Genomic DNA, 72,089 nt, shown 5'->3' with positions numbered 1-72,089 from the left:
GGTTCAGGTCTGAGGATAATTAGTTTCCTATAACCCCATTTTGGCTGTAAATGCACAACAAATACACATGGACGGTAGCACTGAGACTGGGTGGTGTTTATTTATTAGCATGCGGAGAGCTGCTTTCTTTGGAGCCTAGGTACCCTTCTTCCACTTCCATACTGGTCTATCTCAGAAAACTTTCTTAAGTGCCTTCTAAGATGCAAAACATCAAGACTAAGATCCCATAGTTGAAGCCTCCGAAGTAGGTGATTTGGTGATTTACATTTCTTTCTTCAAAAATGGCCTGACCAAATAGAAGTAAGACTTGTTATGGCCAGGTGCGGTGGCCCACGCCTGTAATCCCAGTACTTTGGGAGGCCAAGGTGGGTGGATCACCTGAGGTCAGGAGTTCGAGACCAGCCTGGCCAGCATGGTGAAACCCTGTCTCTACTAAAAATACAAACATTAGCTGGGCGTAGTGGTGGGCTCCTGTAATCCCAGCTACTTGGGAGGCTGAGGCGGGAGAATCGCTTGAACGCAGGAGGCAGAGGTTGCAGTGAGCTGAGATCACGCCACTGCACTCCAGCCTGGGTGACAAGAGTGAAACTCCATCTCAAAAACAACAAAACAACAACAACAACAACAACAACAACAAAAAAAAATTCTTGTTGAGAGGGCCAGTCATGATGGGTCATGCCTGTAATCCCAGCGCTTTGGGAAGCTGAGGCTAGAGGATCACTTGAGGCCGGGAGTTTGTGACCAGTGTGGGCAACATAGTGAGACCCCACCTCTACAAAAAAAATAAAAATAAATAAAAATAAAAATAAAAATGAGCCATTCATGGCGCGCATGTCTGTAGTCCCAGCTACTTGGTAGGCTAAGATGAAAGGATCGCTTGAGCAGAGGAGTTTGAGTCTGCAGTGAGCTATGATCATGCCACTCCATCCTGGATGACAGAGCAAGACCCTGTCCCTTAAAAAACAAAGAAAGAGAAAAGACTTGCTAGGAGAACATAGCTCCCCTATTTTATCACTGTTTTTCTTCTCTGTAGAACCCAATTCTCTCTTTCCCCCCAAACTCTTAACCATTTGTCACCTGACAATTCCTTTCACTCTTTTCAAAACTTTCCTTTCTTTCTAAATTCTCTCCAGCTGCTCAGCTTCCTCCACATCTACACCAAAACTCTGAATTATTTCATGTAGCCTAATATCCTCCAGATTCGTTCATGTAGTTACAAATGGTAGAACTGACTTGTTTACTAAGGCTGAATAATATTTAATTTGTATGTATGTACCACATTTTCTTTATCTGCTCATCTGTAGATGGACATTTGGGTTGTTTTTATATTTTGCCTACTGTTAATGATGCTGTAATAAATATGAGAATGCAAACATCTCTTCAAGATTCTGATTTTAATGACTTTGGCTCTATACCTAGGAGCTGGATTGTTGGTTGGTTGGTATAGTAGCCCTGTTTTTAATTTTTTGAAGAACTTCCATAGTGTTCTTTAAAATGACTATGCTAATTTACATTACCACCAACAGTGCACAAGTGATATGGTTAGGCCTTGTGTCCCCACCCAAATATAATCTTGAATTATAATCCCCATAATCCCAATGTGTCAAGGGAGAGACCAGGAAGTGGTAATTTAATCATGGGGGGGGTTTCCCCCATGCTGTTCTCATGATAGCTCTCATGAGATCTGCTGGTGTTGTAAGTGTTTGGTAGTTCCTCGTGCATTCATTCTCCTTCTTGCTGTCTTGTGAAGAACATGCCTTGCTTCCCCTTCGCCTTCCACCATAATTGTGGAAGGCAAAGTGGAAACAGCCTCCCCAGCCATGCGGACCTGTTAGTCAATTAAACTTCTTTCTTTTATACATTACCTAGTTCGGGCAGTTCTCTACAGCAGTATGAAAATGGACTAACACAACAAGGATTACTTTTTCTCCACACCCACCAACATTTTTCTGTTTTGAATTACAGCCATTTTAACAGGGGCAGTATGATTTGTCATTATGGTTTTGATTTGCATTCCCTAATGATTACTAATACTGAGTATGTTTTCATACACCTGTTGGATATTTGTGTGTCTTTACTGGAGAAATTTCTATTCACGTACCTTGTCCACTTTTGAATCAACTTATTAAGCCAGTCACAGATGGACAAGTACTGTATGATTCCACTTATATGGGGCATCTAAAATAGTCAAGCACATAGAAATAGAGAATAGAATGGTGGTTGCCAGACACTGGGAGAAGAGGGAAATGAGTAATTGTTGTTCAATGGATATAGAGTTTTGCTTATGCAAGATAAAAAAAAGTTATAGACATCTGCTGTGTAACACAGGACCTATAATTAATTATATTGTACTGTGTTCTTAAAATTATGTTAAGGTGTAGATCTCATGTTATATTCTTACTATGGAAAAACAAAATCAAAATCAAAGGGACAGAAGGAAACTTTGGGAGATGATGAATATATCTATTACCTTGATTGTAGTGATGGTTTCATCGGTGTGTCCAAACTTATCAACTGTATATATTAAATATATGCAGTTTTCAATCTATCAGTGATACTGCAATAAAGTTGTTGTTTGAAAAATTCTATTGAATCTCTGGGTTGAAGCCACTTCTTTCTTCATAGACCTACGAGTGTTCAGTTCCTTTGTATATACTTTGGATCTTATATGATATTAGCAAATAATTCAATTTTCCCAAAACGGTTATTCTTTTCTGACACTTGTACTTTTGTTACTTTTCCCCTCAGGTTTATATGTGAAAAGAATAATGTCAAGGTGGGATCAGTCCTTAGAGAGTCTTATAATGATGAAGTGCTAAGTGAGTTTTTGTATCACATTTTCTGTTTGATGTCTCCACTTAACCTCGTGGATGGGACAGAAAGGAGAAGAGTGAGAGACAGAGAGAGCGAGACAGAGAGAGAGAGAGAGAGAGAGAGTACAAAGAGCACAAAAGAGAGCTGTAAGCCTTAAGTCTCAGAGGCCTGGTGACCATAAGCAAGATAGGAACCTTGTCTGGGAATCGGGTTATGTATTTTACCTTCCTGTGTTAGGAAATGGGGCTTTCTGATGCATCTCTTCTTTTAATCCACACCAGGGGGTTTACTTGATAACTTCTTTTAAAGGAAATGTGTTGCCCGCCTTAAATGAGAATTTAGGTTAATATCAAGAAGAGGAAATATCTTCTGTTTTATCTACAAGTGTTGCTAACAGTGTACAACATGTATCTACTTAGAGTGGTTTTATTTTGCTTTGTGGTTGTATTTTTTTGCTTTATTACTGATTGTTTTAGTTTTGGTATCTGTTTTGGGGGTGGGTTCTTATATTTTCAGAGGTATTTGGAATTATTTGGAGGTTAATTTTTTTTTAATTGTAAAATGTATATAACATAAAATTTACCATTTTAATCATTTTAAGTGTAAAATTCAGTGGAATTAAGTAAATCCACAGTGGTGTGCAATGATCACCACAATCCATCTCCAGAAATGATTCATTACCCCAAACTAAAACTCTGTAACCATTAAACACTGACTCCCCAATCCCAGCTTTTGGTAACCTCTATTCTACTTTCTGTCTCTCCTAGTTTGCCTATTCCAGGGACTGAATAGAATAAAATCATGCAGTATTTGTCCTTTTGTGCCTGGTTTATTTTACTCAGCATATTGTCTTCAAGGTTAATCCATGTTATAGCATGTGTCAGAATTTTATTTCTAAGCCGGACATGGATGCACATGCCTGTAGTCCCAGCTACTCAGGGGGCTGAGGCAGGAGGATTGCTTGAGTCCAAGAGTTAGATTCTAGCCTGAACAACATAAGGAAACCCAGTTTAAAAGAAAATTATTTCCTTTTGTAGGACAAAGAACATTTCCTTGTATGCATATATCACAGTTTGCATATCACTTTATCTGTTGATGAACACTTGTATTGCTTCCACCTTTTGTCTATTACAAATAATGCTGCTTTGAACATGGGGGCACTATGCTCCTTCGAAATACTGATTTCAGTTCTTTTGGGTATATACCCAGTACTGGAATTGCTGAAATATGGTAATTCTATCTTTAATTTTTTTGAAGAACCACCATACTGTTTTCTGTAGTGACTGTGCCATTTTACTTTCCTACCAGCAATGCACGGGGTTATAATTTCTTCACTTGTCAACACTTGTTATTTTCTGTTTGTTTGCTTGTTGATAATATTGATTCTAATGAGTGTGAAGTGGTATCATATTGTGGTTTGGTTGCATTTCCCTAATTAGTGATATTGAGCATTGTTTCACTTATTTATGAAGTAGAATTGATTTTAGAAATATTTTTAAGTTTTGATTTATTGGTGTATAGATGTAGACTTGGGTCATTTTGGACTATTGACACTAGTGGAGGTTCCTGAATGCTGGGAGACTTGGACACGTCCAGATTAAATGTCCCACACCGTAGTCTCCCTTTCTCTTGCTCCATGGCAAGTAATTTAGCTAATCCTTTAATTTATTCAGTACACCTCCCTCTCTCTTTACAGTCTTTTGCTTGACTTGGCTCCCTAGCTCTTAAAAGATAACTAGTTTGGAGTCTGTGGATCTCTTACTCCTACTTGCTTCCACCTTTCTTCAGCCTCAGTATTGAAAGGAAAAAATAGATTCCTGGGAGGCCTGTGTCTCCAAATGAAAATTTTGAAAGAGACCCTCTTGACAAGAACTCTAGCAAATGTTGAGGAAGTCCAGGGCTGAGAAGGAGGAATAAGATATATCTAGGTTCCAAGCCAATTGCTCTCTTGGAAATGATTCCAGGCAAGGTAAATGATCTGTATAATCCCCAGGAATGGTGGAGAAAATGGGATTTTTGTCCTATGAATCCTGGCACCACCTAAATGATCTATCTCTTTCGCTTGAGTTCTCTGCATGTTTACCTTGTTCTCTCTGTTGCTTTGGTGTTAAGTTAAATAACTCTGAACCAAGGGACTGGGAAGTTTGGGGCACAGAGGGTGGGGAGACCTTTAACACTGGTGGAACACAGATCATTTTTAATATGCCATTCCTAATGACTTGAAAATAAATAGGAAAATGTTGGCGAGATTATTTGTTACCAACCCAGGAGAAAAAGGCCTCAAAGTCAGCACATGAAATATGCACCAAGTAAGAGTATCCTCACTAAAGGATGGTTAGAGAATGGGAGTGGAGTGACAAACATACTAGAAATTCTTCATTGTATCTAAACTTCACGTACATATTTGGGTAGAGCCACCACCTTCAGCTGAGTGTAGTGCCCTACTCCAGAGGGCGTCACTCACGTAAACTAACACATGATTGTAGCCCTTTTGAGTAGAGTAATACACATCACATAAGGCATATTTGGTGGCCATGGGTGTGAGTGTATACAGCCGCATGCACAGAGCTGCCCTCCCTTGTGTCCAAGCACCACCCTCCCCTTGCTGGGCTAACTCAATGGACTCCCATAGGCAGGTCTTGAAAGGCAAATCCTAGGGACTGAGGGCTCCCAGGAAAAATCACACAGGTAGGCTTTCCAGGGATTTATATACCCTTTGTCCAAAGGAGGCATGCCCACACAGGTAAGAAAATTTGTAGTGAGGATGTGGCTTTTCCTCTTTGTATATTCAGAGCTTCTACTGCTACAGAGCCCAACTATTCATTTTGCCTCGAAAAACCTCCAACCTCTTTTTCCTCCCAACATTTCTTTTAGCTTCCAAGCCTTTGCATTTCCCAATGGGCTCTTCAAATTCCCTCCTGCCTCAGAAGCAACCCTCTGCACCAAAAAGCTCTTGCTCTTTCAGGATTGAAGACAAGTCTTTCCTTAAGAGTTTGTATGTTCTTCCTTACTTGGAAAAATACATTATTTCCAAAGTTATCTGCTGGATAAATATATATATATATATATATATATTTTAAAAATATTTATTGAAAATATGTGTGTATCAGTACTTTCTAAATTCAACATACCTATAAAAGGTTAAGAAGTTGCCTAGAATATTTGTTTTGTTAGTTTTCTTTGAATTCTATTTAACATTTTATTTTTAAAATTATGTGAAGGAATACAAAGAAGTGAAGGTATTCATCTCAGATTATTAAGAATGATAACATATATATTTGTCTTTTCCCTTCCACTTTCCTTCGGTTGCTCCTTCTTAACCTAAGGTCTTCAGAAAGAAAACTTGAGAATCACAGACAAAAGATGGCCAGCGCTGGATCCCTGGAGAGCATCTTCAGGACTGGAGCAGTGACTAGGAAGCAGGTTGTATACACTACAGTGCTGGGAAAATGGAGCTGGAGTGGAGTTGGAGGGTAATCATCCTGGTGACCCCTTCCGGATTAATTCTCACAAAGCACCTTGAGTGGGCAAGTTGAAGTTTATGGAATTTTGTTGTCATCTCGAGTCAGTGACATGTCTCACTCCATTCCAGATCTTGGCAAAAATTTAGATCGTAATCAAGAGGAAGGGTATTCTTCTCTTATATTACTACTACTACTACCTTACTGCTCATGGTATCTTCTCCCCTATTTCATGAGCTCTAAGAGTTTTCCTGGGCAGAAAGTCTCACCACCCTAGATGTGTGTCTGGGGCAGTGACAGTGGCACCACCGCAAATTGTTCTCAAATTTGTGCTTATTTTTGGGAAGGTGTGAGTTTGTGTGTGTTGTTTTTTACAAATGAGTTAATTTAGTTAGTTAGTTGATTCGTTCATGTGCATATTGTGGTTGGGTTTGGTGGGACTTTTCGAACTGTTTTTGCTTAGTAATATTGTTTATCCAGACATTGGTACCTGAGTTCGGTTTTGTTTTTATTTTTTGTGATATTTTGTTTATAATTGTCCTTTCACTTCCAAAGTCTCTGTGCATTTATTTTTTAAGGTTGGTTTTTGCTTTTTTAGGTTTATTTATTTTGTTTGCTTGTATTATTATTTTTAACTGACACATAATCCTACCTATTTTGGGGGTACAGTGTGATTTTTTATTGTTTGCAATTCAGTGTTCATGGCACCTCTGCTTGTTGTTGTTTCGTTGCATACTTGAAGTTTTTTTTTTTTTTTTTTTTTAAGTTAGAATTGTGGTTTGTGTTTCAGCAAATGTTTTATTCCTGTTTGGGGGGTCGGGGCTGTCATGATTTAATTATTAGTTTTTGGTTCAAATCTGAGTTTTCTTCTGTGGTTTTGATTTGGTTTTAATTTATGTGTTTGGTTTGATTTGTACTGAGAGGTGTTTGGGAGTTTTAGTTGTAGTTTCCTTTGTGTATTTAGACATGTTTGTTTCTTTCCTGCTGTTTTGCTGTATCTTTGTTTTATTCTCTAGTGTATTTCTGTTTGCTTTTTAGCTCGACTTCCTGTGTGTGTATATGTGAGTGGGTGGGTGGGTGGATGGATGTGGGTGTGCATGCATGCATTTCTGTGATTGTTTTATTTTTGAATGATGTTGACTTTTTAAAAGTATTTTGTTATTTTCCATGTATTTTTACTTTCAGTTTGTGTTTATTGTTTTGTGTGTGTGTGTGTGGGTGGGTTTCTTCATTTTCCTCGTGTTTTGGGATATTTAAATTTGTATCAATTTTGTTTTGTTGCTGTAGTTATTTTTTCCCCCTTAATATTTGTGTGGGGCTCAGAAAGTTTTGTCTTTCATATATATGTGCGCTTTATTGGGGATGTGTTTTTTTTGTAAGTTGTGGGAGTTTGCTTGGATTTTCAATGTTTTGCCTCAGTATCTGTGTGTATGCTTACATGGTTTGGTATTTGCAACATGCTTTCTAATTGATAAGTTCATGTATTGATTCTGTTTGGAATTTGTTGTAGTTGATTTATTTATTTTAATCCTGTTTGTTTGTTGAGCTTTTCTAATTTGGGATGATTGTTGATAGGGGTTTAAAAATATATTATTGGTTTACTTAGTTTTTATTATTTATTTGTGCCCTGTTTTTCTGATTCATTACTTTTTAAAAAATCATTTATAGAAGTTTTGGTACATAAGGCTAAAATTTCTTTTGTTAGGGATAATTTGCATTATTTGTTGATTGATTTTTTTTTTAGCTTATATGGTTTTTTTGAATTGTGTGTATGAGCATGTGTTAGTTATTTTGAGATTTTTGTATTGTGATAGCTTTAGTTCTTAAAAAGCGTTGTTGATATATGAGTGACATAAAGTTTGCGCTTTGACATATTCTGTTTATACAGCCATGAAATCATCCCCTAAATCAAAATAGGGAATATTATACATCCTCCCTGAAAGATTCCTCCTGCCCCTTTGTGATCCTCATTTTCGGTCTTCTGCACATAACCACAGAGCCATGCAGCCACTAATCTGCTTTTATTCACTATGGATTAGATTTTATTTTCCAGATTCTTATTTTTTATTTTTTGAGATGGAGTCTGTCTCTGTCACTCAGGCTGGAGTGTAGTGGCACGATTTCGGCTCACTGTAAATTCTGCATCCCAGGTTCAAGCAATTCTCCTACCTCAGCCTCCCGAGTACCTGGCACTACAGGCGCGCACCACCATGCTGAGCTAATTTTTGTATTCTTAGCAGAGACGAGAGTTCACCGTGTTGGCCAGGCTGGTCTCAAACTCCTGACCTCAACTGATCCTCCCACCTCAGCCTCCCAAAGTGCTGGAATTACAGGCATGAGCCATGGTGCCTGGCCCAAATGTTTTATTAAAATGGAATCATACTGTATATACTGTTTATTTTGGCCTAGCTTATTTCTCCTGGCATAATTATTTTGAAATTCATCCACACTGTTATTTGCATCAATAATTTATTTGTTTTTATGGATGAGTAGTATTCCACTGTATGGATATTCCAGTTTTTTTTTTAAATGCATTCACCTGTTAGTGGCAATTTGTCTCCAGTTTATATCGATTTTGGCTTTGACTACTAGAAAAGAAGTAGCTATGAACCTTGATATAAAAATATCTGTATGGAGAGGCAGAAGGAGAGAAGGAGAAAGAGGGGGAGGGGAAGAAGAGAAAGGGGAGAAGGGAGAGGGTGGAAGAGGGAGAGAGAAGGAGAAGGGGAGGGAGGGGGAGGAGAGAGTAGAGGGGGAGGGAGAAATCAATTCCCGGAGCCCACAGGAAACAGTACCTGGGAAGCAAGGTGTAAATGTTACATGTCCATATCAGAGGATGGGATAGGATTTGACAGTCTGCTGCTGCATTATCTCCCAGGAAAGCTCTTTCAAATCACGTCTTGGTGTCTAGTTGGCAACTGATGTGTGTGGATTCTGTTTTTTTAAGTGGCCAAATACCTCACTTCACCCAAAGCCATGAGGAGAAATACAGGCTGTAGTGAAGAGGTGGGAAACTGTTCTGCTTTGTTTTCTATCATCATTGTTTATTATGATACCTCATCTGTTGACTCCTCAGTGTCCACTGCTCTCCTTCCTGCTCTCACAGCATTTCTCAGTGCAGTGTCGTCTATCCCTGATACGTGCTAGATTTCCTTTGAACTTTGTTCTCTGTTTGAACTTTGAACTTCGTTCTCTGTTTTGTTTGGGATTATTGGAGAGTAAAGTTATATTTTAGTGTATTTGTTTTTATGTTTTGGGGGGGGTTTGTATTGTGTATGTTCTTCTTTTTGTTTTTTGTTATTGTTTGTTTTGCTTATTTGCTTTATTTGGGTTTTTGTTTCCTGTAGAATTTTGTATATTTGGATTTGTTTTGTATATTTTGTGTGTTCTTTTTAATTCCTATTTTGAATGGTGTTTTTAAATGTGTGTTAATTAGAATTTTCAGTAGTATTTTTACATTCTTAAAAATTGTTACTTCTGTCTGGGCACGGTGGCTCATGCCCGTAATCCCAGCACTTTGGGAGGCCGAGGCCAGTGGATCACCTGAGGCCAGGAGTTCAAGACCAGCCTGGTCAACATGGTGAAACCCCACCTCTACTAAAAATACAGAAAATTAGCTGGGCCTGGGGGCACACGCCTGTAATCCCAGCTACTTGGGAGGCTGAGGCAGGAGAATCACTTGAACCCGGGAGGCAGAGGTTGCAGTGAGTTGAGATTTTGCCATTGCCCTCCAGCCTGGGCAACAAGAGCAAAACTGTCTCAAAAAAAAAATTGATACTCCTTTATTGTTTTTTTAGTTGACACGTAATAGTTTGTAAATACTGATGAGATATAGTGAGATATTTTGATACATACATGCATTGTGTAATCATCAAATCAGGGATTTAGCATTTTCATTACCTCAAATGTCCATCATTTCTTTGTGGGGAGAACATTCAACACCCTCTCTTCTAGTGATTTTGGAATATACCATAAAATATTAACTAACTATAATCAGTCTTCTGCACAATAACTGTGACTCTGTACCCATAAACCAATTTTTCCCCAACCCCCCTTTCCCTTCCCTTCCCTTCCCCAGACTCTGGTAACCATCATTCTACTCTCTGCTCCTATGAGATCAACTTTCTTAGACTCTGCATATAAGTCAGATCATGCAGTGTTTGTCTGTCTTTGTGTTTGCATTGCCCTATTTTGTGTGCATTCGTTTTGGGGTTGTTTCATTGTTCACATGTTTATTTGCATGTGTGGCATGCATGTGTTCACATGTGTTGCAGATATTTCTTGGTCTAAACACTGGTTTGCAAGTGCATGACTGTGGTGACTACTGCTTCTGCTGCTGTAGGCCTTCATCTCTGAACAGAGGATGCCAAGCCAAGGCCCAAATGATATAAAGAAGATCCAAATCGGAAAGAAGAGAACTCTCCAGCACTGTTTCAACTGAGCTCTGTCTGGCCTGCAATCGCTAGATATGGTGAGTAACTTGAGTGGTCCTTTCTATGTAATGACTGGCTTTTGAGGCATACAAAGTAGTTGTTCATGTGCCAACTATATTAAATTGAAAATTAACAGAACAATTTAGTCATGTATGCTAAAAGTCTGAGAGGAAGAGGGAAAATTTTCTCTGTCCTAAAATCTGTATCATTAAATGTGCAGCAGGTAAAGTAATAATCATTCAGCGAAAGACATAGGAGACAAAACGGAGAGGAAAAAGGATTTTTTTTTTAATCTACTGAGTATATTCTGCTTATTCCTAATGGACTGAGAGTGTTGGGATTCTGACTGAAGTGGCAGAGTGAGGGGAGTGATGGACATTTTCCGCTGTGCTGTGTGTAGTGCTTCACTTCAATAAGTGCCATTCATGTGTCTAGAAATATGTTTTGCACCTTTTGGAGTGAAATAATGCACAACAGGTACAACCTCAGTGCTGCCCCAGAGGAAGGGAATATGGCTACACGCACACAAGTGCCATTTCCTAAAAGTGTCAGAAGTACCCACTCAGTGATGGGTCAACGCATAAAACCCTTTAAAAAGAATTCTGTGGGGTAAAACCTAGAGAATGAGGTTCTCTGGGAATAGCCTCATCTGTAGTTTCCCTGTATTGCTATTAAGATGGTCAGCGGCACCGCCATCAGCCATGCTATGTGTAGTGCCTTATTCAGGAAGGTGTTACTTAATAGATTAATATTTGTAAGGCACCCTTCTGAGTAGAGTAATGTGCAACATGGACAACATTTGTGGTGGAATTGGTAATGATGAGTGGAATTTCAGTGACAATACTGCCCTCCCTGGAGCCTTGGTACCCAACCTTTAGTGATGCGCCATTTCCAGGTGCTCTCTGAAGTACCTCTTGAGAGATCTGATCCAGAATCTGAGGGTGCCTGGGAAAAGTCTCTCATGTAGGTTTTTCAATTATTTATTGCTTTTTCTCCACAGAATGACTGACTACACTGGAAACAAGATTTGAAGTAGGAACATGATACTTTTTCTCTTGTACCTCTTAGTCTTTTCTCTCTATACAACCCAAATACACTTCTTGCCTGATAAACCCCTGAAAAGTTTACACTGATCTTCTTTCCTCACAATATTTAAGCCTTCTTTTTAGGGAGCACAAATACCCTCCTGCCCTTCCCTGCTGAACTCCAAACTCCATGAACCGTTCTACGAAGTGACCTCCTCAAGGCTTAGATACTCTCAAATTCCCTTGAATATTCCTGTGTATCTGTGATGATATTCTCATATCAGTAGAGTTTGATATGATACCCCAAATTTTCTTTCATTTGAACTATTTATATGTTTTTAGCTGGTCTTAACTATTATGTGAATGGATGAAGTGATGAGAACATATATGTATGAACATGTGTGTACATATACTTGTAGAAACTTTATATATACAAAGGGATTTATATATCCCTTTATATGTATACTATATATACACACACACACACACACACACACACATATACATATGACATTCACAGAAAAAGGAAAAGGATGCAGAAAAAGGATCATGTTCCTACCTCAAATCTTGTTCCCAGTGTTGTAGTCCTTTTGTGGAGAAAAAGGAATAAATGCTTAAAAAACCTACAGGACCTACTTTTCACAGGTACCCCAGGCACCCTCAGATTCTGGATCAGGTCTTCTAAGACCTTCAGAGAAACACCCAGAACAATGATTGAGCAAATATATATGTATATAATTATAGAAGTCTATTTTTAAAATAAATCCCTTAAGATATTTATTATAAGGATACTGTGAGGAATAACCTCAGGCAATTATGGAGGCTGGTGAGTTCCTAGATCTGCAGGGGGATGGGTCAGCAAGCTGGGTACCCAGGAGAACTGATGATGGTATAGTTGCAGTCCAAGTCCAGAGGCCAAAGAAGCAGTAGAACGAACCATTCTGTAGTTCCAGTCCAAAGGCCAGCAGGCTTGAGACACAGGAAGAGCTAATGTTTTAATTTGAGTACAACGCTAGAAAAAAATGAGATGCCCCAGTTTAAAGGCAGTCAGGCAGGAGGAATTCTCTCCAACTCAGGGCAGAGTCAGCCTTTTTGTTCCATTTAAACCTTCATCTGATTGATAGGTGCAGGCCCATCCACATTAGGGAGGGTGGTCTGCTTTACTCATTCTACTGATTTAAATGCTAATCTCATCCAAAAAGACCTTCACAGAAACACCTAGAATAATGATTGACCAAATGTCTGGGCACTCCATGACCCAGTCAGGTTGAAATATAGAATTAATCATTACAAGTTCACTCCTTGTCATGTTGACACTTATACACATCTGCTTAAATTATATTTAATCATCAAATGAGAAAAATACCAAGGTCATAATTTCAGTTAATATGATACAACTACCATTTATACAACCCAGAATTCATGAACCACTTCACCAGAAGAGGAGATAAACTCCTGGAGTGTTGTTTACCCTTCTCCTTGCTATTCCATAACATCATTGCTATGATTTAAAGTTAACAACGGTTAATAACTACGATGTAATATCAGTACATCTTATGTTACACGATAAGGGGATAAGAGAGACAAGAAAACACATACAGAAATATAAAGTAGAAAATACTCATGAGAACTACAATTCTCATTTCTGTAAGTGTCATCTGGTGGTAGATGGTATTTACAACTACTTTTCTTCACTATCCATTTTGTATTCCCTTTTCCTTCAGCAAGCATCTCAGCCATTATTATTTTTTACCTGGTAGAGTGCCCCAAACTTTCATTTCCGAAGGGTCTGGGCCATTAGTAGTCCTGCCAGGATTGGGTTGTTGTAGTTTTCTGTTGACCTTAATCACAAGGCAGAGTAATACTAAGAGACATCTTACGTATTTCAGAAATATTCTTCCTTACCTCCATTGTGGGGTAGTACTCCAATTTTCCCTTGGTAGTCAGAATCACCTGCCCCAGGCCACACAGTAACTCCCTTCTCTGACCTCTTAAAAAATTAGGAAATATTGTATTGACTTTCCTCTTTCTATGTTTTCAAGATATCTCTTCTTAAACTATGGCTGTTATGAGAGAAAGAGAAAGACAATCAGAGACAGACTGAAAGAGACAGAGACAGAGAGACATGAATGGAGCAGTAAGTCTTTTACACTTCTGTGCTGAAAAATGTGAGAGAGCTTGATGCCTCCTTTCAGGTAAACCCTATCAATCAAATTATAGTCAAGTGTTGGCAAATATGGATTGTGTAATTTGAATTTGTTTCCCATCTCCAAACAACCACATGCCCCTCCCCAACTCAAGCACTTGATGGGAAATGTAGGTTATAATGAAATAGAAGAAAACTACTCTACTTTCTTTCCTAATAGTATTACCATTCAACTACATGTGACTACCCTTCATCGTATCTATTTCCATCCTTCTTACACTCATAGGATTTCCTTGGGCTTTGATTCTCAGATACCCTGATATATTTGTTGGTGATTGTGACTTTTTAACATTTGTTCTAGCACATTTGTTTGTGTTTGTTTATATGGTGCTGGGGGGAGCAATTAATAGATGTATCTGTGTGCACTTTGGTATATGTGCCCATACATTTGCGTGTGCACGGGGCACGTAGCATGAGGATTTTGTTATGTTGTTTTCGTTTGAGGTTGGATCTCTGTTTTGTTTTGCTTTTGCTATTCTTATCGGTTTGTTTCATGTGTATAGTTTTGCTTTGTTTGTTTGACCTTGGCTCCTTTGGGATTATATGTGTTTGAATTTGTTTTCAGATTTGCCATGTTCTTGGTCATTGGTGTTTTCATTGGTATTTCTTTATGTACGTTGCTTGGAATTTTGTATTTTCTTTTTGTTATTTGGATTTCACTGTGTTTCTGTTATATTTTTATTTGCATATTAATTTGTGCATATGTTGTTGGAACTTTGCATTGTGTATTGCTAGAGTTCTTTCGATGGCTTATCAATTCTGTTTATGGTTAGTTTTTTGTATTTATATTTTGTTGTATTCTCGTTCTTTTTAATATTGTTTACTTGGGCGTATATGTGTCTGTGTATGTGGTTTCACGGAGCAGTGGGTCTTAGAATCTCCTGCTACGTGCCAGGTTGCTGGAAAGACTCCTTTGAAGCTACTGGGGGGGGGCGGTGATGATGCAGAGGAAGAGAAGTAGTACTTGTACTGGTGTTTGAAGGAGGGAGTATTGTGTTGTGTCTGTGTATTTTTTTTCCCCTTGAGAACTTTTTGGGGAGATAGCTCAAGGGCCCAAATACTTACTTAAGAGAAAAGCGAAATTGATATAAATATTTCTGTAGAATCTAACTTTGGTTGCTTTATCATGGAATTCAAAAAATTCAATAAAAGGCTTGAGATATTTAGAATCATTCTGTTCAGTGAACTATGGTTCCTTGACCGTGACTCAGCACTAACACTGAGCTATGTGCTTCTCTGTCTGTCTTTCAGGAGTTATGTTTAGTAGATGAATGAGAATGGTACATAGAAACACTTGGTCTTGATGATCATATGGTCTGACTTCTACATGCTATCAAGGGCCAGAGCTAGAAGAATCCAGGTCTTTTAATTTGCCTTAGCTCGTGATTATTTGTGTACACACACACACATATATATACATATTCATATATATATATATATATATATTTTTTTTTTTTTTTTTTTTTGAGAAAGAGTCGAGTCTAACTAACTCTGTTGCCCAGGCTGGAGTGCAGTGGCATGATCTCGGCTCACCGCAACCTCCACCTCCCGGGTTCAAGCGATTCTCCTGCCTCAGCAGCTGCGGTTACAGTCGCCCACCACCACACCCGGCTAATTTTTTGTATTTGTAGTAGAGATGGAATTTCACCACGTTGTTCAGGCTGGTCTCAAAATCCTGACCTCAGATGATCTACCAGCCTCAGCCTACCAGAGTGATGAGATTATATGTGTGAGCCACTGCCCCAGGCCTGATTTTGAGGATTTTTAATGAGACAAGCAAATTAACATGAAAACTAATGGGATAATCCAGACAAGGATTACTCATCTCTGGGGAAGAGATGAAGTGAAATGTTATATTCTGGCTAAGCCTAAAAATTTGTGTTAATTAGCCATTCGCGGTGGTGTGTGCCTTTAATCCCAGCTACTTGGGAGGCTGAGGCAGGAGAAGTGCTTAGACACAGAAGGGGGACTTAGACACAGAAGGGGGAGGTTGCAGTGAGCCGAGATCACGCCAATGCATGCCATTCTGGGCGACAGAGCCAGACTTCATCTGAAAACAAAAACAAAACAAAAATCTGCACATTAAAATCTCACTCAGGGCAGGATGAAAAGGGGAGCACTGGGGGCTACAAGTTGCATAGTCCCTTGGCATAAATCTTGGTGGCCATGCTAATGTATACACCTATAGGGACTTGAATAAAAACGGCATGGAAAGGGAGCATTTGGTCTGGGATGCCACATTCAGCCATTCAGTGTGCAGTGCCTTTCACAAGGAGGTGTCATTTATGTGAACTAAAATATAAATTTCACCTTTTTGAGAAGGGTAATGTACAGCATGCACTGCATATGTGGTGTCCCTGGGGATGGGGCTGTAGCTGTGAGCATGGTGATGCCTGTTTTGCAGACTGTGCACCCACTCTTCAGTGCTGGGCTACTTCAGGGAACTTTTTGTGCTTTCTAGACGACTATACGTAGGAATTGTGGACTCCTGAGAAAACGCATGCACTTAGGTTCCTTAAGAATTTATCTATTTTTGCCAAATGAGGCTTGGCTCAGATAAGAATGGTCACACCCATTCTTCGTCAGCTGGAAGGCTTTACTCCAGATTCCTAAACTTTTCTCGCTTATCAACTAGTTATCATTTGCAAGGCTTCTCCTTCAGAGCTCCCAAAAGACTCTCCTGCCTCTCAGGTCCCTTCATTGCTGATCCACAGTGTCCATTTTCTGTCAAAGACTAAAACAAATACCTTTCAAAGCCTTAAGTCACCAATTTATGAAGGGTTAAGCATAGTCCACCCAAGAATATTTCACCCTTTTTCATTATCTTTTTTTCCCTGTTTTTTATGTTTGAACAATAGAAGGGTATGATACAGTTAATACTCACTCAAGAGATATCTCCTAGTCTTCTCTCCCCATTTTCTTTCTTTCTTTTTTTTTTTTTTTTTGAGATGGAGTCTTGCTCTTTGACACAGGCTGGAGTGTAGTAGCGCCATTTCAGCTCACTGCAACCTCTGTCTCCCAGGTTGAAGCGATTCTCCTGCCTCAGCCTCCCAAGTAGCTGGGATTACAGGCGTGAGCCACCACGCCCGGCCCCATATTCTTGTGTTGACACTTCTTAACTCAACCTAATGGAGAGAGAGAGAGGGAAATACACACGTGCACAAGAGTAAGACAAGTGCCAGATGGTGTGAGGCCATCTGCAGTATGCATTTTTCAGAAGTAACTTATATGTAAATAAGCTACTTATATTGGGGAAATGTGTTGAAAAATGTTATAAATAGTAAGTTATTAATACAATTTTGATTCCAACGGACATAGAAGTTATAGCATATACACCAAAAGAGAGAAACTATAAAAAACAATGACTATATGGTTACAGGCAGGATTTTAGTTTATGTTTTTTTAGGTTCAGAATGGATGAGTATGTATAAGACCATTAATGTCTGGAAGTAAAAAATCAGTTGAAAAAACAATTGTACTAATAGAATACATAGAACTTTTTTCGCGGGGGGCATTCTGAATCATAAAAAAAATTCTGTCAGTTGGAAATATTGTGTGTATGTAGAAATTTCCAAAGTGATAACTCTTTTTAGTATATAATTTCTAAAACTGTATTAGAGAGAATTCATGTGTACTTATATAACTAACTTTAAGTGATAACTAAATTCTCTTTCATTTTAGGATATTATATCTCTTTTATGATTTCTCAAAAAGAGTACTATATTCACTGCTATTTATGGTTTTTCTTTCAGTGAAATACTTTTTTGTATCCTTCATCCGTGTTTCTATCAATTTATTAAGGTTTAACTGACATAAAAATTGTATATATTTAAGGTGTACAACATGATGTTTGGATCTATGTATATATTATACAATGATTAAATCAGGCTAATTAAAACATAATATAAACAAAATATTTAGGTGAAACTCTAAATACAAATTACAAGATCTCTGTGGTATGCAGAATAACAGTCCCCCTCCAAAAGATGTTTACAGAGTAACACCTGAACTCGTAAACATCATATTTTATGGTAGAAAGAAATTTGCAGATATGATTAAATATTTTGAGATTGGGATTATCCTAGATTATCTAGGTGAGCCCAACATAATCACAGGGTTCCTTATAAGTAGAAGGAAGGTGGTTAGAATAAGAGAAACATTGGAAAAGGCTGTAGTATTGACTAGGGGTGGAGGTAAAGGCCATGAGCCAAAGAATGGAGAAAGCAAGTAGAATCTTCTAAAGACAATCAAGTAGATTCTCCTCTAGAGAAAGCAAGTAGAATCTTCTAAAGACAATCAAGTAGATTCTCCTCTAGAGCCAACAGAAGGAACAAAGCCCTGTCAATGCCTTCATTTTAGCCGAGATAAAGCTAAATTAGATTTCTGACCTTTAGACTCTAATAAAATAAATTTGTGTTGTTGTAAAACAACTAAATTTGTGGCAATTTGTCACAGTGTCAACAGAAAACCAAAAACATCTGTAAATACACTAAGAAAATCAAATAATTATTAAGTGGAGAGGAGTAGCATATTTATGGATTGAAGGATTCAAATCTATTGCTCTATAGAGTTAATGAAATTCCAACCAATGTCCTAGAAGAACACTTGTAGACATTAGCATGATGATTCTAAAACTGATATAAAAGGCGAATAAACTAGAATATCTAAAACAATCTGAAAGAGAATCACAAAGCTGGAGAATTTACACTTGTAATTTTCAGATTTACTGTCTAACTAGATTAGCCAATATAGTGTGGTACTGAAGAAAGGATGGACAGGCCAGAAATATCTGTATATGTCACCACCAATTCATTTTGACTAAGCTGTAAAGTCAATCTAATGAAGAAATAATAATATTTAAACAATGAGATGCTGGGAAATGTGATATATAGATGAAGAATATGAATCTTAATCCATATTTCAAACCATGTACAGAAATTAACACAATCTTAGGCCAAAAGATTATTATTATATTACATTAAAATAAGGGAAAATATTTTTGACCATTAAATTATTATCTATGATATCAAAATATAAAAATAAAATTGATTAAATTGACTTTTTAAAAAAGTTAAAATTTGTCTTCAAATAAGACCACTGAGATAACAAAAATGCAAACTACAGAATACTAAAAATGCACGTAATTTAATATAATAAATAAGTACCTATAATTTAACACTCCTAAGAATTTTTATAGTTACTTTTTAAAAATTATCTGTTTTCCAAGAATTTTTATAGTTACTTTTTAAAGTAACTATATTTTATAAATATAAAAACTATAAAATTTTATCTATATTTTAAAAACATAGATAAAATTCTTGATTGATTTCTGACTTTTATAGCATTTTAAATAATTTAAATGTTTTCTAAGTCTTCTACTTCCTCTCAGATTGACTAAACAATTCCATTTTAGTGTTTTTTTTTTCCAGTATTTATTTAATTCCACCCCCATGGTCCAACCACCTCCCACAGGCCCCACCTCCAACATTGGGGATTACAATTCAACCTCAGATTAGGGTGGGGACACAGAGCCAAACCTTATAATAATACCCTGGCCTCTCCCAAATCTCATGCCCTTCTCACATTGCAAAATACAAAATTCTTTATCTATGTTTTTCAATAAAATGTCAGTTCTGTTAGCATGTGTTGAGGTTGTTTTGATCTGTGTTGTCCCAACACATGAACAAATCTGGTTTAATGGTTACATATTCATTTTGGGCCTTCCTTGCTATACTATAATTGTGTCACATTGTTAATGTGAATATATTAGTTTATCCTCATAATTTATAATAAATTAACATTTATTTTGGTTAGTAGTCAGGAACATGGAAAGGCAAGAACTCCAACTGAGTATATACATTTAGGGAACTCAACTCAAAAGAGGAAAAATAACTGCCAAAAACAAGTTTTACATCTTTCCAAGCTATTCTTATATCAGAATTCTGTCAAAGCAAATTATATTTTTATTGATATCTTTCTTTTTCTGACCATGAGGGTAATTCCTACTTATTGAAGAACAACTTGGAAAACACATAAAAGGTATGAAAAACATGAAAAGCAGTAATGAAATAATAGCATAATACCATTAACATCATAATGTGGATACAGTGTTTGATAAAATTAAGATGTGTATCTTTCCACATATTTATCTGTATTTATACTTACGTTTTAGGTGTGCTATTTTGTGCTATTTTCCTATAAATGATTTCAAATAATGCATCATGAATATTTCATGAAAAATGATTTTATGTACCATGTTTCATTATATCATACAATTTTTTCTGATTGATTTCTGACTTTTATAGCATTTTAAATATTTTAAATGTTTTCTAAGTCTTCTAATTCCTCTCAGATTGACTAAACAATTCCATTTTAGTGGTTTTTTTTTTTCCAGTATTTATTTAATTCCATTCCACCCCCATGGTCCAACCACCTCCCACCAGGCCCCACCTCCAACATTAGGGATTACAATTCAACCTGAGATTAGGGTGGGGACACAGAGCCAAACCTTATAATAATACCCTGGCCTCTCCCAAATCTCATGTCCTTCTCACACTGCAAAATACAATCCCAACAGTCCCTCAAAGCTTTAACTCACTCATTGAAGGATTAATTCAAAAGTCCAAGTCCAAAATCTCATCTGAGATAAGGGTAATCCCTTCTGTCTAGGGGCCTGTAAAAAAGAAAAAAAAAACAAAAAACAAACAGTTAATTACTTCTAAGACACAATGTAATTAGAAGCACTGGGTAAATAATAGGGAGAAATCAGCCAATAGAAAGGGGCTACAGGTCCTGTGCAAATCTGAAACCCAGCAGGGAAGTCGTTAAATCTTAAAGCTCCAAAATGATCTCCTTCGATTTCATGTGCCATATCCAGGGCACACTGGCACAACGAGTGGGCTCCCAAAGCCTTGGGCAGCTCCAATCCTGTCACTTTGCAGGGTTCAGCCCTCAATGGGCTGGCATTGAGTTCCTATGTTTTTTCCGGGCCCAATTACAAGCTGTCAGTGGATCTACCCTTCTGGGGTCTAAAGGATGGTGTCCCTCTTCTCACAGTTCCACTAGGCAGTGCTCCAGTGTGGACTCAGCATGGGGGCTCCAACCCCACATTTCCCCTCTGCACTGCCCTAGTGAAGGTTCTCCATGAGGGCTTCACCTCTGCAGCAGGCCTCTGCCTGGACATCCATGCTTTTTCATATATCCTCTAAAATCTAGGCCAAGGCTCCCAAGTCTCAACTCTTTACTCTGCACCTCAGGCTTAACACCAGGTGGAAGCCACCAAGGCTCATGGTTGGCACCCTCTCAACTAGTGGCTGAAGCTGTATCAGGGACACTTTGGGCTGAGGCTGGCGCTTGAGCACCCAGGATATGGGGAGCAGTGTTCAGAGGCTACCTGGGGCAGTGGGGCCCTCCCTGGGTGTGGCCCATGAAAGCATTTTCCCCTCCAAGGCTTATCGCCCTGTGATGAGAGGAAGGGCTACTGCAGAGGTCTCTGAAATGCCTCAGTGACTTCCCCATTGTCCTGGTTATTAACATTCAGCTCTTCGTTACTTATGCAGATTTCCACAGCTGGCTCCAATGCCTCACAAGAAAATGAGTTTTTATTTTCTACCATGTGGCCAGGCTGCAAATTTTCAAAAGCTTTACACTCTGCTATCCTTTTAAATTTAAGTGCCAGTTTTACATCATTTTTTTGTTGACAAACTTGAGCATAGGCTATTAGAAGGAACCAGGCCTCATCTTGGATGCTATGCTGCTTAGAAATTTCTTCTACCAGAAACCCTAAATCATCACTCTCAAGTTCAAAAGTTCCACCAATCCCTAGGGCAGGGGCACAATGCCACCAGTTTCTTGGCTAATCCATAACAAAGGTGACCTTTAATCCACTTCCCAACAAGTTCCTCATTTCCATCTGAGACCGCCTCAGCCTGGCCTTTAGTGTCCATGTCACTATCAGCAATTTAATGACTGTCATTTAACAATTCTTTCTTTAGGAAATTTCAACTTTTCCTTCATCTTCCTGTCTCCCTCCAAGCCTTCCAAACTGTGTCAACTTTTGCCCGTTACCCAATTCAAAAGCTGTTTGTTTCCACATTTTTAGGTATCTTTATTTGGCTCATGCTTCTTTAGGCTGTACAGGAAGCATGGCTGGGAGGCCTCAGGAAACTTTCAACCATGGCAGATTCAAAAAGGAGCTAACAAACACCTCACATGGCTAGAACAGGAGGAAGAGAGAGGTTGGGTAGTTGCTACACACTTTTTTTTTTTTTTTGAGATGGAGTCTCTCTCACTCTGTCGCCAGGCTTGGGTGCAGTGGTGCGATCTTGGCTCACTGCAACCTCCACCTCCCAGGCTCAAGCGATTCTCCTGCCTCAGGCTCCTGAGTAGCTAGGACTACGGGCGCACACCACTACGCCCAGCTAATATTTTTGGTATTTTTAGTAGAGATGGGGTTTCAAGATGTTAGTCAGGATGGTCTCGATGTTCTGACCTCATGATCTGCCTGCCTTGGCCTCCCAAAGTGCTGGGATTACAGGCATGAGCCACTGCACCCGGCCGTTACACAGTTTTTAACAACCAGACCTCGTGAGAACTCAGTATCATAAGAACAGCACCAAAGGGATGGTGCTAGACCATTCATGAGAATTTCACCCCCATGATCCAAACAACTCCCACGAGGTGCCACTTCAAACAAACATTAGTCGATTACAAGCAAATGAGGAAATTTAGCACAGAGATAGGAACTGTAAATTTCTTAGAAATTTACAATTAGAAAAAAGCAAAACAAACTATTTTGAGAGATAAATATTTCATTTGATGGGCTCACAATTATTTCCTCTATAATAAACACAAAAATGACAAGATAATGTTTTCGGACAAAGGAAATTTAGATTATTCACCCCATTATAAATACAACATATGTTAACACATTTCCTCAGGCAGATAAAATACCAGGCAGAAACATGAATTGCCACACACAAATTCGAAACCCAGAAAATGGTAAAGATGAAGATATGGATGTGAAAGGGAAATATCTCAGTCCCAAAATCGCTAAGTTAAAGGGAAAATTCAAGCTGCCTCCTATTTTATTCAGAGTCATCCCTCTGCTCACGGAGATAAACGTGTATCTTATTGCCTCCTTTGGAAAGCTTCGTCAGTAACTCAAAAGAATTCAACCATTTCTCTCTCACCTACCTGTGACCTGGAAGCCTCCTCCCTACTTTGAATTGTCCCACCTTTTCGGACCAGACCAAACCAACGTTCATTTTACATATTTTGACTGATGTCTCATGTCTCCCTAAAATATTTAAAACCAAACTGTGCTCTGACCACCTTGGGCACATACCATCAGGACCTCCTGAGGCTCGGTAACGGGTGTGCATCCTCAACCTTGGAAAAATTATTAACTTTTGAAATTAACTGAGACCTGTCTCAAATTTTCAGGGTTCACGCAGGGGACATTTTAACATTTTTAATCAGTCAATAACAAATAACAGTGTAAACAAATATGTGTGTGCATTAATAAAAGTAACAAATATATTACAAAGGATGGGATGAATTGTAAGTATACTATCATAAGGTTTTTAAACTATACATAAACTAGTATAATATTCTTTGAAGATAGACTGTGATGAATTAAATATGAACACTGAAAACTCCAGAGCAATTGCTATTCTTTTAAAATGACCAACTAATAAGCCAAGAGTGCAGAAAATATAACTGAATGATAAAAATACTAAATGCACCATCAGGCAGAAAAACAGGAAAATTAGGAATTAGAAAAGGATGAAGTACAGAAAACAACTAGAAAGCCAGTAGATTTAAATGCATGTATATAAATAATTATAATAATATAAATGAGGTAAATGCTTAAGAGAGACATTGTCAAATTATGTAAAAATAAGAAACAGCTGTATACTTTCTAAAACAAAACCATTTTAAATATGAAGACCTATGTGAAAGTTGGGTAAAAGGATGGAAAATATATTAATGCAAACACTAAATATTAAAGCTAAAAAATCCTAGCGCTATTAATTGTTAATAACAGAGAGAGAGAGAGAGCCCAAGCCCAAATAAATAAACTACAAAGAACCATGGAGCTAAGAAAAATTAAATAAATAGCATTTCTTGTCTTCCAGCCCATTATCTGTCTTGTCTGTCTCTCATATTAATTTCTATGGGTTCTTCCCACTGCATAGCCTGAAGAAGAAATTAAATTTCTGCTCTCTCCAACCTGGTACCGTCTGACTCTTCCCTAGTAGTTAGTTTGGATCCAGGTTGTTGTATTCTGTGGCTTTTCCGTTGGAATTAGGGTCTGTGCAGCACAGCTGGAGTTTTAGGACGATAGAAAGCTTTGGTGAGTGGTTGGCCCTGTCTACTTAACTGTAATTTTAAAAGTTTTGGGGGTTGTTTTGTTTGTTTTTTTTGAGACAGGGTCTCACTCTGTAACCCAGGCTGGAGTATATCGGTGCCATCTCCACTCACTGCAACCTCGGCCTCCCAGGTTCAGGTGATCCTCCTGAGTAGCTGTGATTACAGGCGTGAGCCACCACACCCGTCTAAGTTTGTATTATTAGTAGAGATGGTGTTTGACCATGTTGGCCAGGGTGGTCTCTCTCAAACTCCTGGCCTTAAGTGATTTGCACACCTGGACCACCCAAAGTACTGGGATTACAGGCATGAGCCACCATGCCCGGCCGACTCTGAAGATTTTTTTTTTTTTTTTTGATGGATTTTCACTTTTGTTGCCCAGGCTGGAGTGCAACGGCACAACCTCGGCTCACTGCAACCTCTGTCTCCTGGGTTCGAATGATTCTCCTGCCTCAGCATCCAGATTAGCTGGGGTTACAGTCACCCACCACCACACCCGGCTAATTTTTTGTATTTGTAGTTGAGACAGAGTTTCAGCACGTTGTCCAGGCTGGTCTCAAACTCCTGACCTCAGATGATCTGCCAGCCTTGGCCTACCAAAGTGCTGGGATAACAGGCATGAGCCACTGTGCCTGGCCTAATTTTGAGGATTTTTAATGAGACAAGCAAATTAACGTGAAAACGAATGGGATAATCCAGACAAGGATTACTCACCCTTGGGGAAGAAGTGAAGTGAAAAGCTCTATTCTTGATCAGCCTAAAAATCTGCGTGTTAATTAGCCATTCGAGGTGGTGTGTGCCTTTAACCTAAGCTGCTAGGGAGGCTGAGGCAGGAGAAGTGCTTGAACTCAGGAAGCGGAGGTTGCAGTGAGCCTAGATCATGCCAGTCTGGGTGACAGAGCCAGACTTCATCTGAAAACAAAACCAAAACAAAAATCTGCATGTTAAAAATCTCACTCAGGGCAGGATGAAAAGGGGAGTGCTGGGGGCTACCAGTTGCATAGTCCCTTGGCATAAATCTTGGTGGCCATGCGAAGGCATACACCTATAGGGACTTGAATAAAAACAGCATGAAAAGGGAGCATTTGGTCTGGGATGCCACATTCGGCCATTCAGTGTGCAGTGCCTTTCACAGGGAGGTGTCATTTATGTGAACTAAAATATAAATTTCACCTTTCTGAGAAGAGTAATGTACAGCATGCACTGCATATGTGGTGTCTCTAGGGATGGGTTGTAGCCGCGAGCATGGCGATGCCTGTTTTGGATCCTGTGCACCCAGTCTTCAGTGCTGGGCTACTTCAGGGAACTTTTTGTGCCTTCTAGACGACTATACGTAGGAACTGTGGACTCCTGAGAAAACGCATGCACTTAGGTTCCTTAAGAATTTATCTCTTTTTGCCAAATGAGGCTTGGCTCAAATAAGAAATACATTGTATAGAGGCCACACCCATTCTTCGTCAGCTGGAAGGCTTTACTCCAGATTCATAAACTTTTCTCGCTTATCAACTAGTCATCATTTGCAAGGCTTCCCCTTCAGAGTTCCCAAAAGACTCTCCTGCCTCTCAGGTCCCTTCACTGCTGATCCACTGTGTCCATTTTCTGTCAAAGACTAAAACATTTTCTCATTGACTTTTAAAATACCTTTCAAAGCCTTAAGTCAGTCACCAATTTATGAAGGGTTAAGCATAGTCCACCCAAGAATATTTCACCCTTTTTCATTATCTTTTTTCCCCGTTTTTTAAGACTATGTATGAACAATGGAAGGGTATGATAGAATTGATACTCAAGATCTCCTAGTCTTCTCTCCCCATTTTCTTTGTGTGTGTGTGTGTTTGTGTGTGTGTGTGTGTGACAGAGTCTTGCTCTTTCGCCCAGGCTGGAGTGCAGTGGCATGATCTGGGCTCACTGCAACCTCTATCTCCCAGGTTCAAGGGATTCTCCTTCCTCAGCCTCCCGAGTAGTTGGGATTACAGGTGTGCACCAACACACCTGGCTAATTTTTATATTTTTAGTAGAGATGGGGTTTCACCATGTTGATCAGGCTGGTCTCGAACTGCTGACCTCCTGATCCACCCACCTAAGCCTCCCAAATGGTTGACATTACAGGCGTGAGCCACCATGACTGGTCCCATTTTCTTGTGTTGACACTTCTTAACTCTTAACCTAATGGAGAGAGAGAGAGGGAAATACACACACACACAAACACACAAACACAGAGAGAGCGAGCAAAAGAGTAAGACAAGTGCCAGATGGTGTGAGGCCATCTGCAGCATGAAACTAGTATGAATTTTTGAGAAGTAGGTTATAAATAAGCTACTTATATTGCAGAAATGTGTTAAAAAATGTTATAAATAGTAAGTTATTAATACAAATTTTATTCCAATGGAAATAGAGGTTATAGCATATACATCGAAAGAGAGAAAGTATAAAAAACAATGACTATATGGTTACAGGCAGGATTTTAGTTTGTTTTGTTAGGTTCAGAATGGATGAATATGTATAAGACCACTAATGTCTGGAAGCAAAAAAACAATCAGTTGAAGTATCTTTTTCAATATTAAAACAATTGTACTAATAGAATACATAGAATCTTTTTCATTGGGGGCGGGGGAACATTGTGAACAGTAAAAAAATTCTGTGAGTTGGAAATACTGTATGTACATAGAAATTTCCAAAGTGATAACACTTTTTAGTATATAATTTCTAAAACTGTATTATAGTGAATGCATGTGTACTTACATAATTTTAAGTCATATCCTAAAATGAAAGAAAAGAGAATTTAATTATCATATCTCTTTTATGATTTCTCAAAACAGTACTATATTCACTGTTATTTACGGTTTTTCTTTCAGTGAAATACTTTTTTGTATCCTTCATCCGTGTTTCTACCAATTTATTAAGGTTTAACTGACATAAAAATTGTATATATTTAAGGTGTACAACATGATGTTTGGATATATGTATATGTTATACAATGATTAAATCAACCTAATTAAAACATAAAGTAATGGAAACATAACGTATTTAGGTGAAACTCTAAATACAAATTATAAGATCTCTGTGGTATGCAGAATAACAGTCCCCCTCCAAAACATGTTTATAGAGTAAGCCCTGAACTCAAAAACATCACATTTTATGATAGAAGGAAATTTGCAGATATGACTAGATATTTTGAGATTGGGATTATCCTGGATTGTCTAGGTGAGCCCAACATAATCACAAGGGTCCTTATAAGTAGGAGAAAGGCGGTTAGAATAACAGAAACATTGGAAAAGGCTATAGTGTTGACTAGAGGTGGAGGTAAAGTCCATGAGCCAACGAATGGAGAAAGCAAGTAGAATCTTCTAAAGACAATCAAGTAGATTCTCCTCCAGAGCCAACAGAAGGAACAAAGCCCTGTCAATGCCTTCATTTTAGCTCAGATAAACCTAATCTAGATTTCTGTCCTTTACACTCTAATATAATAAATTCGTGTTGTTGTAAACAACTAAATTTGTGGCAGTTTGTTACAGTTATCAATTAAAAACCAAAAATATCTGTATGCTAAGAGTGCAAGTAAACATACTTAAAAAGTAAATAATCATTAAGTGGAGAGGAGTATCATATTTATGGATTGAAGGATTCAAATCTATAGATTTATAGAGTCCTATTGATCTATAGAGTTAGTGCAATTCCAACCAATGTCCCAGAAAAATATTTGTAGACATTAGCATGATGATTCTAAAGCTAATATAAAAGGTGAATTAACTAGAATATGCAAAAACAATCTGAAAGAGAATCACGAAGTTGGAGAATCTACACTGGTAATTTCCAGATTTACTCTCTAACTAGTTTAGCCAATGTAGTGTGATTCTCAAGAAAGGATGGACAAATAGAAATAGAAGGACCAGAATTACCCATACATGTCACCAATTCATTTTGACTAAATTGTAAAGTCAATCTAATGAAGAAACACTAGTATTTAAACAGTATGATGCTGGGAAAATGTGATACACATATGAAAAACATGAACTTTGATCCGTATTTCAAACCATATTCAGAAATTAACACACTCTTAGGCCAAAATGTCAAACTATAAAATTTTATGAAAAAAATGACAGAAAACATTTTTGACCATTAAATTATCATATATGATATCAAAATATAAACATAAAATTGATTAAAAATAAGTTGATAAAATAGACTGAAAAAATTAAAATTGGTCTTCAAATAAGACCATTGAGATAATAAAAGTCAATCTATAGAATACTAAAAATACATGTTATTTAATAATATGGTAAATAACATTTAATATATAATGTAATAAATAACATATCAGCATAAATACATATAATTTAGCACTCCTGTGTATACTAAGAATTTTACTAGTTACTTTTAAAAAATTATCTGTGTTTTTCAATAAAATGTCAGTTCTGTTAGCATGTGTTGAGGCTGTTTTGATCTGTATTGTAGTCCCTGCACATGAAAAAATCTCATTTAATGCTTATGTATTCATTCTGGACCTTCCTTGCTATACTATAATCTGTCACATCATTAATGTGAATATATCTGTTTATCCTCATAATTTATAATAAATTAACATTTATTATGGTTAGTAGTCAGGAACATGGAAAGGCAAGAAGTGTAACTGAACAGGCTGTGTATATATAGATTTAGGGAGTCAAAAGAGGAAAAATAACTGCCAAAAACAAATGTTACACTTTTCCAAGTTATTCTTTTGTTAGAATTCTGCCAAAGAAAAATACATTTTTGTTGATATCTTTTTTTCTGACCATGAACGTAATTCCTACTTATTGCAGAATAACTTGGAAAACACATAAAAGGTACTAAAAACTTGAATAGCAGTAATGAAATAATACCATAATACCAGTAACATCATAATGTGGATAAAATACTTGATAAAATTTATATGTGGATCTTTCCGCACATTTATCTGTATTTATACTTAGGTTTTAGGTTGAGGTCAACAATTTTGTGCCATTGTCTTATAAATGATTTCAAATAATGCGTCATGAATATTTTGTAAAAACATGCAGTAGCCTAGTAAATAATTTTGAAACATAATTTTACATGCCACGTTTCATTCTAGCATACAATTTTTTTCTGATTTTTGACTTGCTTTTATAGCATTTTAAATATTTGAGATGTTTTCTAAGTGTTTTCTACTTTCTCTCAAATATTCCATTTTAAATAGTCATTGTTTTCCACTATTTAATTCCACCCCCATGATCCAATCACTTCCCACCAGGCCTTACCTCCAACATTGGGGAACAATCCAACCTGACATTGGGGTGGGGACACAGATCCAAACCTTATAATTCTGCCCTGGCCCCTCCCAAATCTCATGTCCTTACGTTGCAAAATACAATCCCAACAGTATCCCAAAGTCTTAACTCACTGAAGCATTAACCCAAAAGTCCCCAATCCAAAGTCTCATCTGAGACAAGGCTAATCCCTTCTGCCTATCAGCATGTAAAATAAAAATAAAAAAAAAATTACTTCTGAAATACAATGGAGGCATAAGTTTTGGGTAAATACTTAGGAGAAATCAGCAATAGAAAGCGGCTACAGGTCCCGTGCAAGTCTGAAACTCAGCAGGGAAGTCATTAAATCTTAAAGCTCCAAAATGATCTCCTTTGATTTCATGTCCCACATCCAGGGCACACTGGTGCAAGGGTTGGGCTTCCAAAGTCTTGGGCAGCTCCAACCCTGTGACTTTACATGGTTTAGCCCCAAATGGGCTGGCATTGAGTGCTTATGCCTTTTCCAGGCCCAATTACAAGCTGTCAGTGGATCTATGATTCTGGGGTCTGGAGGATGGTGGCACTCTTCTCAGAGCTCCACTAGGCAGTGCTCCAGTGTGGACTCTGTGTGGGGGCAACAATCACACATTTCCCCTCTGCACTGCCCTAGTAAAGGTTCTCCATGGGGACTCCACCCCTGCAGCAGGCTTCTGCCTGTACATCCATGCTTTTTTATACATCCTCTGAAATCTAGGCTGAGGTTCCGAGGCCTCAACACTTTCTCTGTGCACCCACGGGCTTAACACCAAGTGGAAGCCACCAAAGCTCATGGTTTGCACCCTCTGAACCAGTGGCTCAAGCTATATTGGGGTCCTTTGGGCCAAGGCTGGCACTGGAGCACCCAGGATATCGGGAGCAGTGTCCAGACACTGCACACGGCAGTGGGGCCCTGGGTGTGGTCCATGAAAGCATTCTCCCCTCTTAGTCTTCCCGGCCTGTGATGGGAGGAGGGATTACTGCGGAGGTCTCTGAGATGCCTTTGAGGCCTCCCCATTGTCTTGGATATTAACATTCAGCTCCTTGTTGCTTAAGCAGATTTGCGCAGCTGGCTTGAATTCCTCCCCAGAAAATGGGTTTTTATTTTCTACCATGTGCCCAGGCTACAAATTTTCAAAACTTTTATACTCTGCTTTTCTTTTAAATATAAGTGTCAGCTTTAAATGATTTTTTTGTTGTTGACACACATAAGCATAGGCTATTAGAAGCCATCAGGCCCCATCTTGAATGCTATGATGCTTAGAAATTTCTTCTACTAAAAATCCTAAACCATCGCTCTCAATTTCAAAAGTTCCACAGATCCCTAGGACAGGGGCACAATGCCACCAGTTTTTTGCTAATCCATAACAAAGGTGACCTTTACTCCGCTTCCCCATAAGTTCCTCATTTCCATCTGAGACCTCCTCAACCTGGTCTTCAGTGTCCATATCACTATCAGCAATCTAGTGACAACCCATTAAACACGTATTTAGGAAATTTTAACTCTTCCTTCCTCTTCCTGTCTTCCTTTGAGCCTTCCAAACTGTTTCAACCTCTGCCTGTTACCCAATGCAAAAGCCGGTTGTATATTTTTAGGTAACTTTAAATGGCTCATGGTTCTGTAGGCTGTACAGGAAGCATAGCTAGGCGGCCTTAGGAAACTTTCAATCATCGAATAGGCAAGGGAGAAGCTAGCTCCTCACATGGCCAATACGGGAGGAAGAGAGATAGGGGAGGTGCTACATTCTTTTTAACAACCACATCTCCTGAGAACTCACTATCATGAGAACAGCACCAAAGGGATGGTGTTAGAGCATTCATGAATGTTCCACCCCCATGATCCAATCACCTCCCACTGGGGCCCACCTCCAATACTGGGGATTACAATTCAACTTGAGATTTGGGTGGGAACACAGATCTAAACAATATCACTATTGGAAAAAGTAGACATCACGGATGATCAAATGAGGAATTTTAGCACAGAGACAGGAAATGTAAGAAATGGTTGTGTTAGAAAACAAACTATTTTGAGAGATGAATTTTTCTTTTGACGGGCTCACAATTATCTCTATAATAAACACAAAAATGATACAATTTTTTCAGACAAAGAACATTTAGATTATTCACCCTAGTAAAAATGCATTACAAGACATAAAACATTTCCTCAGGCAGAGAAAATACCAAGCAGAAACATGAATCTGCACAAACCAATTAAAAATCCAGAAAATGGTAAAGATGAAGATAAGGATGTGACAAGGAAATATCTCAGGGCCCAAAAATCACTAAGCTAAAGGAAATATTCAAGCTGGGCACTGCTTACGGCAAACCTGCCTCCCATTCTATTCATAGTCATCCCTCTGCTCAGAGATAAATGCGTATCTGACTGCCTCCTTTGGAAAGGTGAATCAGTAACTCAAAAGAATGCAATCGTTTACTCTCTCACCTACCTGTGGCCTGGAAGCCTCCTCCCCACTTTGAGTTGTCCCACTTTTGCTTCGGGTTCTTCCTCCTTTCTGGACCAGACTGAACAAATGTTCATCTTACATATGTTGACTGATGTATCATGCCCCCCCAAATGTATAAAACCATCCTGTGCTCTCACCACCTTGAACACATGTCACCAGGACATCCTGAGTCGGTGTCATGGATGCGCATCCTCAACCTTGACAAAATTAACTTTTTAAATTACCTGAGACATGTCTCAAATTTTGGGGGTTCACACAGAGGGTATTTTATTATTTTATTAATCAGTCAATAATAATTAACAGTGTAAACAAATATGTGTGTGGGGATTAGAACATTAATAAATGTAATTAACAAAAATATGACAAAGGATGGGGTGAATTGTACGCATACTATAAGATTTTTAAACTGTACATAAAGTAGTATAATATACTTTTTTTTTGTAACGCACACACAAGACACTACAATCAATGAGGGTTTTTTTTTGTTTTTTTCATTGTATTTTTTTTTTATTATACTTTAAGTTCTAGGGTACATGTACACAACGTGCAGGTTTGATACACAGGTATGCATGTGCCATGTTGGTTTGCTGCACACATCAACTCATCATTTACATTAGGTATTTCTCCTAATGCTATCCTTCCCCCAGCCCCCCAACCTCTGACAGGCCCTGGTGTGTGATGTTCCCTGCCATGTGTCCAAGTGATCTCATTGTTCAATTCCCACCTATGAGTAAGAACAAGCAGTGTTTGGTTTTCTGTCCTTGTGATAGTTTGCTGAGAATGATGGCTTCCAGCTTCATCCATGTCCCTGCAAAGGACATGAACTCATCCTTTTTTAGGGCTGCATAGTATTCCATGGTGTATATGTACCACATTTTCTTAATCCGGTCTATCATTGATGGACATTTGGGTTGGTTCCAAGTCTTTGCTATTGTGAATAGTGCCGCAATAAACATACATGTGCATGTATGTTTATAGTGGCATGATTTATAATCCTTTGGGTATATACCCAGTAATGCGATTGCTGGGTCAATGGTAGTTCTAGTTCTAGATCCTTGAGGATTCACCACACTGTCTTCCACAATGGTTGAACTAATTTACACTCCCACCAACAGTGTAAAAGCATTCCTATTTCTCCACCATCTCTCCAGCATCTGTTGTTTCCTGACTTTTTAATGATTGCCATTCTAACTAGCATGGGATGGACTTTTTAATGATCACCATTCTCATTGGCCTGAGATGGTATCTCATTGTGGTTTTGATTTGCATTTCTCTGATGAACAGTGATGATGAGCATTTTTTCATGTGTCTGTTGGCTGCATAAACGTCTTCTTTTGAGAAGTGTCTGTTCATATCCTTTGCCCACTTTTTGATGGGGTTGTTTTTTTCTTCTAAACTTGTTTGAGTTCTTTGTAGATTCTGGATATTAGCCCTTTGTCAGATGAGTAGATTGCAGAAATTTTCTCCCACTCTGTAGGTTGCCTGTTCACTCTGATGGTAGTTTCTTTTGCCATGCAGAAGCCTTTAGTTTAATTAGATCCCATTTGTCAATTTTGGCTTTTGTTGCCATTGCTTTTAGTGTTTTGGTCACAAAGTCCTTGCCCATGCCTATGTCCTGAATGGTATTGCCTAGGTTTTCTTCTAGGGTTTTCATGGTTTTAGGTCTAAAACTTAAGTCTTTAATCCATCTTGAATTAATTTTTGTATAATGTATAAGGAAGGGATCCAGTTTCAGCTTTCTACATATGACTAGCCAGTTTTCCCAGCACCATTATTAAATAGGGAATCCTTTCCTCATTTCTGGTTTTTGTCAGGTTTGTCAAAGATCAGATGGTTGTAGATGTGTGGTGTTATTTCTGAGGCCTCTGTTCTGTTGCATTGGTCTATATCTCTGTTTTGGTACCAGTACCATGCTGTTTTGGTTACTGTAGCCTTGTAGTATAGTTTGAAGTCAGGTAGCGTGGTGCCTCCAGCTTTGTTCTTTTGGCTTAGGATTGTCTTGGCAATGTAGGCTCTTTTTTGGTTCCATATGAACTTTAAAGTAGTTTTTCCCAATTCTGTGAAGAAAGTCATTGGTAGCCTGATGGGGATGGCATTGAATCTATAAATTACCTTGGGTAGTATGGCCATTTTCACAATATTGATTTTCCTATCCATGAGCATGGAATATTCATCCATTTGTTTGTGTCCTCTTTTATTTCACTGAACAGTGGTTTGTAGTTCTACCTGAAGAGGTCCTTCACATCTCTTGTAAGTTGGATTCCTAGGTATTTTATTCCCTTTGTAGCAATTGTGAATGGGAGTTCACTTATGATTTGGCTCTCTGTTTGTCTGTTATTGGTGTATAGGAATGGTTGTGATTTTTGCACATTGATTTTGTATCCTGAGACTTTGCTGAAGTTGCTTATCAGCTTAAGGAGATTTCGGGTTGAGACGATGGGGTTTTCTAAATATACAATCATGTCATCTGCAAACAGGGACTATTTGACTTCCTCATTTCCTAATTGAATACCCTTTATTTCTTTCTCTTGTCTGAATGCCCTGACCAGAACTTCCAACACTATGTTGAATAGAAGTGGTGAGAGTGGGCATCCTTGTCTTGTGCCAGTTTTCAAAGGGAATGCTTCCAGTTTTTGCCCATTCAGTATGATATTGGCTGTGGGTTTGTCATAAATAGTTCTTATTATTTTGAGATACGTTCCATCAATACCTAGTTTATTGAGGGATTTTTAGCATGGAGGGCTGTTGAATTTTATTGAAGGCCTTTTCTGCATCTATTGAGATAATCATGTGGTTTTTGTCATTGGTTCTGTTTATGTGATTATTCCATTTATTGATTTGCGTATGTTGAACAAGCCTTGCATCCCAGGGATGAAGCTGACTAGATCATGGTGGATAAGCTTTTTGATGTGCTGCTGGATTTGGTTTACCAGTATTTTATTGAGGATTTTCGCATTGATGTTCATCAGGGATATTGGTCTAAAATTCTCTTTTCATGTGTGTCTCTGCCAGGCTTTGATATCAGGATGATGTTGGCCTCATAAAATGACTTAGGGAGGATTCCCTCTTTTTCTATTGATTGGAATAGTTTCAGAAGGAATGGTACCAGCTCCTGTTTGTACCTCTGGTAGAATTCAGCTCTGAATCCATCTGGTCCTGGACATTTTTTGGTTGGTAGGCTATTAATTATTGCCTCAATTTCAGAGCCTGTTATTGGTCTATTCAGACATTCAACTTCTTCCTGGTTTAGTCTTGGGAGAGTGTATGTGTCCAGGAATTTATCCATTTCTTCTAGATTTTCTAGTTTATTTGTGTAGCGGTGTTTGTTTATAGTATTCTCTGATGGTGGTTTGTATTTCTGTGGGATCAGTGGTGATATCCCCTTTTTCTTCTTTATTAGTGTTGCTAGAGGTCTATCAATCAACTTTGCTGATCTTTTCAAAAAAGCACCTCCTGGATTCATTGATTTTTTGAAGGGTTTTTTGTGTCTCTATCTCTTTCAGTTCTGCTCTGATCTTAGTTATTTCTTGCCTTCTGCTAGCTTTTGAATGTGTTTGCTCTTGCTTCTCTAGTTCTTTTAATTGTGATGTTAGGGTGTCAATTTTAGATCTTTCCTGCTTTCTCTTATGAGTATTTAGTGCTATAAATTTCCCTGTACACACTGGTTTAAATGTGTCCCAGAGATTCTGGTACATTGTGTCCTTGTTCTCATTGGTTTCAAAGAACATCTTTATTTCTGCCTTCATTTTGTTATTTACCCAGTAGTCATTCAGGAGCAAGTTGTTCAGTTTCCATGTAGTTGTGCGGTTTTGAGTGAGTTTCTTAATCCTAAGTTCTAATTTGATTGCACTGTGTTCTGAGAGACAGTTTGTTGTGATTTCTGTTCTTTTGCATTTGCTGAGGAGTGCTTTACTTCCAATTATGTGGTCAATTTTAGAGTAAGTGCAATGTGGTGCTGAGAAAAATGTGTATTCTGTTGATTTGGGGTGGAGAGTTTTGTAGATGTCCATTAGTTCTCCTTGTTGCAGAGCTGAGTTCAAGTCCTGGATATCCTTGTTCACTTTCTGTCTCGTTGATGTGTCTAATGTTGACAGTGGGGTGTTAAAGTCTCCCATTATTATTGTGTGAGAGTCTAAGTCTCTGTAGGTCACTAAGGACTTGTTTTATGAATCTGGGTGCTCCTGTGTTGGGTGCATATATATTTAGGATAGTTAGCTCTTCTTGAATTGATCCCTTTACCATTACGTAATGGTCTTCTTTGTCTCTTTTGATCTTTGTTGGTTTAAAGTCTCTTTTATCAGAGACTAGGATTGCAACCCCTGCTTTTTTTTTTTTGGCTTGGTATATCTTCCTCCAGTTCTTTATTTTGAGCCTTTGTGCATCTTTGCACATGAGATGGGTCTCCTGAATACAGCACACTGATGGGTCTTGACTCTTTATCCAGTTTGCCAGTCTGTGTCTTTTAATTGGGGCATTTAGTCCATTTACATTTAAGCTTAATATTGTTATGTGTGAATTTGATCCTGGTATTATGATGTTCGCTGGTTATTTTGCCCATTAATAGATGCAGCTTCTTCATAGCATCGGCAGTCTTTACAATTAGACATGCTTTTGCCGTGGCTGGTACCAGTCGTAGCTTTCTATGTTCAGTGCTTCCTTTAGGAGCTCTTGCAAGGCAGGCCTGGTGGTGACAAAATCTCTCAGCATTTGCTTGTCTGTAAAAGATTTTATTTCTCCTTCACTTATGAAGCTTAGTTTGGCTGGATATGAAATTCTGGGTTGAAAATTCTTTTCTTTAAGAATATTGAATATTGGCCCCCACTCTCTTCTGGCTTGTAGGGTTTCTGCTGAGAGATCCGCTGTTAGTCTGATGGGCTTCCCTTTGTGGGTAACTCGACCTTTCTCTCTGGCTGCCCTTAACACTTTTTCCTTCATTTCAACCTTGGTGAATCTTGTCTTGTGGTTGGCTCTTCTCAAGGCATATCTTTGTGGTGTTCTCTGTATGCCCTGAATTTGAATGTTGGCCTGCTTTGCTATGTTGGAGAAGTTCTCCTGGCTAATATCCTGAAGAGTGTTTTCCAACTTGGTTCCATTCTCCCCATCACTTTCAGGTACACCAATCAAACGTAGATTTGGTCTATTCACATAGTCCCACATTTCTTGGATGCTTTGTTTGTTTCTTTTTACTCTTCTTTCTCTAACCTTGTCTTCTTGCTTTATTTCATTCATTTGATCTTCAATCACTGATACCCTTTCTTCCACTTGATCGAATTGGCTAGCGAAGCTTGTGCGTGCATCACGTAGTTCTCGTTCCATCGTTTTCAGCTCCATCAGGTCATTTAAGTCTTCTCTACACTGTTTATTCTAGTTAGCCATTCGTCTAATCTTTTTTCATGGTTTTTAGCTTCCTTGCGATGGGTTCAAACATCGTCCTTTAGCTCAGAGAAGTTTGTTATTACCGAACTTCTGAAGCCTACTTCTGTCAACTCGTCCAAGTCATTCTCTGTCCAGCTTTGTTCTGTTGCTGGCGAGGAGCTGCGATCCTTTGGAGCAGAAGAGGTGCTCTGGTTTCTCCCCATCTTTGTGGTTTTATCTACCTTTGGTCTTTGATGTTGGTGATCTACAGATGGGGTTTTGGTGTAGATGACCTTGTTGTTGATGTTGATGCTATTTCTTTCTGTTTATTAGTTTTCCTTATAACAGTCAGGTCCCTCAGCTGCAGATCTGTTGGAGTTTGCTGGAGTTCCACTACAGACCATGTTTGCCTGGGTATCACCAGTGGAGGCTGCAGAACAGCAAATATTGCTGCCTGATCCTTCCTCTGGAAGCTTCGTCCCAGAGGGGCAGCCACCTATATGAGGTGTCTGTTGGCCCCTACTGGGAGGTGTCTCCAAGTTAGGCTACATGGGGGTCAGGGACCCACTTGAGGAGGCAGTCTGTCCTTTCTCAGAGCTCAAACGCCATGCTGGGAGAACTACTGCTCTCTTCAGAGCTGTCAGACAGGGACGTTTAAGTCTGGAGAAGTTGTCTGCTGCCTTTTGTTCAGCTATGCCCAGTCCACAGAGGTGGAGTTTAGAGGCAGTAGGCCTTGTTGATCTGCTGTGGGCTCCACCCAGTTAGAGCTTCCTGGCTGCTTTGTTTACCTACTCAAGCCTCAGCAATGGCAGATGCGCCTCCCCAAGCCAGGCTGCCGCCTCGCAGATCGATCTCAGATTGCTGCGCTAGCAGTGAGCAAGGCTCCGTGGGCATGGGACACGCCGAGCCAGGCACAGGAGAGAATCACCTTGTCTGCCAGTTGCCAAGACCTTGGGAAAATCACAGTATTTAGGCGGGAGTGTCCCGTTTTTCCAGGTAGTCTGTCATGGCTTCCCTTCGCTAGAAAAGGGAAATTCCCCCAAACCCTTGTGTTTCCCGGGTGAGGCGATGCCCCATCCTGCTTCAGCTCACCCTCCATTGGCTGCACCCACTGTCCAACCAGTCCCAAAGAGATGAACCAGGTACCTCAGTTGGAAGTGCAGAAATCACCCGTCTTCTGCATTGATCACAGTGGGAGCTGCAGACTGGAGCTGTTCCTATTCAGCCAAAAAGTAGTATAATTTTCTTTGAAGATAGCTAGACTGTGATGAATTAAATATGAACTTTGTAAACCCTAGAGCAACTGCTATATTTTTTAAAGTGACCTAACTAATAAGCCAAGAGTAGAGAAAATATAACTGAATGATAAAAATACTCAATCCACCATCAGGCAGAAAACAGGAAAATTTGGAATAAGAAAAGGATGAAACATAGAGAACAATCAGAAAGCCAATAGATTTAAATGCATGTATATAAATAATTGTATTACTATAAATGATATAAATGCTTCTATTAAGACAGAGATTGTCAATTTATATGAAAATAAGAAACCACTATATACTTTCTAAAACGAACCGATTTTAAATAAGAAGACCTATGTGAAAGTTGGGTAAAAGGATGGAAAATATATTAATGCAAACAATCTTAAAACTAAAAATCTTACAGCTATTACTATTTGTTAATAACACACACACACACACAGAGTGAGCAGGCACTCAAATAAATGAACTATAAAGAACCATGGAGCTAAGAGAAATAAAATAGCATTTCCTGTCTTCCAGCCCATTATCTGTCTTGTGTGTATCTTGTATTAATTTCTATGGGTTCTTCCTGCTCCATAGCCTGAAGAAAAAATGAAATTTCTGCTCTCTCCAACCTGGTACCCTCTGATTCTTCTCCACTTCTTTACATCCAGGTGGTTGTATTCTGTGGTTTTTCTGTTGGAATTTAGGTGTGTGCAGCACAGCTGGAGTTTTAGGACAACAGAAAGCTTTGGTGAGTGGTTGGTCCTTTCTACTTAACCAGTAATTTTAAGTTATTTTTTTTCTATTAATTACATTTTGTTTTTGTTTTGAGACAGGGTCTCACTCTGTAACCCAGGCTTGAGTACAGTGGCCTGATCTCCTCTCACTGAAACCCGACTCCCAGGATCAAGGTGTACTACTGCCTCAGCTCCTGGGTGGCTGGGATTATAACAAAACAAAACAAAACAAAATAAAACAAAAATCTGCATGTTAAAATCTCACTCAGGGCAGGATGAAAGGGGAGCACTGGGGGCTAGAATTCACATAATTCCTTGGCATAAATCTTGGTGGCCATGCTAATGTATACACCTATATAGGGACTTGAATAAAAACGGCATGAATAGGGAGCATTTGGTCTGGAATGCCACACTCAGCCATTCAGTGTACAGTGCCTTTCACAAGGAGGTGTCATTTATGTGAACTAAAATATAAATGTGACGTTCTTGAGAAGAGTAATGTACAGCATGCACTGCATATGTGGTGTCCCTAGGGATGGGGCTATAGCTGTGACCATGCTGATGCCTGTTGTGGATCCTGTGCACCCACTCTTCAGTGCTGGGCTACTTCAAGGAACTTTTTGTGCCTTCTAGACGACTATACATAGGAACGGTGGACTCCTGAGTAAACACATGCATTTAAGTTCTTTAAGAATTTATCTATTTTTGCCAAATGAAGCTTGGCTCAAATAAGAAATACATTGTATAGAGGCCACAGCCGTTCTCCGTCAGCTGGAAGGTTGTACTCCAGATTCCTAAATCCTCTAAACTTTTCTCACTTATCAACTAGTCATCATTTGCAAGGCTTCTCCTTTAGCACTCCCAAAAGACTCTCCTGCCTCTCAGGTCCCTTCATTGCTGATCCACAGTGTCCATTTGTCTCTCAAAGACTAAAACATTTTCTCATTGACTTTTAAATTCCCCTTCAAAGCTATATGTCACCAGTTTACAATGGGTTAAGCATAGTCCATCCAAGAATATTTCACTCTTTTTCATTATCTTTTTTCCCCCATTCTTTAAGAATACATTTGAAGAATGAAAGGATGTGATAGAACTGATACTCAGGAGATGTCTCCCAGGCTTCTCTCTCCATTTTCTTGTGGTGACACTTCTTAACTTTTAACCCAATGGAGAGAGATAGAGGGAAATAAATACACACACACACACACACACACACACACACACACACACACGGAGAGAGAGAGAGAAAAGGAGGGAGAGGAAGAGAGAGAGACAAGCGCCAGACTGTGTGATGCCATCTGCAGCATGAAACTAGTATGCATGTTTGGGAAGTAGGTTATATAAATAAGCTACTTATATTGTGGAAATGTGTAAAAAATGTTATAAATAGTAAGTGATTAATACAATTTTGATTCCAACTGAAATAGAGGCTACAGCATATACACCAAAAGGGGAAAATGATAAAAAAAATTACTATATGGTTACAGAGAGGATTTTAGTTTTTTTAGATTCAGAATGGATGAATATGTGTAAGACCATTAGTATCTGAAAGTAAAAAAAAAAAAAATTGTTGATGTGTCTTTTCCATAATGAAACAGTTGTACTAATAGAATACAAAGAATCTGTGTGTGTTTGTGTGTGTGTGGGGGGGAAACATTCCGAACAGTAAAAAAATTCTGCCAGTTTGAAATACTGTATGTATGTAGAATTTTCCAAAGTGATAACTCCTTTTAGTATATAGTTTCTAAAACTGTATTATAGTGAAAGCATGTTTACTTATATAACTTTAAGTGATATCCTAAAATGAAAGTAAGAAAATTTCGTTATCATATCTATCTCTTTCACGATTTACTCAAAAATAATAGTATATTCATTGGTATTTATGTTTTTCAGAAAAATTCTGTTTTGTATTATTCATCCATGTTTCTACCAATTTATTAAGGTTTAACTGACATAAAAATTGTATACATTTAAAGTATACAACTTGATGTTTTAATATGTGTATACATTAGGAAATGATTAAATCAAGCTAACTGAAAAATAAAATAATATTTACATAAAATATTTAGGTGAAATTCTAAGAAAAAATTACAAGATCTCTGTGGTAGGCAGAATAACAGCCCCCTCAAAACAATGTTTACAGAGTAACCCCTGAACTTGTAAACAACACATTTTATCGTAGAAGAAAATTTGCACATGTGATTAAATATTTTGAGATTGGGATTATCCTAGATTGTCTAGGTGAGCCCAGCATTATCACAAGGGCCCTTATAAGTTGGAGAAAGGCGGTTAGAATAAGAGAAACATTGGAAAAGGCTGCAGTATTGACTAGAGGTGGAGGTAAAGTCCATGAGCCGAAGAATGGAGAAAGCAAGCAGAACCTTCTAAAGACAATCAAGTAGATTCTCCTCTAGAACCAACAGAAGGAACAAAGCCCTGCCAATGCCTTCATTTTAGCTGAGATAAACCTAATTTAGATTTCTGACCTTTAGACCCTAATATAATAAAGTTGTGTTGTTGTAAACAACTAAATTTGTGGCGATTTGACTCAGTATCAATAGAAAACCCAAAACATCTGTATGCTAAAAGTGTAAATACACTAGGAAATCAAATAATTACTAATTAAGTGGAGAGGAGTATCATATTTATAGATCGAAGGATTCAAATCTATAGACTTACAGAGTTCTACTGATCTCTAGAGGTAATGCAATTCCAACCAATGTCCCAGAAAAATATTTGTAGACATTACCATGATGATTCTAAAACTGATATAAAAGGCAAATAAACTAGAATATCCAAAACAGTCTGAAAGAGAATCACAAAGTTGGAGAATTTACACTTGTAATTTCCAGATTTACTGTCTAACTAGATTAGCCAATATAATGTGGTACTGAAGGAAGGATGGACGAATAGAATGGAAGGACCAGAAATATCCATATATGTCACCAATTCATTTAGACTAAGCTGTAAAGTCAATCTAATGAAGAAACAATAGTATTTAAACAACAAGATGCTGGAAAATGTGATATATAGATGAAAAACATGAACCTTGATCCATATTTCAAACCATATACAGAAAATAACATAATCTTAGACCAAAATGTCAAACTATAAAATTTTATGAATAAAAAGCAGAATATATATATTTTTTATTTATATAGATATTTATTTTTAATCTTCTTTACCTTTCGGTAACTTTTTTCCCCTGATAATATACCATAGGCACCCTATCAATTGTTATATATGATATCAAAATATAAAAATAAAATTAAAAATAAGTTGATAAAATAGACTTTGAAAAAATTAAAATTTGTCTTCAAATAAGACCACTGAGATAATAAAAAGGCAATCTACAGAATACTGAAAATATATATAATTTAATAATGTGATAAATAACATATATCCAGCATAAATAACTACATATAATTTAACACTCCTGTGTATACCAAGAATTTTACTAGTTACTTTTTAAAAATAATTATCTGTGTTTTTCAATAAAATGTCAGTTCTATGAGGATGTTTTGAGGCTGTTTTGATCTGTGTTGTAGTACTAGCATATGAAAAAACCTGGCTTAATGGTTACGTATTCATTCTGGACCTTCCTTGCTATACTATAATTTTGTCATGTCGTTAATGTGAATATATTAGTTTATCCTCATAATTTATAATGAGTTAACATTTATTAGAGTTAGGAGTCAGGAACATGGAAAGGCAAGAACTCTAACTGAATAGGCTGAGTACATATAGATTTAGGGAGCTCAAAACAGGAAAAGTAACTGCCAAAAACAAATTTTACATTTTTCCAAGTTATTCTTATATCAGAATTCTGTCAAAGAAAACTACATTTTTACTGATATCTTTCCTTTTTAGACCATGAGCACAATTCCTTTTTATTGCAGAACAACTTGGAAAACACATAAAAGTTATGAAAAACTTGAATAGCCATAATGAAATAATACCATAATACCAGTAACATCATAATATGGATACAGTTGTTGATAAAATTTAGATGTAGATCTTTCCACACATTTATCTGTATTTACACTTAGGTTTCAGGTTGGGGTCCACAATATTGTAATGTATCATGAATATTTTATAAAAACATTGAGTTACCAGGTAAATAATTTTGAAAAAAATCATTTTATATGCCATGTTTCATTCTATCATACATTTTTTTTTCTGATTGATTTCTGAATTGCTTTTATAGCATTTTAAATATTTTAAGTGTTTTCTAAGTCTTGTCTACTTTCTCTCAGATTTACTACAATATTCCATTTTAAATAGTGGGTTTTTTTGCTATTTAATTCCACCAGAATTCCACCTCCATGATCCAATCACCTCCCACCAGGCCCCACCTCCAACACTGGAGATTACAGTTCAACCTGAGATTGTGGTGGGGACACAGATCCAAACCTTGTAATACTGCCCTTCCCTCTCTCAAATCTTATGTCCTTCTCACTTTGCAAACTACAATCCCAGCATTCCCCCAAAGTCTTAACTCATTGAAGCATTAACTCAAAAGTCCACAGTACAAAGTCTCATCTGAGACAAGGCTAATTTCTTCCGCCTATGGGCCTGTAAAATAAAAAACAAGTTACTTTCTTCTAAGATACAATGGAGGTATAAGCATTGGGTAAATACTTGGGAGAAATCAGCCAAAAGAAAGGGGCTACACAGGTCCTGTGCAAGTCTGAAACCCAGCAAGGAAGTCATTAAATATTAAAGCTCCAAAATAATCTCCTTCAATTCATGTCCCACATCCAGGGCACACTGGCAGAAGGGGAGTGCTCCCAAAGCCTTGGGCAGCTCAAACCCTGTGACTTTGAAGGGTTCAACCCCCAATGGGCTGGCATTGAGTACCTATGCTTTTTCCAGGCCCTATTACAAGCTGTCAGTGGATCTACCATTCTGGGGTCTGGAGGATGGTGGCCCTCTTCTCACAGCTCCACTAGGCAGTACTTCAGTGTGGACTCTGTATGGGGGCTCCAACCCCACATTTCCCCTCTGAACTGCCCTAGTAAAGGTTCTCCATGAGGACTCCACCCCTGCAGCAGGCTTCTGCCTGGATATCCATGCTTTTTTATACATCCTTTGAAATCTAGGCCAAGGCTCCCAAGACTCAACTCTTGCTCTGTGCACCCACAGGCTTAACACCAAGTGGAAGCCACCAAGGCTCATGGTTTGCACCCTCTGAACCAGTGGCTCAAGCTGTATTGGGCGCCCTTTGGGCAGAGGCTGGCACTGGAGCACCCAGGCTATGGGGAGCAGTGTCCAGACATTGCACAGGGCAGTGGGGACCTGGGTGTGGCCCATGAAAGCATTCTCCCCTCCTAACCTCTCAGACTGTGATGGGAGGAGGGGTTACTGTAGAGGTGTCTGAAATGCCTTTGAGGCCTCCCCATTGTCTTGGCTATTAACATTTAGCTCCTTGTACCTTAAGCAGATTTCTGCAGCTGGCTTGAATTCCTCCCCAGAAAGTGGGATTTATTTTCTACCAACCATTTGGCCAGGCTGCAAATTTTCAAAAGCTTTACACTCTGCTGTCCTTTTAAATATAAGTGCCAGTTTTATATCTTTTTTTGTTGACACACATGAGCATAGGTTATTAGAAGGAACCAGGCCCCATCTTGAATGCCATACTGCTTAGAAATTTCTTCTACTGGAAACCCTAAATCATCACTCTCAAATTCAAAAGTTCCACAGATCCCTAGGGCAGGGGCACAATTCCACTAGTTTCTTTGCTAATCCATAACAAAGGTGACCTTTACTCCACTTCCCCATAAGTTCCTCATTTCCATCTGAGACCTCCTCAGCCTGGCCCTCAGTGTCCATATCACTATCAGCAATTTAATGACAACCATTTAACAAGTATTTAGGAAATTTCAACTTTTCCTTCATCTTCCTGTCTTCCTCTGAGCCCTCCAAACTGTTTCAACTTCTGCCTGTTACCCAATGCAAAAGCTGTTTCCACATTTTTAGGTATCTTTATTGGACTCATGCTTCTTTAGGCTGTACAGGAAGCATGGCTGGGAGGCCACAGGAAACTTTCAACTACGGCAGATTCAAAGGAGGAGCTAGCACCTCACATGGCTAGAACAGGAGGAAGAGAGAGGTTGGGGAGGTGCTACACACTTTTTAACAACCAGACCTCATGAGAACTCACTATCCTGAGAACAGCACCAAAGGGATGGCGCTAGACCATTCATGAGAATTTCACCCCCATGATCCAAACAACTCCCACCAGGCCCCACCTCCAACATTAGGGATTATAATTCAACATGAGATTTAGGCAGGAGCACAGATCCAAACCACATCACTGTTGGAAAAAGTAGACATCATGGATGAACAAATGAGGAATTTTAGCACAGAGATAGGAAGTGTAAATTTCTTAGAAATTTACAGTTAGAAAAAAACAAACAAACTATTTTGAGAGAGAAATACTTATTTTGATGGACTCACATTATCTCTATAATAAACACAAAAAATGACATTTTTTTTCCAGACAAAGAACATTTAGATTATTCACCCCAGTAGAAATGCATTATCTGACATGTTAACACATTTCCTCAGGCAGAAAGAAATACCAGGCCGAAACATGAATCTACACGAACAAACTAAAAACCCAGAAAATGATAAAGATGAAGATACGGATGTGAAACGGAAATATCTTGGGCCCCAAAATCACTAAGTTAAAGGGAAAATTCAAGCTGGGAACTGCTTAGCACAAACCTGCTTCCCATTTTACTCATAGTCACCCCTCTGCTCACTGAGATAAATGTGTATCTGAGTGCCTCCTTTGGAAAGGTTAGTCAGAAAGTCAGAAGAATGCAACGTTTGTCTCTCACCTACTTGTGACCTGGAAGCCTCCTCCCTACTTTGAGTTGTCCCACTTTTACTTCAAGTTGTCCCACCTTTTCGGACCAGACCAAACCAATGTTCATTTTACGTATTTTTATCGTTGTCTCATGTCTCCCTAAAATGTATAAAACCAAACTGTGCTCTGATCACCTTGGGCACATGCCATCAGGACATCCTGAGGCTGGATCACAGGTGCGCATCTTCAACCTTGGGAAAATTAACTTTCTAAATTAACTGAGACCTGTCTCAAATTTTTGGGGTTCACACAGGGGTTATTATTTTCAATCAGTCAATAACAGATAAACAGTCTAAATAAATATGTGTGTGGGAATTAGAACATTAATGAAAGTAATTAACAAATATATTACAAAGGATGGGGTGAATTGTAAGTATACCATCATAAGATTTTTAAACTATACAAAAAGTAGTATAACATTCTTTGAAGATAGACTGTGATGAATTAAACATGAACACTGGAAACTCCAGAGCAACCACTAGCTTTTTAAAAGTGACCAACTAATAAGCCAAGAGTGCAGAAAATATAACTGAATGATAAAAATACTAAGTCCACCATCAGGCAGAAAAACAGGAAAATAGGAATTAGAAAAGGATGAAACAGAAAACAACTAGAAAACCAGTAGATCTAAATGCACGTATATAAATAATTGTATTAATATAAACGATATAAATGCTTCTATTAAGACCGAGATTGTCAAATTACATAAAAATAAGAAACCACTAATATACTCTGTAAAACAAGCCCATTTTAAATATGAAGATCTATGTGAAAGTTGGGTAAAAGAATGGAAAATATATTAATGCAAACACTAAATATTAAAGCTAAAAAATCTTAGTTATTGTTAATAACACCACCCCGCCCACACACAAAGAGAGAGAGAGAGAGAGCGCCCAAATAAATGAACTATAAAGAACCATGGAGCTAAGAGAAATAGAATAGCATTTCCTGTCTTCCAGCCCATTATCTGTCTTGTCTGTCTCTCATATTAATTTCTATGGGTTCTTCCCACTGCATAGCCTGGAGAAGAAATTAAATTTCTGCTCTCTCCAACCTAATTTTCCCTGACTCTCCTCCACTTCTTTGCATCCAGGTGGTTGTATTCTGTGGTTTTTCTGTTGGAATTTAGGTCTGTGCAGCACAGCTGGAGTTTTAGGACAACAGAAAGCTTTAGTGAGTGGTTGGTCCTTTGTACTTAACTGTAATTTTAAGGGTTTTTTGTTTGTTTGTTTTTCTTTTTTTTGAGACAGGGTCTCGCTCTGTAACCCAGGCTAGAGTACATTGGCGCCATCTCTGCTCACTGCAATCTCTGCCTTCCTGGTTCAAGTGATTCTCCTGCCTCAGCCTAGAGTAGCTGTGATTACAGGTGCAAGCCACTACACCTGGCTACTTTTGTATTTCTAGTAGAGATGGTGTTTTACCATGTTTGTTTGACCATGTTGGTCAGGATTGTCTCAAACTTCTGGCTTCAAGTGATCTTCCCACCTGGGCCGCCCTAAGAGCTGGGATTTCAGGCATGAGCCACCATGCCCGGCTGAGTCTGAAGATTTTTTTTTTTTTTTTTTTTTTTTGAGATGCATTTTCACTCTTGTTGCCCAGGCTGGAGTGCAATGGCGCAACCTCGGCTCACTACAACCTTTGCCTCTTGGGTTCAAGTGATTCTCCTGCCTCAGCCTCCAGAGTAGCTGGGATTACAGGTGCCCACCACCATGCCGGGCTAATTTTTTGTATTTGTAGTAGAGATGGGGGTTTTCCCATGTTGTCCAGGATGGTCTCGAACTCCTGACCTCAGATGATCTGCCCACCTTGGCCTCCCAAATTGCTGGGATTACAGGCTCGAGCCACCGAGCCTAGCCTGACTTTGAGGATTTTTAATGAGACAAGCAAAATAACGGGAAAACCAATGGGATAATCCCAGACAAGGATTACTCACCTCTGAAAAAGAGGTGAAGTGAAAAGCTCTATTATTGCTCAGCCTAAAAATTGGCATGTTAATTAGCTGTTTATGGTGGTGCAAAGCTTCAATTGCAGCTACTCGGGAGGCTGAGGCAGAATCACTTGAACCCAGAAGGCGGAAGTTGCAGTGAGCCAAGATCGCGCCAATGCATGCCAGTCTGGGCCAGACTCCGTCTCAAAACAAAAACAAAACAAAACAAAAATCTGCATGTTAAAGTCTCACTCAGGGCAGGATGAAAAGGGGAACGCTAGGGGCTACAACTTGCATTGTCCCTTGGCATAAATCTTGGTGGCCATGCGAAGGCATACACCTATAGGGACTTGAATAAAAACTGTACGAATAGGGAGCATTTGGTCTGGGATGCCACATTCAGCCATTCAGTGTACAGTGCCTTTCCCAAGGAGGTGTCATTTATGTGAACTAAAATATAAATTTCACCTTTCTGAGAAGAGTAATGTACAGCATGCACTGCATATGTGGTGTCCTTGGGGATGGGGTTGTAGCCGCGAGCATGGCGATGCCTGTTTTGGATCCTGTGCACCCACTCTTCAGTGCTGGGCTACTTCAGGGAACTTTTTGTGCCTTCTAGACGACTATACGTAGGAACTGTGGACTCCTGAGAAAACGCATGCACTTAGGTTCCTTAAGAATAAATGAGGCTTGGCTCAAATAAGAAATACATTGTATAGAGGCCACGCCCATTCTTCGTCAGCTGGAAGGCTTCACTCCAGATTCCTAAACTTTTCTCGCTTATCAACTAGTCATCATTTGCAAGGCTTCCCCTTTAGAGCTCCCAAAAGACTCTCCTGCCTCTCAGGTCCCTTCATTGCTGATCCACAGTGTCCATTTTCTGTCAAAGACTAAAACATTTTCTCATTGACTTTTAAAATACCTTTCAAAGCCTTAAGTCACCAATTTATGAAGGGTTAAGCATAGTCCACCCAAGAATAGTTCACCCTTTTTCATTATCTTTCTTTCCCCATTTTTTAAGAGTATATTTGAAGAATGGAAGGGTATGAAAGAATTGATACTCAAGAGATATCTCCTAGGCTTCTCTCCCCATTTTCTTGTGGTAACGCTTAATTCTTAACCTAATGGAGAGAAATAGAGGGAAATAAAGAGAGAGAGAGAGAGAGAGAGAGAGAGAAAGTGAGCATGCAAGAGAAAGACAAGTACTAGACTATTTAAGGCCATCTGCAGCATTAATCTAGTATGCATGTTTGGGAAGTAGGTTATAAATAAGCTACCTCTATTGTGGAAATGTGTAAAAAATGTTATAAATAGTAAGTGATTAATACAATTTTGATTCCAACTGAAACAGGAGCTACAGCATAAACACCGAAAGGGAAAAACTATAAAAAACAATTACTATATGGTTACAGGCAGGATTTTAGTTTGTTTTTTTAGATTCAGAATGTATGAATATGTATAAGACCATTAATGTCTGAAAGTTAAAAAAAAACAATTGAAGTATCTTTTCCATAATGAAAACCACTGTAATAACAGAATACATACAATCTTTTTGGGGTGGGGGCAGCATTCTGAACAGTAAAAAAATTTTGTCACTTTGAAATACTGTATCTACATAGAATTTTCCAAAGTGATAACTGTTTTTAGTATATAATTTCTAAAACTGTATTATAGTGATGCATGTTTACTTATATAACTTTAAGTGGTATCTTAAAATTAAAGAAAAGAGAATTTAGTTGTTATCATACCTCTTTTATGATTTCTCAAAAGAATAGTGTATTTACTGGTATTTGTGTTTTGTTTTCAGTGAAACACTGTTTTGTATTACTCAGCCTTTTTTCTTCCAATTTATTAAGGTTTAACTGACATAAAAATCATATTTAAGGTGTACAACATGATGTTTTGATATATGTGTACATTATGCAATGATTAAATCAAGCTAATTGAAAAATAAAATATGAACATAAAATATTTAGGTGAAACTCTAAGAAAAAATTACAAGATCTCTGTGGTAGGCAGAGTAACAGCCCCTGCCCAAACGATGTTCACAGCGTAACCCCTGAACTCGTAAGCATCATATTTTATTGTAGAAGAAAATTTGTAGATGTTATTAAATATTTTGAGATTGGGATTATCCTAGATTGTCTAGGTGAGCCCAACATTATCACAAGGGCCCTTATAAGTTGGAGAAAGGTGGTTAGAATGAGAGAAACATTGGAAAATACTATAGTATTGACTAGAGGTGGAGGTAAAGGCCATGAGCCAAAGAATGGAGAAAGCGAGTAGAATCTTCTAAAGACAATCAAGTAGATTCTCCTCTAGAGCCAACAGAAGGAACAAAGCCCTGCCAATGCCTTCATTTTAGCTGAGATAAACCTCATTTAGATTTTTGACCTTTAGACTCTAATAAAATAAATTTGTATTATTGTAAACAACTAAATCTGTGGCAATTTATTACAGTATCAATAGAAGCCCAAAAACATCTATATGCTAAAAGTGTAAATACACTAAAAAAAAATTACTAATTAAGTGGAGAAGACTATCATATTTACGGATTGAAGGATTCAATCCATAGACTTTTAGACTTCTATTAATCTCCAGAAGTAATGCAATTCCAACCAATGTCCCAGAAAAATATTCGTAGACATTAACAAGATGATTCTAAAACTGATATAAAAGGCAAATAAACTAGAATATCCAAAACAATCTGAAAGAGAATCACAAAGCTGGAAAATTTACACTTGTACTTTCCAGATTTACTGTCTAATTAGATTACCCCATGTACTGTGGTACTGAAGAAAGGATGGACAAATAAAATAAAAGGACCAGAAATATCCATATATGTCACCAATTCATTTTGACTGAGCTGCAAAGTCAGTCTAATGAAGAAATGATAGTATTTAAACAATAAGATGCTGGGAAATGTGAGATATATAAAAAATATGAACCTTGATCATATTTCAAACCACATACAGAAATTAACACAATCTTAAGCCAAAATGTCAAGCAAATTGCATGAAAAAAATAAGAGAAAATATTTTTGACCATTAAATTATTACATATGACATCAAAATATAAAAATAAAATTTATTAAAAATAAATTGATAAAATAGACTTTGAAAAAATTAAGACTTGTCTTCAAATAAGACCACTGAGATAATGAAAAGGCAAATTAAGAATAAAAGTATTTATCACATTATTGAATTACATATAACATATATCCAGCATAACTACATATAATTTAGCACTCCTATGTATACTAAATATTTTACTAGTTACTTTTTAAAAATTATCTGTGTTTTAAAATGTCAGTTCTATTAGCATGTGTTGAAGCTGTTTTGATCTGTGTTTATAAACCTCGTTAATGTGAATATATTAGTTTATCCTCATAATTTACAATAAATTAAAATGTATTCGGCTTAGGAGTCAGGAACATGGAAAGGCAAGAACTCTAACTGAACGGGCTGAGTATATATAGATTTAGGAAGCTCAAAAGAGGAAAAATAACTGCCAAATACAACTTTTACATCTTTCCAAGTTATTCGTATATCAGAATTCTGCCAAAGGAAACTACATTTTTATTGATATCTTTCTTTTTCAGACCATGAGGATAATTCCTATTTATTACAGAACAACGTGGAAAACACATACAAGGTGTGAAAAACATGAATAGCAGTAATGAAATAATTCCAGTAACATCATAATGTGGATACAGTGTTCGATAAAATTGAGATGTCGATCTTTCCACACATTTATCTGTATTTATACTTAGGTTTTAGGTTGGGGTCAACAATTTTGTGTGATTTTCTTATAAATGATTTCAAATAATGCATCATGAATATATATTTAAAAACACTGAGTAGCCTAGTAAATAATTCTGAAACATGGTTTTATGTGCCATGTCTCATTCTATCATATACTTATTTCTGATTGATTTCTGACTTGCTTTTATAGAATTTTAAATATTTTAAAAGTTTTCTAAGTGTTTTCTACTTTCTATCAGATTTACTAAAATATTGCATTTTAAATAGCGTTTTCTTTTTCTTAGATTTTGTTCCATAATTTTTCATTAGGAACATACATGTATTATCACATTTAATCCACTCAAAACCTTCAGAAGGCAGTATTTGTTTTTATCATGAATTTACAGATAAAGAATGAAGCTTAGAGAAGTTAAATAAGTTGTTTAATGCTATGAAGCAAGTCCGTAGTCTGATCCTAGGGTTATACTGTAACACGAAAGGATACTTATACCGCAAGACTAAAGAGGATCAAACCTGATACTCAACCTATGGCTGCATTCCATCCTGAACCACAGTGCCCGAAAACAGTGATTACAGTTTTCTATCATTCAGTGAGTTCGCTGGGAGTTTCTTCTGCTAGGCTCACCTGGGCTCAAACATGGAACTACAGACAGCTACTATGGGGTGGTCTAGGATGCTCCCTCACAAGGATGCAGTTCCAACTGGAATGGCAGGAACAGCTAGCATGGCTGGGCCTCCCTCCAGCTGGTCTTTCATTCTGGAATTGTTTTCAGCATGGGGAGCTCAAGACTCCAAAAGGTCAAAGACAGAAACTGTGAAGCATCTTAGGACTCAGCCTAGGAAGGTGAGCAATGTCACATCAGAAAAATTTCACTGATCAAAATACGTTAAAAACCCAGCCAACGTCACTGCACAGGGAAATGAATTCAAACCCTGAAAGGAGAGAGACAAAAAAGTCTCATTGCAAAATGGTGCTTTCACAGGAACACCTGACTCATTGGGAGTCATTGTTATTAAAGCACACACAAAATCTACACAGTATTTTCATTCCAGTTTACAGAATATGTCTTTGTTGTTATTTGTAAAGTGAAACTTCTTCACAGGGTTGCATTGATAAAAGGTGGGAGCTCTCTGACAAATACCAAGTGTTATTAAGAATTTCTGTACTTGTGTTAGCCTGGATGGAGCACCTTTAACATCGCTGGCACAAGTGATATGTTTCACTTCTTTAGGCACATTTTTTGCTTAGAGTTGGAAGGAGCCCAGGTGGTTTGCTGACCCAATAGTGCTAGATTCCTGAGATACTTCAGAGCTGACTGCTTGGGAACATGGAATTGTTTGTTTATGTGGACCCATTCTGGGTCAAGAGACTGCTGATTGCTTGGGAACACTGAGAGGTTCCTTTATGTGCGCCCATTCTAGGTCAAGAGAGACCACTTGTCCTGTGAACCATCTGGTCCAATCTCTCCCTGTTCTCTGTGACCTTCATGGGTAGAGAGGAACAAAGCAACCAAGGCTCCTGTCATTAACCACAATTGTCAGGTTTCCTCTTATTGACAAATTTGGAGCTGGAATGGTTTTGAGGAGAGGAGCCTGAGCTGCCTGACTCAAACCCTGCAGCAACTTCCTGGCTGCTCTGAGGCATCTCCTCCCTGCAGCCTGCATCAGAGGGTACATTTCAGAACAGAGGCTTAAAGAATGGGAAGGAAAAGAACAAAAAGACAATCAGGAATGAGTAGTAAGAATAATCAGCTGCCGTGCTAGTCATGGGACACAGGAGAACACAGGACGTGAAGGGTATCACACACGCCTTCGTCCCCCACCCCAGCCTCCACCACTGGCAGCCTTGCCCCTGCTGTGTCCCCATCAGAAGGACGCCAAGAGACGGAGGGTGGCAAAAAACCAACGTGTTATTCTTTTCTGACCCCCTGCCCCACTCTCACCAGATGCCTCCAAAAATCAACTGGAAGGTGGGAGGGATCAAGAATGACTGCCGTCACCATGGAAACTCCTTGGTGGCGAGATTGCTTTGAGAACCAGGAGGGGATGAGATAAGCACCAGAGGAACACTGGGCAGTCAGGGCCCAGCATCCACCAACCCTTTCTTCCAGATAACTCCTTTGTTCTCTGGGCTGGTCTCCCTCTTGCTCCTAAAGAGGCCCTTTCTGACTCTTCACCTGTTTTGATTCTTCCAGTGGTGCCCTTCCCGGGTCTTGGAGGGAAGGGTCCAAGGCCCACTCAGTGCTGCCCCAGGATGGCCACTTCTCACTGCAGCCCAGACACCCTGGTCTATAAGACACCCTATCCTTGCCAGTCAGAAGGAAGGGATGTCAACACTTTTGAGCCAAGCCCTGTGTCCCCTGCATCCTGCAAGAAAAGAAGAAAAATAAAGACCTGACTATTTTTCACAGGTGCAACAGGTGACTAAAGACAGAAAGAGAGTGGTGTGGTTTTCACTTCATCTTGTTGAGAAGCCAGGGCCTGAAGTCCAGAGATCCCCATTCACATGCACCCTCTTGGGTGGGAAGGGGAGGAACTCTTACCTCCCTCTCTGCCATGTTCTCCTCTCATTGCCCATTTGTTTACTCTCCTCTCCGTCCCCTACCTGACTGCATGTGCCTTGAATGCATGGTCCTCCTGCTTATCAGCTTTACATCTGCATCACAGTCACAATTCCTACACCTTACATGCCTGGATCAAATTCTTGTGAATGAGCAAAAGCATCTATAAAGGTCACCGATGCCCCGCTTGTCTCAATCCTAGCCAGACACTAGGCTATAATGCTCATTACAAATGTGAAAATAAGGAAGGAGACCACCTCTCCCATTGTCTCCTGTTTCAAAAAGGAAGCAGAAAGTTAAAAAGAAGCAGAAGTGAGATCAATAGCCAGACGGCTTGGCACCAAAAACCAGGCCTGGTAGTTAAACATCAACTCCTAACCTAACCACTTGTGTTATCTGTAGATTCCAGACGTTGTATGAGGAAGCACTGTGAAACTTTCTGTTCTGTTCTGCTAGCCCCCATCACTGATGCATGTAGCCCTCAATCACGTAGCCCCCACTTGCACAATATATCACGACCCTTTCACGTGGACCCCTTAGAGTTGTAAGCCCTTAAAAGGGACAGGAATCTTTACTTTGGGGAGCTCAGACCTTGAGATGCGAGTCTACTGATGCTTCCAGCTAATTAAAGCCTCTTCCTTTCTAAAACTGGTGTCCGAGAGGTTTTGTCTGTGACCGGTCCTGCTATAAAAGAAGCTGTGTGTGTGTGTGTGTTTTTTTTTTTTTTTTTCAGTGTATAAACAGACTGGCCTATGATCCATGCCTTTCCTTAAGTAATATCTATCATTACACCAAAAACGAAAATAAAGCCTGTGGGGATTATCAAGCCCTCCAAATACCTGGGCTGCCTCTGGAGGAAACTATTGCTAAATGCCCAAAGTGAAGAAAATAAAAAATGTCTGGAGGGTAGCTCCCCCCAAAATACTAAGAACTCCTAAATAACATAAATTATGGATAAATGAAACATCTATAATCACAGGAAATAGCATAAAATGCTATTGCAAACCCATGATTTTGGCGTATGGATAGTGTGTTCATGTCACTTATTAAAACCATGAAACCTCCGGGGCTGGGGAAAGGGAAGCCGTGCATCCCACTTGACCAGCTCACACCTCCTTCCTTCTGCACTCAGAATCAATTGCCCTTTACCTGCTTTCATGCCTTGATCACTACCGTTTGGTTCTGAGATGGTGCTTTTTTTCTGGGTGAAAATTCTGCCTGGAGAATCCAGAACCAGCAAAACTCAATGAGAGGGGCCTCATCCCAGTGAACCCACTACAAACAAACACGCAACAGTCAGGCCTATTTTAAAAAGACTTTTCATCTCTGACCAACAAATGATACCACATTTTATGAAACTCAATTACCTGCACAGTTCTTTGGAGACCCTGAGGCTCCCGAGCCTTCTCCGACTATCCTAGGCCATCAGATTACCCTACCCACGCTCTTTAGGAAATCTGAAGTTTTAGATTGCTTCCATCACCTGACTGAGGTCCCAAGAAGGTGGCTATATGACAAAAAGGATCGAGCCTCTGCGACTCCCTATTCTCCTGGCAGGCCTCACCTGGTGAGGCCATAAAACATACGAGTTAAAAGAACACAGTTCCTAGGAATGGTGGCTTTGGTCGGAGTTCTCATACTAACACGTATTAGCTACATGGCCTGAACTGGTTTTCTAAAACGGGAAAGGCTCAGAGCTCAAGCAAGATGTGAGCAGACCCCATGAAAGGTAAAGAAATGCTGGATATGGCTAGATATGTAAGGACACAACCCAGAGCCATTTCCTTTTCTCAGGTTGTAAAACACATTTTGAGGCTGGAGTTGGGGAGGTGTGTAGCTATTTTGAGATTGGCAATAAAACTCCATAAACACCATTTACCCATGAAATTCCCTGACATGTTATAAGGAAACTCACATGAGTAGGAGGAATCAGGATAACCCCCATTCAAAACTCAAGGATGTAAAATGTATCATCTGCTGCCCAGACACAAAGGACTGCTATTGCTATTTAGCAGAATGTCTGCACATTCTGTACTTGTATCTTTCTTTCTCTCTCTCTCTCTGTCTCTCTCTTCCCTATGTAAGGAAAGGTACACAAAAACAGTTGAAAAAGGAAAGTCAAAATGGCATTTCTCCATTCTCACTAAGCCTGACCTGTCTCTCCTCCTTTCATTCCTTCACATAATTATGTAGAGAAAAATTAAAAAAAAATTTTTTTTTAAATGAGCAAAGTGGCAGCTACTCACCAAGTTGTGTCCCAGGCAATCCATTGAACCTTGATTGTGTGGTGACGAGTGTGCTGCTGCTATCAGCCTATAAGCTGACATCAAAATGTCTACAAAAACCTGGCCAGGCCCCCTCTCCTGCCCTCCCTCTTCCACCTTACCCAGAATGAGTGTCCCCTCACCTGAGCTGAGTTGCCTATGTCCATATTCAATTGATAAGGAGAAATGACACTCCAAGCAGCATCCTGTTTTCCAGGCAGCTTTTTCCAAAAGTTCCTTTTCCAGAATTACTTACCTGAACTTCTAACCACAGAGTGAGTAATGCAAACACACAGAGCCAGAAGAGAGGAAAGGCAGGGGACTCTGAGCTTGCTGGGGTAGAGAGGTCAGAAACCCAGTTTCTTACTCAGCCTTTGTTAGGAAGAGTCCTGAGCTTGTTCTCCTCTGCAAATAACTTTCCTCCCAGCCCCAGGGATGATCAGCCTGGGAGTGGTCACAGCCTTTTGTGCAATAACTTGGACTTCACCCTCCCCTTTGCCCTTTCTCCTCCGCTGCTCGGTGAGCACGCCCTTCATGTGTTGAGGTGAAGGCATTGGTGTTCAGGCCTAAGACATGACACAAACCCTCAGATTCACTCACCACAGCCTCTGTGCCACTCACCTCTCTGCTTCTTTCCCAGAGACACCCACCTCTTCTCCAGATCCAGATAATCTTCTGTGAAGCTGTGCAGATACCTGAAGACAGAAGACAAGTATTACAGGATGTTACATCTTCCTTTAGACACCCACAGAGAAAACAGCCAAACTGAGTCACCTTCAGTCGTTTAGGGGAAAGATGCATCTACACTGGATAGTTTTCTCGGGGAATTCCCGCCAACCTCTTTTGTTGTTGTTGTTTTTGTTGTTGTTTGTTTGTTTTTTGAAACAGGATCTTGCTCTGTCGCCCAGGCTGGAGTGCAGTGGCATGATCTCGGCTCACTGCAACCTCCACCTCCTGGATTCAAGCGATTCTCCTGCCTCAGCCTCCAGAGTAGCTGGGATTACAGGCGCATGCCACCATGCCCAGCTAATTTTTGCATTTTTTTTTTTTTTAGTAGAAATGAGGTTTCTCCATGTTGGCCAGGCTGGTCTCAAACTCCTAACCTCAGGTGATCCACCCACCTCAGCCTCCCAAAGTGCTGGGATTACAGGCGTGAGCCACCGTGCCCAGCCCCGACCTCTTAACTCCCAGAAGAGATTGAAGCATATTCCCTCAGGTGGCACAGCTACTATCGAGGGTGTCCTGAAGTGAAGGGAGCCCCTTTCTTCTTGATGCAGATTTTTTTTCAGAGGTCTATTCATTAAGAGGACCTTTTCATTACAATGTACCTGCCTCCTTTTCTGTGTTATAGAAAAATATAACCAGGTAATATGTAAGAAAATGGGAGAATGATGTACTAAGGAGATGATTACCAAGTCCTAAAGAGGGATTGATGTAGAAGCCACTTTAATGCAGCTGGCATTCCACCCAGAGAGCTCTTCTGAAATGGGTTGCACAATCTCAGCAGCATTTCCCACCACCATGTCAACCCCTTGAGAGGGGCATGAAGGGACTCCCACTTCCCTCCAGAGCAGGCTATTCCCTCCTTTCCTTTTCCTCTCCCTCTCATTTCTCAGGTTGTCTGCTGTCCGCCCACTTGTTCTCCATTTGTGCTGCCCAATCCTCAGCTTTAGGCTTCTCCACATTCCTTGGTGCTTGCATCACACAAGATAGAGATCAGGTGGAACTGTGGAAGTGGGGAATGGGAAGGTGAAAGGTTTCGAAGGCAAGGCTGGAAGGCGTTGCTCATTCAACCAATACTGAATGCCCCGTTCTCTCTAGAAAAGGGACTGGGCTAGGTGCTGCACATTCATTCTCATAGGGCATTATGGGAAAGTATTACTTGTTAATATGAAGTGAGCCACTGGCTGGGGATGGGTGGATCCTGATAGGCCTTAATTTCCTTATTTTTTTATTGAATTAAACATATTTATAGCAGTGTGCATAAATGTTAATTGTACTCAGAGTATTTCCAACACCAAAGAAGGTAACTTCATGCCTCTCCAAGCTAATATATTCCAAAATTAACCATTGTTCTGAACTCTATCAGGATAGACTAGTTTACCTGCTTTTGACATTCATATAAATGGAGCCACACTCTAGATACTTTTTTGACTCTGGTATCTTTCTCGCTACACTGTCTGTGATATGTTACATGTTGTTATAAGTTGTTGTATGTAACAGTAGTCTGCTCTTGTTCACTGCTCTGTAGTATTTTATTATATGAATATAGCAGAAATTATTCATTCAAAACTTGGTGTACTTTTAGTTCATTCCAGTGTTTAGCCATTATGAGTAAATATGAAATTGACATTCTTGTACATGTGTTTTGTTGAATGCAAACACTCATTTCTCACTTTGGGAGGCCAAGGTGGGAGAATCACTTGAGGCTAAGAGTTTGAGACCAGCCTGGGAAACATAGAGAGACTCTATCTCTATGAAAACATTAAAAAATCAGCTGGATGTGGTACTGTACATATGTAAACACTCACTTCTGTTGGTTATATAACCAGGAGTATAATTATTGGTCTCATAGTGTATCTTAGTCATCTTAGGCTGCCACAACAAAATACCATAGACTAGTTAGCTTAAAAGACAAAATCTTATTATCTCACAGTTATGGAGTCTAGAAGTCTATGATCAAGGTTCCAGCATTGTCTCTTTCTGATGAGAGCACTCTTCCTGGCTTATAGATTGCTGCCTCCTTCCATGTTCTTACATGGCATGGAGAGACAAGCAGCAAGCTTTCTGGTGCCTGTTCTTATTAGACCACTAATCCCATCACCAGGGGCCCACCCTTGTGACCTCATATATACTTAATTATCTCCCAAGGTCCCACATCCAATAAAATCACATTGAAGATTAAGGCTTCAACAGATGAATTTTGATCATATAAGATTTGGTCTATAGCATTCTGCCTGACCCCTCAAAATGTATTTCCTTCTTGCATGCTAAATATATCCATTCCATCCCAACAACACCAAGAGTCTTAACTTTTTCTATCATCAACTCCAAAGTCTAAAATCCAAAGGCTCATGTAAATAATATTTAAGTTAGATGTGGGTGAGACTTGAGGTATGATTCATTCCGAGACAAATTTCCTCTCCAGTTGTGAACCTGTCAAGCCAGACAACATGTTTGCTTCCAGCATACAATCATGGGACATGTATGCGATAGACATTTCCATCCCGAAAATGAGAACTAGCAGGGAAGGAAGGGGCAGTGGGTTCCAAGCAAGTCCTAAACTAACCAAGGCAAATTCTGTTAGAACTTGAGGTCTTAGAATAATCCTTCTTAGTTTGTTGCTCTGTCTTCCACATTATGATAAATGAAAGATGCAAAACACCACATACTGTATCATTTCCTGCACAGAAAATGTCCAGAATTGACAAATATGTAGAGACAGAAACTACATTAGTGTATTTCTAGGACTGGAGGATTGTGTTGGGGTGATTGAGAATAGACTGATAAATCTTTTTTTTTGAGACGGAGTTTCTCTCTTGTTGCCCAGGCTGGAGTGCAATGGTGCAATCTTGGCTCACCACAACCTCCGCCTTCCGGGTTCAAGGATTCTCCTGCCTCAGCCTCCCAAGTAGCTGGGATTACAGGCATGCGCCCAGCTAATTTTGTATTTTTAGTAGAGACAGGGTTTCTCCATGTTGGTCAGACTGGTCTCGAACTCCCGACCTCAGGTGATCTGCCTGCCTCAGCCTCCCAAAATGCTGAGATTACAGTTATGCGCCACCGTGCCCAGCCCTAATTGGGGTGTTTTTATGAGTTGAGTAAAATTTTCTATATTTATATTCTATGGATGTTTGCATAAGTCCACGAATATACTAAACATTGTTGAATTGCACTTTAAATTGCTGATTTTATATTTTATAAATTACTTCTCAGTAATGTATCTTACAAGAAAAAGTTGGTCTTTATATTGTTACAGATAGTTAGGCATGAGTGTTGGGGGAGAGCCCTCCCCTGCCCCAAGATCATAGTTCACCCTTTTTGTCTCTTAATATGCATGCTCAGGAAGTTGCTTCTCTCTGGGGCCTGCATTCAGTTAACATTTTGATGTTAACGGCTGTGGACCACCAGGGAATGGCCTCTCCCTGGTGCTGCCCAATTATTATTTTTAGAGAGGCAATGCAATAATTGCCTGAAATCACCAAACACTTCTATTGGGTGCGGGGAGAGCCTTCTCCTGCTCTGTTAATGCCTAACTACCTGTAACATTATGGTTTAAACATATTGTAGCTTACAGTTCTTGGCAATTTAAAGGTAAAATCATGGTCTTATTCTTCTCCCAGAACTAAGATTTAGGTCTTATAAATGTCAAAGTTTGTGTGTCTAAAATATATGTGCTCTATGAACAATTGATAGAAATACCACTTTTGTGAGGCAGACTGTAAAAATTATATCAGTGTATGTCTAATGAGAGTGCTTCATGAATACAGTCATTGAGTCTGCATGTGAGCATTCACAGAAAGAGTTCACCTTAGATACCAGATGTAAGTAAAACCTAAACATATAGTGGTAAATGTACTTTGATTTTTTTCCACCCAGGGTGGAGTTCAGTGGTGCAATCTCAGCTCACTGCAGCCTCTGCCTCCCAGGTTCCAATGATTCTGCTGCCTCAGCCTCCTGGGTTGCTGGGATTACAGGCACACGCCACCACGTCTGGCTAATTTTTGTATTTTTAATAGAGACGGGTTTCACCATGTTGTCCAGGCTGGTCTTGAACTCCTGACCTCAGGTGATCCACCCGCCTTGGCCTCCCAAAGTGCTGGGATTATAGGCATGAGCCACCGCACCTGGCTAAATGTAGTTTAATTTTTTTATGTTTAGCATTGAGTCAGAACTATTTTACAAAACCAAGATTAAATCTATTTCTATATCTATCTACCTATATATTAGTTTGAATAAATATATTTAGACAAGTTCTGATCAAAAGTTGTTATTCTGATTTTTAATAAAGATGAAAGTTTAAAATTTCCCACAGGTAGCTACTCTATCTTCACCTCATTGCATGTAAAGTGCTAACTTACTGAGCATAAGATGAATATGACTATTCCCCTACCTGCTCATTTTCTCTTGCAACGTGTGGATTACCACACCCTTCCTCTTTCCCCTCCAGCATGCTTTTCCTCTTTAAATATTGAAGCCCTCAATTCATCTTTGGAGAAAGGCACAGACAACAGACTGTTTCTGTGATTGTGTATTTTTCTCCTGGTTATTTTCCTTAATCTTGGCAAAACAGACATCCAAAGTGATTGAGACCAGTCTCAGATACATTTTGGTTTACACTACAAAGTAAACAAAAATGATACGAAAGTATAATGAACATAAATACTAATAATTATGGACCACTATGAAGAGAATCAACAATACATTGTAAACTGATTGCCTACCAAGGGCAAGTGAATAAATCCTTGTCTCAAGAGTCCCTGTGTTCTATTATTTGAAGGGATGGAAGAATGGAAGCCATGCAAGGTGTATGGTTTAAGTCAAATTAAAGAAAGATAATTAGTTGGATTGGGAAGTTAAAGACAATGTAGAACTTTACTTCTCCCATTATTTGCTAAACTTTAGTGGCAATCAACAAAACAAAGAAATAAAACTAGCCCCAAACCAATCTTGAGATACAGATTTCTCATAGTTTGGAATAATGTTAAGCAAGCAAACAGGCAAAAAACACATAAAATCCTAGACTGTAAACCTATCTTATAAGTGAGGACAGTCTGGGAAAAAAAAAAACAAAACACAAAGCTGTGAGGATGGGGAAAAAGGGGTACTAGTGACAGAGCTAAAACTTATTAAGATGTATAGCCTGAAAAAATAAGTTTATATTGACAGATAAAATACTAAAAAAGTGTTTTGTTTGGTTAGAATATTGACTATATGGAAGAGAGTAAAAGAGGTATGTAATATGAATTTTCAGTCTTAGAAAGACTTACATTTTGAGAGAGCAAACAGCCAAAAGGAAGAAAGAGGTGCCTCTTGACAAGTGCATTGGAAAAGGAAAAATACTTAAAAAGGAGAAATTTAGGATCATGCTAGCTAAATATAAGCAAAAGAATAAATAAAAGAAGCACAACAAATCTCCAAAAACTCGGAACAGAACATGGATTTTGCGGTGCTGATAGAACACGGTCCTATAAACACACACACTCTCACTCACACACACACACATACACACTATATATAGTTGAATAAATCAATATAAACTTATTTTTAACTCAAAAAGCTGATATTTGATTCAATTTAAACTAAGAAGCAACCTCTTTCAACAAAACAACCATAAAGCAGTAAAACCTCTAAGATAACATCTTCAAGTGAACTAAATATACTCAAACACTTGGATATATGAAAAAAAAAACTTCCTTGACTTTGAAATTCAGTGTCTAAGAATAGATATATACAAAAACTGTGACCAATGAAAAGAGATTTGCTTGAACTCAATAAAAATGATGAAAAAGACAAAATTATTGATAGAGGCAAGAGGCAGCCAAAGCTCCCCCAGGAAAACTCCTCCTTTAAGCCTGAAACAACTTGAAGGCTGAAAAACCAGACTGCCAGTACTGGAGAATCTCAAACTGGCCTGTTCACTGGGAGGATGGGGTGGAGCCTTGGGAAGCTCCTGCCACTTGCAGTGGGGAGGAGCCTGGCCTCTCCTGTTCCTGGGTGGTAACCAGGGACTCAGTATGTGAAGCGGGAATCCTACTAGCAGGACTGTCGTTTTTTGCTGACAGTCCCTGTTTCCTTTTTTTTTTTTCCCTTTTCATCCAATAAACCCTGCCCTGCTCCCCATTCAAACTGTCTGCATACCTAATCTTTCTTTTGTCATATGACAAGAACCTGTATTTTCCTACAACATTATTACAGAATTAAACATTAAATCACAAGGTGCAGAGTGATGAGGGAGGATCACTTGACACCAGGAGTTTGAGATCTGCCTAGGCAACATTGGGAGGTCCCATCTCTACAAACATAAATAAATACACTGGGTACATTGGCTCTTGCCTGTAATCCCAGCACTTTGGGAGGCTGAGGCGGGCAAATCACAAGGTCAGTAGTTCGAGACCAGCCTAACATGGTGAAACCCCATCTCTACTAAATACAAAAAATTAGCTGGGTGTGCTGGCGGGTGCCTGTGGTCCAGTTACTTAGGAGGCTGAGGCAGGAAAATCACTTAAGCCCGGGAGGTGGATGTTGCAGTGAGCCAAGATCATGCCACTGCACTCCAGCCTGGCCAACAGAGTGAGACTCCGTATCAAAAATAAATAAATAAAAATAAATAAATAAAATTAGCCAGGTGAGGTGGCACATGTCTGTAATCATAGATACTTGGGGGCTAAGGTCAGAGTGTTGTGGGAAACAAGGAACTGGAGAAGCCAATGGGTGGAACAAGAGGATTGTATTTAAGTGGCCACCAGCCCAGCGGCTTAATATCCAGAGGCTGAGCCCTGAACAAAGACAGGGCTTGACTTTTATACATGCATCTGAAGGGTGGTTGGCTAGTTTGAAACAAGCTTGCAGTGGCGTGAAAGCAGGTTTTACAGAAGCAGAACAAAGGCAGTTTATCAAACAGTGACAGGCTCATAACTCAGGCTTTAATGTGACTCTAGCTATATGGGCCAGGTTGCTGTTATCTAGCTTTGCTCAAGATTCCTGCACAGTTTTATCTTGTGTCCTTCGCTATGGTGCCCAGATGGCTGCAGTCTAAGCTTGCTCAAGCACGTCTCATGATCTCAGTGGTGCTACAGAGACTTACAGACACTAGTTACCAAAAACAGGAATCTATAAACTCAAAAAAACTTTCAGAGCAGGGCACAATCGCACAGAGTGGGGGAGGGATTCAAGAGGGAAGCTGTTCATACCAAAGGAAAGAAAGAAAATCTGTTTTTCCCCTTGCATCTCCTACTTCAAGAGGATCACTTCAGCCCTGGAGTTCCAGGCTGCAGTGAGCCATGATTCTGCCACTGTATTCCACCCTGGGCAACAAAGCAAGAGTCCCTTCTCAATAATAATAATAAACAAAAAGAAAAATCACAATGTGTTCAATGAAATTCAGGATCAAATGACAATGTCATAACAAAAATAAGACAATAAAAAATGAAACTGAGATTAAAAGAAAAAATGGTCTGAGAGAAAATGGTGGAAATAGAAATAAACAAGGAAGGGAGAATATTCATATGATTGGGGTCCTTGAATAAAAAGAATAAAACAATCAAGAGGAGTAAATTAATTTCCAAAATAGAATTTTCAAAATTTCCAAAATAAAATCTCAAAATATATAATGAGAGTGATTGCCTATTATTTGGGTAAATTAACTTTAAAAAATATAGAATCTAAAACCTCACATAGTAAAACAAATAGAAAAGAAGAAAAAATATCTTCAAATCCTCCAGGTGAAAGAAAAATTAAAATGTCAAGGAGTCTTTCCTAGTGTAAACCAAAAATAAAATGTTAAGGCCCCCAACCATCTGAATGAACTTCCTCCTTAGCCATGGCCCTTTTAAAAATTTAACCTGAAAGACTGGTTCATGCCATGATGGGAAGTGGGGGTCAGACATGCCTCATTATACCTTTCTGGCATTAACATCAACAGAGACTTTAAGTCTGATAACAAACATTTTTCAACCTATTCTCTCTGAAGCCTGCTACCTGGAGGCTTCATCTATGTGATAAAACTTTGATCTCCTTAATCTCTTATCATAACCCACATATTCCTTTCTATTGTCAACCTACTGGGGGACCTTCCCTGATAATCACGTAGGTTCTTTTCTATTTTTCCTAAGTGTCGGCCGGCTTGAGAAATAAAGGGACAGAGTACAAAAGAGAGAAATTTTAAAGCTGGGCATCCGGGGGAGACATCACACGTTGGTAGGATCTGTGATGTCCCACAAGCCACAAAAACCAGCAAGTTTTTATTAGGGATTTTCAAAAGGGGAGGGAGTGTGCGAATAGGTGTGCATGACAGACATCAAGTACTTAACAGGGTAATAGAATATCACAAGGCAAGTGGAGGCAGGGCAAAATCACAGGACCACGAGGCCAAGGCAAAATTAAAATTGCTAATGAAGTTTCGGGCACTACTGTCATTGATAACATCTTATCAGGAGACAGGGTTCTGAGACCAACTGGTCTGACCAAAATTTATTAGGTGGGAATTTCCTCTTCCTAATAAGCCTGGGAGCACTATGGGAGACTGGAGTATATTTCACCTTTGCAGTTTCGACTGTAAGAGACAGTCGCACCTTGGGGGGCTGTTTATAAGCCTATACCTCCAGGCACGTATTCTCTTCCTCAGGGATGTTCCATGCTGAGAAAAAGAATTTAGCGATATTTCTCCCATTTGCTTTTGAAAGAAGAGAAATATGGCTCTGTTCTGCCCGACTCACTGGCAGTCAGAGTTTAAGGTTATCTCTCTTATTCCCTGAACAATTGCTGTTATCCTGTTCTCTTTTCAAGGTGCCCACATTTCATATTGCTCAAACACACATGCTGTACAATTTGTGCAGTTAATGCAATTATTACAGGGTCCTGAGGCGACATACATCCTCCTCAGCTGACAGGATTAAGAGATTAAAGTAAAGACAGGCATAGGAAATCACGAGGGTATTGATTAGGGAAGTGATAAGTGTCCATGAAATCTTTACAATTTATGTTTAGAGATTGCAGTAAAGACAGGCATAAGAAATTATAAAAGTATTAATTTGGGGAACTAATAAATGTCCATAAAATCTTCACAATCCACGTTCTTCTGCCATGGCTTCAGCCGGTCCCTCTGTTTGGGGTCCCTGACTTCCCGCAACATCAACCAGAAAATTTTTAAATCTACCTATAAACTGGATCCCCACCCTCAAGCTGTGATGCCTTTCTATCTCCCTAACATGTATAAAACCAAGCTGCACCCCGACCACCTTGGGCACATGTTCTCAAGATCTCTTGAGGGCTGTGTCATGGGTCATGGTCACTCATGTTCGGCTCAGAATAAATCTCTTCAAATATTTTACAGAGTTTGACACTTTTCATCAACCCTAGCATTAGGCTTTACAATAAATAAATAAAGCAAAGAATAAAGAAATAGAATTATATTTTAAAATATAAGAAATAAATTGAGTGTGAGATTATATATTCAGCCAAACTATCACTCAAATATCAAGGCCTTAGTAACAGAGCTTTCAACATACAAGAACTTTTGATTTCTGTACTCATGAAATCTTTTTGAGGCCTTTATTAGAGCATGAGCTTCATCCACACAAGAGAAGACCAAGGAAATTTCACCAAAAACCTAATAGTGAGTGTTCTAATATTTGTAATTATAAACCTAAGACTAAAGCAAACATGTGAGCAGAGGTGGAATAATAAAGTACAATTGTTACGGGTTATGATAATTAAAAAATAATGAAATGTTTTAAATGAGAAGAAAGGAAAAAAAAACAAGAACTCATCATTTAATAGCTATAAATAGGTATTAAACATCATGATTAGTGATTCACAATCCAGATAATAAAGTTTAAATAAGAAAATAGTACATTAGAAAGTTATAAGAAAAAAGATATCCACAACAAAATATAACCTCTTAGATAAATGAATAAATCATTGACTACCAAAAAAGCAAATAATATACACCTCATAAAAATATTAAAATATACTTAATTATAAATATTTGACAAATATAAGACCAAATATATTAGTCATGTTATTAAATATAAATAGGGTTAACACATTTCTAAATATAAAAATATTTTTTCATATTTACCCACAGATCAAGGCTGAATTATATGCTTTACACAAAAGAAACATCTAAAAAAGCCCCAAATATAAACAAGCCGTAACCTACCATTATGAAGAAAGAACGGAGAACTAGCAAATATAAGCAAACAAAAAAAGGCAAAGGAGAAAAAAAATGAGAGAGATTTTTAAAGTGGTAAGAGACTGTTTTACAAATACATTCACTTACTTAGATATGAAAACAATATAACATCACATTGAATGACAGAATTAACATCTTTTTTTGTCTTTCAAATCACTGTGCTATCATTGTTTAGCATCTACTCTTTTAATATAGGTTATATGTATTATACATTACCATAGGAATTTCACAGTGGATGTGTGCTGAAAGCAAACTTAAAGAATTCCAAACCATTAAGAACTGAACTTTGTGAAGAAATAAGGATAGCTGAATAGGCTGTGTCCCAGGACAGCTGCTCATTCAATGAGCATTTTCCATTAACATTACTAAAGAGAGAGTGATCACACTGCTTTTGGTGTCAGGGAAGCCAAACAAGTGGATAAAAGTCTTGGGCCAAGGCACGATAATAATACAGACATTCCTGTGTCTGAGATATAGTACCTGGGTTTATGTGTGTGGGAAGGCTAAGTAGGCATCACAGAGCAAGTATGTGCAATAGCAGTGTTAGAACTCAGAAGCAGGCTGAATTAACTGGAGTTAATCAGCTGGTTGATTTGATCAACTGGAGTCAAATCAGCAGCTGGTTATGTGAAGTTGGGCCACAGAGTGGTGACACCCAAGATACTCACATTTATTAAACAATTGTATTTACTTCTCTAAAATCTGGTCACTCAGATTTAAAGTCTGTCCTCAGTAAACATGAAGACAAGCTCATTGGCTAAGGCATATGTTCACAGACAAGTTATAAATGGGAGTTAACAAGAAAGTAGCAGCTCAACAGGACAGAAACTTTTTTTTTTTTTTAATACCCATGCTACCACCCCTAAACACCATGGGCAACTTCTGCATCCCAGAGGTGTCAGTGGGAGACTGACTATGACTGAAGTCCTCCTGAAACCCCTTTAGACATGCTAGCAGCAGGCAGGCAGTCCAGAGATGTGCCTTCCTACTTCACTGCTGGTGTCAATGGAGACCTAATAGAAAATGTGATCTCCAACTCCAATCCAGCAGCAGAAGGTAGCTCAGAAAGTCACTTTTCTTGCTATGGTTTAAATGTCTCCTCCAAAACTAACTTTAAAATTTAATTGCTGTTACTATGCGACCTTTAAGAACTGATTAGGTCATGAGGGCTCTTACCTCATGAATGGAGAAATTTCATAATTGTGGAAGTAGGTTACTTATCACAGGAGTAGGCTCCTGATGAAAGGAGGAGTTCAACCTAGTTTTCTTTTTCTCATTCACTCTCTCACCATGTAATGCCTTCCACCATATTATGTGATCTGTGGTATGATGAGATATCAGGAGGAGGCCCTCAGCCCCATGATCTTGGACTTCTCAGCCTCCAGAACCATTAACCAAATAAATCTCTTCTGTTACTAAATTGCCCAGTCTATGATATTCCATTATAGGAACAGAATATGAACTAAAATATTCCTTTGTTTCAGACACCATGTAATCAGGGACCAAATATAAGATGGCCTGGGGAGGGTTTCTTTCTATTCCCTCCATGATGTCAGTGGAGACCAAATGGGGAATTTGGACCTTGACTTTCAGTCAGTGTAAGAAGTCAGCCCACAGAAACACTTTGCTCCATTGCCAGCGATTACAGCAAAAACAGAGGAAGGTGTCTAAATTTAGTCACTTCTCACCCCAAAATGAATGGGAGGCAGTACCCACCACCTGCCCAGATACAAGGAGAAGAAAATCCCAGAAAGGAAGAGCTGAACAAATAAAGAAATTGTTTAAACTATAAGGAAAACACTAAGAAGACCCCTGACCAATTCACACATAAAAGCGACTAGAAGAAAATATGCCAAAAAGTTTTGTAACTGAACCAAAGTTTGGAATACCACCCAGGTTTTCAGAGTGGCCTCTATGCAGCATAAAATGAAATCATACCAAAATAGCACTGAAGGGGCTCTCAAAACTAAATGTCATTTGAACCACAGCCCACAAAACTAGGCCAGGCCCCATTTGCCAAACCTAAACTGGGTGACTGCCTGCTAAATAGATGATGTAAAAAGGATCTAGAGTCTCCTAACATCATACCCCAAATGTCCAGATACAAAAAAAACAAAAAACAAAAACTCATCATACCTCAAACAAGTAAAATCAAAACTTGAATGAAAAAAGGTGATTAACAGATGCTAACACTGAGATGAATCAGATACTACAATTATCTGACAAGAATTTTAAATCAGCCATAATAAAAATACCCAATAAATCATTTATGAATTATCTTGAATTAAGTAAACATAGAAAATTTTACCAAATAAATAGAAATTATAAAAAAGAACCAAAATCAAATTAGAATTATGAAACATGTAAAAACCAAAATAATTTTAAAAACCTTACTACTTGGGCTCAACAATAGATTGGAAATGACAGAGAAAATAAAAAGTGAACCTAAAGATAGCCTGTGAGAATAACAGACTGCAAGAACTAGACTTTACAAATCTAAACATCATATAGGAAATAGACCGAAAAAATTACAGAGCCTCAGACACTTGTAAAACAGTAACAAACGAGCTAGCATCTGTGTCATTGCTGTCACAGAAGGAGAAAATAAAGAGTGGTTAAATGTCTAAGAAAAGTTCTTCGAACAAAAAAGAAATATTGCAGAAGGGATCATGGAGTGTCAGGAAGAAAGAAAGAACAATGAAAACATCAATAGTATCTGTATATATGAAACAAGAGAGTTCCCAGACCATCCTCACAGGACATGTGACAGGGGTGTGGCTTGTCTGTTTGGCCACCATGGTGCTCAAACCCCCTACCAGAGGGCAAGCATGCAGACAAGCAGGTGCAGGAGCCGGAGCGAGTGCTTTTGGGCTCTGGCTCCACAGTGGCATCTAGGGGTGTGCGCCTGCGGTTCCCAAAGCCTCACTGGCCATGCTACAGTGCTGTTTTAGCTCTGCCATCTACAGACAGCTTAAGTGTTAATCAGCCCAGTGCCCTCTTGGTACCCAGGTTCTTGTCTGGCATCCAGGAAGAATCAGGTAACACACAGACTTGAAGGATGGTGAATGTGGGGATTTTATTGGGTGATGGAGATGGCTCTCCACAGGATGGATGGGGAGCTGGAAAGGAGATGGAGTGGGAAGATGATCTTCCCCTGGAGTTTGGCCATTACACAGCCAATCTCCTCTCTGACCGTCCCCAACCAAACTCCTCTTGACATTCAGACACTCCTTCTCTTCTCTCCTTCTCTGCTATGCTGCTCTTCTGCTCTTCTGCTTTTCTGTTCATCTGCTCATCTGCTCTTGGAGCTGGGGTTCATATGGGTACAGGGGAGGGGGGTGCAGCAGGCCAAAAGTCAACGTGAATGCCTGTTCCCATTTAGGGCTGTGGGTTTCCAGGCTTGAGGGTGGGGACTTTGCCAGGGAACCACCCTCTCCTATCCAGTATTTCCCTGTCTCCTGTCTGTATCATATACAATATACTTTCCTTTTTCTGAGTTTTATGTTAAAAAGTTGAAGCAAAAGTTTTTAACACTATCTAATGCAGTTTTTCAATCTATGTAGAGAAACACATTTAAAAAAATTTATATGCTGAATACATGAAGATAAAGGGATTGAAGTGGAGATAAACTGTCTACATTTGTCTTAGGCTGCTAAAAAGCTCACACTAGCAGATCGTAAATTATATATGTATAATGCAATATCTGAAGAAGCCACTAAAATACTATTAAAAAATCTTAAACACACAGATGAGACAAAATGGAACTCTAAAAAATATTCAAGGCACTTATAGGAAGAAGTGAAATGTGAAACAGAGGAATGCAACACAAAGGGATCAAACACAAAGCAAACGAAAATGGCAGACCTAGGTCCTAATATACAAATGATTACATTATAAATAGCTTAAACATACCAGTTAACAAGCAGAGATTGGCAGAATTATTTTTAAATGATCTAACTATATTTAAAAGAAACAAACTTTAAATATAATATTATAGTTTTTTAAAATAAAAATATGGAAAAAAATACACCAAGCCAGCTTAAAATAACTAGCATCTTCCTAAGTTCACCAATGATGGATTTTTTTTGAGTATCATTTTTAGTTCATAGAATTAAACATATTGAGGTATATATGCATCACAGTTATTACTTTATTGGCACTTAAATTGTATCATATTTGAGCAATGGGAGATTCCTCAAGTTTGCTCCTAAATCCTTTTAAAATGATGCCAATATTTATTGATAATTTTCTGGCTATGAAGTACAGTGAGATCAAGTGTCATCTTGGGAACTTCTCTGTAAACTTCTTAAGGAATAAACAAGAAATTCAGAAAAGCAAAATTACGGGAGAGATAATTGGTTTGTGGATTGTTGGTGATCATTAAATTTTACCTA

This window comes from Nomascus leucogenys, chromosome X (genome assembly GCF_006542625.1).
Source record: "Nomascus leucogenys isolate Asia chromosome X, Asia_NLE_v1, whole genome shotgun sequence".
Lineage (NCBI taxonomy): Eukaryota > Metazoa > Chordata > Mammalia > Primates > Hylobatidae > Nomascus > Nomascus leucogenys.
Note: the sequence above shows the minus strand (reverse complement) of the source record.